Below are 70695 nucleotides of genomic sequence, written 5' to 3'. Positions count from 1 at the left end.
ACTCATCAGATGTTCTCACCTGTAGTGGCCCTTTTTGGTAAGCAGCTCCTTGAACTGGCCCAAAGTCACCACACGGCCTTTGACTGATGTTCGGTATGGGATCGGCTCTCCACAAAAGTAGTAAGCGACCGTCATGTTCTCACATACTTGGCGCTTACCGGACTTATGCCTTAAAAAAGAGAGAAAGATCCGTGTTAGACACTTGTCATCATATCAGCAAAAATGTGATTTCAGGCTATATAAATAAATCTAACTCGACACTCTACCTCTGCTTGGCCTGCTGTAGTGCGTTCCTCCTCCTCTCCTCCTCCAGCCTCCTCCTAGCCTCCTCCAGCTGGGTGAGGGGGTTTGGAGCCGGGTTGGGGGGCATGGCTGGGTCCTGGATGAAAGGGTGAGAGGGCTGGACCTGGGCGGACGATGAGCAGGGGATGGCGGGGGACACCGATGATGAGGGGTTGTTACGCAGCTGGGCGGACACCCAGGGGTGCACCGCCCCAGGTCGCTCCACTGAGGTTGGACGTGGTGACTCGCTGCTGGCTCCCGTCCTCCTGGAGCTGCTTGTGCTGCCGCTGGAGAAACAACAAAGAGGGAGACGGGAAGAACGTCAGGCGACTTGACAGAAATATCGAGAAGACTGATGCGATACTTATCTCCACAAACAGTTAAAGCAACTAGATATATTTCTTACGCAGCTAGATTCATATAAATCTACTTAATCCCATTTTATGAGGGAAAAATAACTGATAAAGTGGTGGACGCAGCACTGTGATAAGACAGTACAAAAATGTTTTTTGGCAGGAGTGGTGGGCCTTCTGAAAAATCTGAAATGATATATTTAATAAAAGAATTAAACTCTGAATATATCTAAAAGTATAACACATTAGAAATGTTTATATTCATCATGAGCGATACGAGTAATAGTGTAAGACTCACCCGTGTGAGCTCTTCCTCTGTCTGTCTCCTTCCATCATCCACTGCAGGATCTTCTGGTTTCTCTCCAGATCCTCCAGCGGTACCTGGGTCTCCATGCCACGCCCGCTCTCATCACCTTTGCCTGATGTCTCCGACGTCTTCTTGCAACCTCGCCGTGATAGCGTGCTTCCTTTACTGCTGCAGAATGAACAGGTGACACATACACAAACCAGTTTAGATCACCTGGATACAAGACGCTGTAGTCCTGGTGTGCACGTTTAGCACATTTACGACCGCATCGGCCTACCTGTAGCCCATCCCCTCGAGCGTGCTGGCTCCAGCCCCGTCGGCGTAGTTTCGACTTCTCCCTGCGTACTGGTTGGCTGGGTCTCCGTTCCAAAGGAAGTTGGCCTGAGACCTGGAGCCCGCCTCCTCCTGCCCTTCTCTTCCTCGGTGGTGATACAGTTGCTTGTGGTGATGCATACCTGAAGAGGACATCAGTAAGAGACTCATCAGTGACGTGCTCGCCTCTCTTCAATACATCCTACAGCAGCTTAACTGTACTTAACTGTCATGTCATTGAGAAACCTGGTTTTTGTGATCAGGGTGGGGGATTAGAGAGACCTGATTTCCACAGGTAGTTTTCTATGTAACGCGGTTACTGAAGTGCACGTTAACGCACTGATGGTCAACAAATCCCGTGAAAAGACAAAAAAAACAATCGATGGATCCTGCGTCCCTCAGGCCAGTCTGCTGAGGTACCATGACAACGTGCGTGAGAGAGCGCGAGCATAAAAACAAAACTTTATTTTCTCTGCATTTTTCTTGTGGTTACTCAATTGAAAACAAGATAAAGTTCATTAAAAAAAGTTGCTGATTAATGTTCTATCAACCGCCCTACATCACATTGTTTCCTCTCAGCCCGTTAGCAAATGTTACGAGGCCCTGGACATTTCTCTTTGTTTGATAAGTAAAGTTAGACTTTGCTGTCGGCTTCCTGATTTATTTTAAAAAAAGATAAGAGAAAACAGAGAGAAAGAGTGTGAGCGAGTGAGAACAAAGCCAGGAAATGAGAGAAATAAAACGTTATTTTCTGATCGTTTCATGGCGGTTACGTTCTAAAAGCACAAATAAAACAACCGTTAAACACTCAACAGATGATTTACTGTGGAAACAGACGCTCTTAGTTTCTGTTACATTTTCCTCCTCCTGCACTTCTCCTTTTTTATTCATTCATTACGGTTCAACTCCATGTCTGTAGTGGACAGGTGGTTCGCTGAAGCAGACAGAAGGAGCTTGGAATAAATACGTGCACACAAACAAATGCCATTATGTTCTTTCTCCCACTGTTCAATCTTAATGAGTACATTTCTGCAGTGAGAGATCTGCAGAAATGTATTATTGTCTCAGTTCATGACATAAGAGTTTATTATCAAGGTCATCCAAACTCACTGAAATGTTATTCTCATAAACTCTTTTCTCTTCTCCCCATGTACTCCAGACTCTCTGGCTGCTCTCTGGAGAATCCTACATTTATACAACATTCATTTACTCCGATCCAATACGCCTAACTTTATATTTTGCATATTTGCGTAATATATCAACAATACATATCCATAACTAAAGGAAACCAACCAACCGAATCTAAAGAGAAAAATGTTACTTTGGACACCGGAACCTCTGCACAAGAGCACCAAATGTGGATTAATCCACTGCTAAAAATAGTCCCCAACAAATGCACCATTTACTCCTGTCTGACTAATGTTTTAGGTAATGACTTAACCTTTTGAAAAACATGTTTGTGAATATTTACAGTACCTTTTGGACACATCTTCTCATTCTCTTGATTTGTGTCTTTTCAAGGGAATTAGTTAACAATAAACACAAATAATATAAATACCTTGTTCACTGCCACACAGCTACAATATCATAGACGATGTGCTATCATGTGACAGGAAAAGGAGTCACGGAACAATAGTCGGGGTGTGCCAATCATGAAACCTTAAAAAAGTGTTGATTTTCTGTGCTGAGAACAGCGATGCGTCCCCCTGGCACTGCCACGCGGTTAAGATGCACATCCTACTCTGCTGTCTCTCCCTCTCACTGCCCCTCCAGTTCCCCTTCGCAGCCTCTTACCTTTAACCCCGGCAGCAGGCAGACTGTGACCTCCCCCTCGGTGTGGGGGGTAGTGTGGCGGGCCGATCCCCCCGTCGGGCGAGCGTGACGATTTGGGAGGAGTGTGTCGACCCCCTCCTCCTCCTAAGGTGCTGTTGGTTGCCCCTGGCGACTGGCAGCCCGGCGTCTTCATCACGCGCTGTACATGCTCATCCAAAATAGATTCCGGGTCGTCGTCATGGGAATCCTCCATGGCAACCAGGCCGCCGTAAGTGGCGACTGTCGCCGAGTTAGCAGTGGTCTCTGAATAACGGGCGCCGTAGAGAGGTGGAAACGATGAGGGGAGGGGGAGTGGTATGCTATGAGAAGACATGGAGGTTGTCACGGAGATGTCAGCATCGTCCCCCTCTTCTTCCTGTTGTGAGGAAGGAAACAGACGTTTTATTGGTAAGTTGACACACACTTGTAAATGTAAAAAAATATGATTAATAAATATGAATCAGTCATAATCCGGCTCAGTACAAATCTTGTACACACGTGTATTAAATAGGATATTGTTTGATTGATTGTTACCGAGGTAAATGTGACAATTAATTAAAATTGATTTTAGGTGATATATCTGCTCGCCCTATAATTGGTGCACATACCCATGTTCCTCAATATATATATAATACATTTCTCATATCAACGTGAATTTTTGTATTGCGATCTCATTGCATCACGAGGAGGACACGTGCGGTCGTGAACTCACCAGTCGTACTCTCTTCAGCCTTTCTTCGAGTCTTTCCTGAGCCTCTCGCTCTCTGAGAACCGTCTCCAGCCTGCTGATCAGCTCTGCTGCAAACCTCTCAGGCTCTACGTGGATGTCCTTTGGCATGCGGTACGTGCGCTGCGTACAGACACGAGCACAAAAAATTACATGCAGTGGATTCCTATAGACAGCGGCGGCTAAAAATTCGGATGCCGAATTTGTTAATGTAAATTATCAGGTGGGAAATAAATGTTATAATGAGTCGAAAAGAGCAGCACGACCGTGAAGAGGAAGAGACACAAAAAAGAGACTAATTCCAACAAAGAAAAAGAATGAAAGCACATTATTGTATGTTTAACCCACTATATTAACATTAAAATTAGACAAAATACAAATTATACTTTTGTAAATTACATATTTCTATGAGACACATGCAGACAAATATGCTTACATCACAAGCTGCTCTACTTAAAAGGTGAATGTCATTAAATATTCCAGGAATATTGCATTAAATATTCTCATATTCCAGTTTAGGCAGCTAGTTGTTGGCTTTATTCGTATTTATACTTTCTATCAGCTCTTCCATGTTGTTTTATGTCATATTTGAATTTGTGCATACCATCCAAGATACTGGACTTGTGCAAGGTTAAGTTTAAAAATGATTTGATTAAAAGGTATTACGTAATTTGTTATAGAAACATTAACAGTATCATTGCTAAGTGACCTATTAATTATAACAATGTGGCGCCGTACTTTGCGAAACATTCTTGTGTCACAGGTTAATCCTCCCTCAGCTATCTGTTGTTATCTGTTACAGTAATAAAGCTGGGACAGCATGAAGACATTGTCATTAATATTTGATTAAGGTCATCAGGTTTTATGCTGCCTTTACTGCTGTGTGATTACAGCCGTCTGTGCTGACGTGAGGATAAAAGAGCGTCTGAGTGTCTGTATAACTCACAGGTATATGAGGTAGGGGCACACGTCCATTAGCTTTGGCACTTTCATGCATCTCTTTGCGATGCTGCTTCCGATATCTGTATGGAGGAATACCATCTCTGCAAACACAGACACACAATCAATCAAACATCTTAACAACTCGTTAATTAACACTTCAGGTGTAGCATTTAGTAACTGAATTAATAAAAGGAGAGATTTAAATGATGAAGTACGTCTGCGTTAACTTACACACTGCTGTCGGTCAGCGATAGTGTGTCTGCATCACTCGACATGCTCTGTTGCTCGCTGTCGTTGGCGCTGGTTGCTGGAGCGCGAGCGTAGCCCATGTTAGCGTAGTACGGGTTTACCGGCTCTCTCCAAGGTCTGAGGATGAGGAGAGACATCGTGGTTAATGTGCCCATATTAAAAACGTGGGGTTATGCTCTCACAGACGAGGCTCAACGTATAGATAGAGGAGTAATCTAGGAGTGTTCGCAGGGTTTTCCATGACAATGAAGGGAATTGCTACCACCAGGAGATGTCTCAGGAATTTTCAGTTGTTTTTAAGTTGATTCAAACTCAAACTCACATTCACACAATTTTTTAGCTTTTTAAAGAACATAGTAACAAGGAAAATTTTAATTTAATTCGGAAAACAAACATTTTTAAGTGTAACAAGTGAAACCATTGTTCAAGCTGAACAAGGGTTTAAGTAAAGAAACAGACTTTTCTCATCATGAAAAGAGTTTTGTTCTGTTTGACACAGTACATTAATAGGAAAAAAAACAAATTAAACTAAAAAGCAACGGATATTAGCAGATTTGGAAATGAAGCAGTGCTTTAAATACCGCTGCCTTTGCACCAAACATCATTATTACAGTTTATTGGGTAAACTCTCCTGGTGTACACTAGACATGATGGCATCAATATATATTTTTTTAACTGAGGGAAAAACACCCCTATTCTAGTGAGGTGCTGGCCTGCAGGCAACAACTATATATCAACTTATAAAGAAAGATTTCAAAGACAGAATTTCAGATGACAGCCTTCCTTCAGGATTAAAACGACAGGGAGGATATTAGTATCATTAGCAATATTGGCATGAATGACCATGGAAACGATTCATTACTGAATACTGGAAAATATTAATGCTTCTTAACAGAAAGTATTGTAAACTTTAAGACATCATTGTGTCTAGGGCCGCAACAAGCGATTGTTTTCATTATTAATTAATCTGTCAACTATTTTCTTGATTAATCGATTTGTCGTTTGGTCTATAAAATGTCAAATGACAACATTAAGCGTCTTGTTTTGTCTTAATCAAAAGTCCACAACCCAACAATATTCAGTTTACTATGTTAGAGGACTGAAGGAAACTAGAAAATTTTCACATTTAAGGAGCTGGAACCAGAGATTTTTTGTTTTTTCTTTTAAAAAACGATGAATCGATTATCAAAATAGTTGGTGATTCATTTTCTGATAATCACTGCAGCTCTAACTGTGTCCTTTATGAGAGCAACAACCACACACACACACACACACAAACACACACACCTGTACTCCCTGCTGTCCTGCCTCCTCCGGCTGGTTGTAGCTCTCTGCGGCGCCGTTTGCATCAGCAGGCTGTGAGTCAGCCGACCAGCTGGTGTGTCTCCACACTCCTCCTCATCTTTCTCTTCCTCCACTTCCCTCGGTCCTCCTCCACACCTAAGATCAGATATGAATTAGACGTGTTATTCAAACATCAGATAGACTCTCTTTCTGGTTTTTCACTTTGCGTTGCGAACTGACCAGTTGAGAAAGCTTACAGTTTAATCATTCTAGATGACTTTTACTCTCTTCATATATAAACATTTGTATAAATTCAGTACTGTAAGTTACAAGCCAGTAATTGATGTCATTGTTTTCAGCACAACACGGGCTATTTGAATGTTTCCTGCAGTGATATCACACGACATAATGAACAGTTATTAGATGAAGAAGTCAAAAGAAAAAGTAAAACTGAATTTGAATTTTTCAACATTTTATCCATTTCCTATAAAAACAAACTATGTGCAAATGATAACAATCTTCACATTTGTAGCCCAAGGCCTTAAGTAAAAAAACACAAGAAAAATTAAGTCTCACTTGCACAGAAAAAAGTACTATTAACATTTTTATCACAACTGTCTATATTTGTTTCTGGGTAATTTAACAAACAACTATGTGCGTGTGTGTGTCTTCACATTTGTAGACCAAGGCCTCAGATGAAAACCAAGCAGAACAAAATCAAGCAGGTAGCTCCTGGTCTGAAAAGTGAAACCATTGCGGAAGTTCCTTAAAACTGCATTCTTTCTAATGGCCATCAGGGGGCGACTCCACTGGTTGCAAAAAAAAAAAAAAAAAAGTCCAGTTGTTTGAAGTCCATGATAAAACGGCCTCCCTTCTAACTTGATTTATTACCTCAATAAACACTTTCCTAATGAGTTTATGGCCTCTATCAAGGCGGCATGAGGTTTAGTCTGTAAATTATGGCATGAAATAGATGATAAGGCAGAGTATAACCCCAGATTCATGGAGTGTAGGCATAGCTGCGGCTCTTTCATAGTGCGTTTTCAGTTCATGAAAGTTAACTGTAACATTTAGGTTGCCTAAAAAAGTCTTGTTCAGTGTTTGTTTGTGATAAAAGACCCTCTAAGAAGTCGGATGTTCAGTTTTTCCAGTAAGTATATTTTGTTTTAATGGTTTTAGGCATTTTTTTTTTTTTGCTAGCGAAAATTAGCATTTGCATTAGCATTATCACAGTTAACCATAGACTGTAAATGCACCGAGCTAACCAAGCTATCAGCTATGGCTAGCTCCACCCTTTCGTCCGAACACGGCCACTTCTGGATCCAAATATCAAAGATGGCCACGGCCAAATCCAAGATGGCGACAGTCAAATCACTAAACTCGAGGCTTCAAAACGGCAGTCCACAAACCAACGGGTGACGTCACGGTGACTACGTCCATTTTTTTTTTTTTTCAGTCTATGAGAAAAAGTGAACTATTTGCATTTTTAGCAAACTGTCAATATTTGTTTCTTGGTGTGTTTTTATGTTTTTTGCTTTTTTTTTTGGAAAATCGTCATTTTTGCCTGCCACACCACTTCCACCAAGTTGATCTTGCCGTTCCTCAATTTATATTAATTAATAAAACATTTGCAAACAGAATAAAACACCAAACATAATAAAAACACACATTTCACCATATGCGTAATTTGCGCATGCTCCAAGGGTCAAAGTGCATGCGGAGGTAGAAACATGTCTTTATGTAGCTCAGTACACTTCAGATAACTACTGAGACACATTATTCACTCTCTGAAGGTCGCTTCTGTGTTTCAGTAGATTTCTAAATGCTCAGGACAAAGCATAGACCTCTACAATCACATTTGTAAAATCGGTGATGCGCCATTTTGCAACAGTCACTGGTTCAGCTCACAGTTCACCACCCAATAACACAAATTGTGATTGGACAAGAAAGAGTCAACATGGCTGCCAGCGATCGCATTCTACAGTCAATATTAGATAAATAATTATTATAATTTTTCTAAAGTGTCTAAAAACAACAGTGTTTTCTTGATGGATTATAAGAACCAGTGACGGCTCATAACAGCTTTTTAAAGTAAGTATTATTATAGTATATATAGTATTATAGTACTTTTACGTCGTATATGTCTTTGTTGACCCCAGAGGGTTAACGGTTCGAATCAAAGTCTCAAGCTTATCTTACCTCCACTCCTCATCCTCAGCGAGCGTGGGTAAGTACCCCGGCACAGGCTTGGCTGGACCCGATGAAGGACTCTGATCACTGGGGTTAGGCTTCGGGCTCTCTCCTCCTGTCCGTGTGAACTCCAGGTACAGATCCGACTTGAGGAACAAAGGGTAGGTGTTCTCCTCCATCATGGCCTGGATCTCTGTCTGGGCCTGGAGCACACGAACACAGGGGTCACATACTGGGACTCAAGAGTCGCTACAATACTCAGTGATGCCTAAAAATGTTACCATCGTTTTAATTACTTTATAAAGCGCAACACGTCATACTTCCCTCTTGACTTAGGCTGAACACAATTTCAGTACTGCTTCGCTTTTTCACGCAATACCCGTTCCAGACCGACACAATGACACAGAATAAAATCTGCGTTTATGTAACAAACTACCCAGCTAATCTAATACTCCGTCAAGACTGACAGAGAGGTGTGTTGAGAGCAAGAATTTCATTAGGGATGGAAAAGCAAGAAAGCAAGAGAGGCCGTACGAGTGGAAGAGCGACGGAGAGAGAGAGTTGGAAAGGTTGGCTGCGAGAGAACAAAAACTTTTTCATCTGGTAATTATGTAATGTCATTGTGTGTCATTTTGTTGTTTAGCAGTGATCGAGTGTGGACTCGAGTCTCGGTGAACAACACATTAATCTGTGACGGCAGCCTCGTATGAATGTGATCTGAACACGCATTCAATAGACCCACATCATATCAAGAAAAGAGGAAAAAAAAAAAACGGAGATAAAAACAGTGGAAGAGATAACAGGAAAATGAGGGTTCAGGTGAAAAACCCAAGAAATCATTGAATCTGTGATTTAATCTGTGATGCGTGCTGCACCCTTTCTTTAGATATTATTTTAATTTTTCTACAGGCAAACAGTCTGCGTACACTTTTTTTTTTGCCTACGCAGCTGATAACATGCTGGGATGTGCGTACGCTATCCCGAGGCATTGACAACAGGCTAACAGACCTTTACAGCCACAGGAGCTTGAACTGATATCTTCTGAAGTACTATAACAGCATTTCAACCACAGGAAGCTACACACAGCTATAATTTATGTCCCCAAAACATCCCTTCTAAAGAGGTGGAACTTTCTATTAGAGCTGCAATGATTATTCAATGGAAAATTAATTGGCAGTTATTTTGATACTCGATCAATCGTTTCAGTTATTTTTCGAGCAAACACTCTTTGTTTCCAGCTTCTCAAATGTTACAATTTGCTGTTTCTCTTTGTCATATGTGGCAAACTATTTTATATCTTTGTCACAAAAAACCAAACTGAAGACATCATTGTGCGCTCTGAGAAATTGTGAACGCCATTGTTCACCATTTTTTAACATTTCATCAACTCGGCATAAAATAAAACAATCGTTAGTTGGAGCCTTACTTTCCATCCGGCCCAGAAACTATCAGGATGGAGTTTGCTGTGCTGAATATTGAAGACTGGTCTCACTCACACACACACACACACACATAAACCTCGAGACTGCAACAGCTGATGTGTAACATTAATGCTGACTGCAAATGCTCCATAGAAAACCATATAAAATGAATTCATATATCAGTAAACTCTCTATACTCCAAATCGAAACTGATTTGGCAAGTTCACAAACAGAAATACTCTCCACTACCACTCAAGACCTGCTTATCAAATGGCAGCCGCACCAGATATCGCCATTTATGATGGCGGCAGACATGGCTGTCTGGTTCTTCAAATCAGGAAGTAAACATTGACCTACAACACAACTATGAATGTGGGCCAATAACACTTCTGCAACTGATTAAATCATGACACCTTTGGAAGTTACAGATGACTAAGTTATCAGTGTCAGTCTGCCCACAGTGCTGCTATCCAACCCAAATATGGTGACTGTTGGGTTTCAAACACCCATCAATTCAGTTTCAGTTGCTGTATCTCGGCCAGTTTGCCCAGCGATTGATGTTCAGTTGGCTGATACTTTAAAAATGAGTAAACTGAAATGGACTAAATACAGTCAGTGAGAAACTTATTTGACTCTCTGCTAGCCTGAGCAGTTCATCATCCATCACTATTATTTGAACATTTACAAACATTAAATCAATGTTTTAATCACCTGTTCAAACATGGCGGGGTCCGGATGTGGCCTCCCCACGCAGTCTCGGATGAAGCTCTTGGTGGCTGGTTTGATCTGCCTGGAGACAATCCCGCTTCCGTCTACGATGTACTTCCTGTAGATGGCCTTGGCCAGTTTTCCTCTCTTCTCCTGGCTGGTCTTCCTAAACCCCGAGCAGGCAAACCAGAAATCGAGAAGGTCCGCACACCCTTCCTGGCACAGGAAATTTCGAAACAGCTGGATGCCGTCCTGGTCGTCTAGGAGAGAGTGAAGTGACTCAGCCCACTTCAGGTAAGGTGGAGTTGGCGAAGCCGAGCCCTCGGGTTCATACCCCAAGTCCAGGTCCGGGCGACGCGGAGTCGCAGACGACGAGGAGGGCGTGTAACTCGATGGATCTCCCATTTTAGAGGACGACGATGACAGGGGAAAGCCAAGGGTTTGGGAAAGGGTGTTTGGACGGGTGCTGGCTGACTGGACCGGGGGGTCCACATCAGATCCCTCCTCACCAGGAACTGGGGGTCGCGGAGCATCCTCTGTGAAGTGGGCAGGGCCGCTCAGAGAGGCCACAACCCCGCCGCCACCGCCACCCCTGTACCCAATCCCATGTAATTCTCTGACAACACTCATGTCTCTGATTGCTCAAGGCAGAGGTCAGACTTTCCCCTCTAGCAATGATTTTGCAGACAAACAATTCACCCTGTGATGGAAACAAGAAAAACAGTTAGAAGCAGCAATGGAAATAAACATTATTACTAAATGACAAACACTGCTGATTCATCTCCTGGCCCCTTTACTGTCAGACCATCACTACATAGCATTTTTAAGAAGCAGCATGAGATGATGAGCCGGATAGATACAAAGAAAAGAGAGCAGGAGATAAACAAGTGTGACTAATAATATCAGGAGATGAATGAGGTGAATCCTTCATAACGTTAAACACTAAAAACATTGCTAGCACGCTAACTTAACATGTTTAGTCAGATACTTGCTATTAGCAAGTTAAACTAGCGTCTACCTGAAAGCATTTTAAAACCGTGCACAAATATTTCAAAGCTTAAGTTCACCACTTGAGTTTTTGTCGTCAGTTTAACAGCTAGCTTTAAAGCTAGCGCTAACAGCTGTCAAAACAACGCTAAAACTTCGTGAGGCTGAACATCATTTCCCAAATAACCAACAAATGTTAACAAGCTAAGACAGCTAGCTAGCCTTGTAGCAATGCCACCACCAATGCCAGTGCTTTGAAGTGAGAATCTCATTCATCTTGGCCTGCAAAGACGGTGGGGGATGGGTACAGAAACAAACTCTACAACCACACAAGACGGGCCTGCGTGCAAAAAACACTTCAACACAGGCGCACTTTGTACATTTGTTTGTGCCCAGCTAACTCGGAACAGAGGAAATGCACATTTTCGTACTGATTAACTTTAACAAATCAGCCGATCTGAGATCAAACAAAACAAGAAAGCGAGGGCACGTTTTCCACTCTACTGGCTGCAGCGCCAGCTAGCCTAGCTAGTTTTGGTTAGCGTTAATGTCCCGTGTTTTCCACTAAAGTGTCTCTCCTACCGTCTCTGGAAGCCCGTTCCCCGTAATCCGCTGCATTGGGGATACTGGCGAGAACTGTGTGCTCCAAAACGCAGCATATGGATAGCTTTCTTGTATTAAATATTAACGAAAATAACCCGTCGTCTTGCCCTTAACTCCCCATGGTGGCTGGTTTCAGAGCAATAATACAGAGCGAGAGAATACGTGCGTGCACGCCGCCGCCGTGCGGTGCGTGGTGCGTTTATAGAACCGCAACGCATAGAAGAGACGAACATAAAGTGTCTTTAAAGGATAGGTTCACAGATTTTCGAGTCTTTTTTAAAACAACAGTCAGGTGCTCAAATAAACACTGAAACAAAGTTTTCTTGCTGTAATCATTCTTCTTAGATGATCCCTTCATAATGCACTTACAATGTTAGTGATGGGGGACAAAATCCACAAGCCTCCTTCTGTGCAAAAATGTATTTAAAAGTTTATCTAAAGTTAATAGGAAGCTTCAGTTGTCCGAATTAGTCATATCAAGTAGATATCTTTCAACGTTACAGTCTTTTTAGTGCCAGAGTTCCTCTTTTTGTTACTATACTTCCACCGCAGCTCAACAGGGAAACACAAAGAGGGAATTTGATGCTGAAAGACTGTAAATATGGCAGATATCCACTTGATATGACTATCTCAGACTGCTGAAGCCTCATATAAGCTTCAGATAAACTTTTTAAAAAAAACAAACAAAAAAAATTGTGTGGACACATCGTGGATTTTGCCCCCCATCACTTACATTGAAAGGTCTTTTAATAGCCAGTATGAACAGGAGGAATGATTACAGAGAGGAAAACCTCTATCACTGTTCATATGGACACCTGACTGTTTTAAACTTGAAAAACTGTGAACCTGTCCTATAAGATCTCAGTTTACCATTAAGTGGTAGAAGAAGTATTTTGATTATTTACTTACTTTACTTATTACAATATACAAATATTCCACTACAATAAAGAGTAACACATTCAACATTTTACTCAAGTATTATCAAATAATGTAAATATTACACTGTTGGATTATTATTACTGATGCATCAACATTTATACAGTATTTTAATTTTGCAGCCGGTTGCAGTGGAGCTAATTTTACCTATTGTATATACTGTTGGGTGGTTTAATTTACTGTATGACAATGCATCGTCCTTGTTTTCTGATTAAAGGTTTTAAAACATTTTTATATGCAAAGTAACTAGTAACTATAGCCGTAAAATTAATGTAGTCAAGTGAAAAGTAGTGGTGTAGACGTGTAGTTTAAAATTAAAATATTCAAGTGAGTTACGAGTACCCCAGAAAAGTACTTAAATGCAGTAGTTGTGTAAATGTACTTAGTTACTTTTCACCACTGAAACTAACTATAATAAAGTAAGAAATATCGACAGCATCGCTATTAAGGCAGTACTGGCGTGGGCTGTGATGCGTAAATATTAATTAAATAGTTGTAATACTCAGGAAATTATATCTAACACTGCTGGCCAACAGCAATTCTGTGAAGCCCACGCCTAAAACTGCTTACTTCCACTAGCATGAATCTTAGTTCCCATATTAGCTCTATGCAGTGCAGAGTAGTGGATGAAGTATTCAGATTATTTACTTAAATAAAAGTAGCAATACTGCAATGTAAAAATACTCAATTACAAGTAAAGTCCTGCATTAAAATTGTACTTAAGTAAAAGTACAGAAGTATGAGAAACAACATACACTTAAAGTATTTACAATAAAAGTACCCATTAGGCAAAATGGCACCTGTAAGCATTATATTATTATATAATTATAATATTGCATTATGATTACTGATGCATTAATGTGTAAGAAGTCTTTAAAGTTGTAGTTGTCAAGGTGGATATAATATTCACTATAACTAATTAATTAGATGATCAACAGAAAAATAAGTGGAAACTATTTTTTATTATCAATAAATTATAGAATAGCCAAATATTCCCCAGTTTCCAAATTATGAGGATTTGCTGCTTTTCTTTGTCTTATTTGATAGAAAATGGAGAGTTTTTAGATTTTGGAGGTTTAGTCGGACAAAAAAAGCAATACATTTGATATCATAAACTTGGGAAATAACAATAATTTTTAAAAAAAGTTATTAAATATAGCACTGTATAATCTGAAAGGTAACTTGTAGCTGTCAGATAAATGTAGTGGAGTAAAAAGTACCACATTTGCTTCTGAAATGAGTAGTGGAGCAGAAGTATAAAGTAGCATAAAAAAGTACCTTAGAATTGTACTTGAGTGCAGAACTTGAGTAAATGTACTTAGTTACTTTCCACCATTGCCAGGACATTAGATACAGTTACTATCAAATAGATTTCGCAGAGCATCCCGGTTCTATCTGTCGCGGTTCTATGTCGGTTTAGCGAAATTACGCCCAGCAGCGCCCCTACAGACACCAACACGTCACTACACAATGGTCATCATAAAATGAATTGCAGTGGGAGCGACATCCCTTTAGACTCTGATTAACAGTTATTACATGGTTTATGGCACGCTGTTAGTACAACACATTGTCATGAAAGTTGAGAAGCAGAATGTATTGAAATAATAATAATAAAAAAATACATATATAAAAAAAACAGCGAGACTCAGACAGATGATCAACACCACAGACAACCTGCTCAGGTCTGTTCACTTTGCTCCAGGCAATCAGCCGAGACAAATCTGAGGCAACCTACATGTTCTAGTGAGAAACACTGACAAAAAAAGAGAGAAAAAAGTCGACTCACCTCGGATTTCTCAACTCTGACCAGGTGTTCAGTTAACGGAGCTCATCTTCTCATCTGACAGAGTGACTGACCGGACACCGCCGCCGCCACCTGAGCATCCTGCGTGTCACCCGCCTCTGCCGGGCTGTCAGTCAGCCAGGAGCACCGAGCTTTCACCGGTTTGTGTGTGAGAGTGTGTGTAAGGGTGTGTGTGTGAGAGAGAGAGAGGGAGAGAGAGACGGACAGACAGAGAGAGAGAAGGAAGGAGAGAGCGAGAGATTAGACTATTGTTAACAGTCATTTATTTCCTGTCAATAATACCAATAGATTAAAAAGATCCCCTAAAAAACACACATGTGAAATACATATTTTCACATGTAAAACATACAGTTAAGTGTCTGAAAACCACGTAAATGTTTATTACATATGAAATCTACAAAAACACAGGTGCTTATGTGAACTCACCACATTTGAAATGCCCTTTTACAAATGTATAGCATGTGAAATTTTCACAGGTGATCTTACATTTCACATGTGCTTGTATGTGATTCACATGAAAGGGTGTTCAAGATGAGATAAATATGTGAAATGTGTCTTAAATGTGATAAATTCTCACACACTCTTTTTTTCTTTTTTGGTAAAATCTTTTGGTAGAAATAAAAATACTACTAAGAATTGAGGAAACAATCTCACTAAAATGGTCAATTCAATCGCTGTTTCTGTAGCTTTCAGTACTGTCATATGGTCTTCATTAGTACATAGGGTTGCCCAGCTGTTATGGAATTGCAGATGTTTAAATTTCCATTTTTTTGTGAGTATTTTAAGGATTCTTTGTCCATGTTGGCATAAAAAAAAATCTCTGGAGCTCAGAACTGTTTGGTGCTCCTAAATTGACCTTGTGGTGAAATTAGTTTCAATGTTTTCAATTTGCTGTTTACAAGAATGAACTTAGAACCTCAAATGACATATTGAAAGAAATTCATATGGCTCTTTAATGTAATAAAAAACAAATTTTTTATGTACATAATATAATAAAAACGCAGGCAACACTCTCAAGAAGCTGGAAATTAGAGCAACAGACTTGAATTGACGACATCACCAGGAAACACACTGAGGAATTTGTGCATTGACAGTTAAATTGTGAGTTTGTTTACTTGTTTGGATGTTGCATCCAAATTGTTTTGAGTTATGAAGCGTGAAAATATTCTAGTAGAATCAACATGGGATTCAGGATCTGTCTCAAGATGACAAAGTCACTACGGTCAGTCTCTGCTGTTCAGTTTATTATTATAGAAATAAGCAATGACAGTAATGATTTAAGGATGAACTAATAAAATTTGGATGAAAAGACCTGCATACCAAACTGGCAACACACCTAGAATGAAGAGTGGTTTCACATAGCTGTTTACCATGCCTCCTGTCAGTCGGACTAGCTGTCCCACGTGGAGGTAGCAGGGTCTGGTGGCTCAGGTGAGGTCCAGACACCTGTCCTTGTCTTTGTCCACTCCTGGACAGACTGCTGCTCCATGACAACGTGAACCTGGGCTACAGAAAAAAAGAAAAAACAGCATTAAGAAACAGTCATATTTGACATCTTATCAGTGTCACATATGTGCTGTAGCTCTCATATGTATGACTCAGATTCTTTCTTTTTAATAATTGATTAAAAACCTGCCTCAAAGAAGTAATTATATACAATTAGAGCAGAACCATTCAAGTATAATACTGATATTATGATATTTAAAGATATATTATCTGGTATTTTAGTCTTTATAATATCATAATATAGCTTGAGTTAGTGCTCTGCAGGTCTCAAAGGCTTCTTTAGGCTCAAGGGATATTTCTGGAGAAACTTGACTGTTCAACATGACCTAAAGGCACAATAAATGCCGCTAATTGTTTGATAATTTCCCCATCTCTGTCAGAATTTACCTCTGTGTTCATATATTTTGAAAGCACCAATAATAATCTCCAAATATCATCTTATATTGATGTTTGTTTTTAGAGATATTGAGGATTGCGGTTTATTGCCCACGTTTATGTATACAATATGACCTCAAAAAATCTATTTAGCCTCATTATAATCTAGATCTTTAAAATAATTTAGATGTCTTTAAACAGATAATCAGTGTGAAATCATTCAATAGGAGATCTAGAGAAGTTTTTCGGAGGGCAGTAATGAAGACAGGCAAGACTGTTTGAGAACATGATGATGACATGTTTGACAGTGTGTATGATTGGCAGACTTTACAGCTTCGTTATGGAAATGTATTCACATCACTTTGGTATACACACACACACACACACACACACACACACACACACACACACACACACACACACATACATATTGCACATGTTCCTGCTGCAACAGGCTGGTGTTGTTATTGTTGCTGCATTGCCCCCAGAGACAATGAGGAGAGAGGAGAGGGAGACAAAGACAGAATACTGAGGAAGATGAACTTGACCTTTATGATGTCTTGGTGAGGAGGGGTTGGGGGCATGTTGGTACTTATGAATCTATAATGAACCTTGACTATGTGTGTGTGTGTGTGTGTGTGTGTGTGTGTGTGTGTGTGTGTGTGTGTGTTGTAGAGGTCTGAGCTCTTAGCTGAAGAAAGGTCATCACACAGGGGGGCACTAATACACCTGGTCCTCGTGCTCCCTCTCTCTTTCTCCCTCTATCTATCTATCTATCTATCTATCTATCTATCTATCTATAATATATAAAACCTATAATGAGAAAAAAGGACAATGCATCAGTCATACTGTAAATTAAACCACCCAACAGTATATACAATAGGTAAAATTAGCTCCATTGCAACCGGCTGCAAAATTAAAATGCTGTTTAAATGTTGATGCATCAGTAATAATAATCCAACAGTGTAATATATACATCTTTTGATAATACTTGAGTAAAATGTTGAATGCATTACTCTTTATTGTAATGGAATATTTGTACATTGTAATAAGTAAAGTAAGTAAATAATCAAAATACTTCTACTACCAATTACTGGTAAACTGAGATCTTAAACAATGGGTTCACAGTTTTTCAAGACTCTCTTAAAACAGTCAGATGTCCATATGGACACTGAACAATGTTTTCCTCACTGTAATCATTCCTCCAGTTCATACTGGCTATTAAAAGATCCCCTTCAAATGTGTTTTCAATGTAAGTGATGGGGGCCAAAATCCACAGTGTGTCCACACAGTCATTTAGTGCAAAAATGTATTTTAAAGTTGATGTGAAGTTTATATGAGGCTTCAGCAGTCTGAGTCAGTCACATCAAGTGGATATCTGACACATTTACAATATTTTTAGCATCAAATTCCCTCTTTGTTTCCTCAGACAATGTTTCCCTGTTGAGCTGCGGTGGAAGTATAGAAACAAAAAGAGGGACTTTGGCTCTAAAAATACTGTAACATTGAAAGATATCTACTTGATTTTACTAGTTTGGACGACTGCAGCTTCATATTTGCCTCAGATAAACTTTTAAATAAATTTTTGCACAGAAGGAGGACTGTGGACTTTGGCCTCCATCACTTACATTGTAAGTGCATTATGAAGTGGTCAGTATGAACAGGATGAATGATTCAAGCAAGAAAAACCTGTTTCAATGTTTATTTGGGCACCTGACTGTTGTTTTAAGACAGACTTGGAAAACTGAGAACCCTTCCTTTAATTCCACCTAAGTCATCTTGTACATGTGCTTCCTTTGACAATGACTCATTTCTAGATAAGAAGAAAAGCATCATGTAAGACTTCTGAATTCCCAGATTTATTTTACAAGTGAATACACAAGGTGTAATTTCCTTCCTTTTGATTTAAACCAGAGGTTTAAAAACGTAGGCGAGCAGCAGACACATTTAAACAAGTGAGGCTAAAGGCACCTCGATGCTTTGAGCTAAATGCTAGCATCAGCATGCTAACATTTGGCGCTAGATGAAGAGTTAAGAGATCACCAAAGTTGTTACAATTTATCCCAAGGGAAACATGGTGGTCAGCACCAAATTTTATGGCAGTCCACTCAATAGTTGTCAAGACATTTCACTCTGAACCAAAAATGTCAACCTGCTGGTGGCGCTACAGGAAAGGTCAGAGGATCACTAAAGTCATTATGATTCATCCTCTGGACACGAATATCATGAATATGAACATGAATATCTGTACCCAATTTAATTTGTTGAGATATTTCAGTCAGTCACCCACAGACAGACTGACCTTGCATTACTACAGGAATGACTAAAAATCATATTCAGTATGCGTTAAATTAGATTGTTCCTGTATGCAGCATTACTTCACATTTAACAGCTTGTGATCATGTTTGTTTTAGGGTTGTTCAGCATATGACCAAATGAGACAACATGAATGTGTCAGCCATCAGATTATCCTTAAATTTGCCACACCGTTTACACCAAAGTGTCTGTCCCTTTAATAATTCTGGTTGTTTTAGGCTGTAGGCCTTTTTCACAGCACACATTTTGACTTGTCATGGCAGCAAAAGCACACGTGTTACTAATCACATTAACGATGCCTCAGTTCTATTCAAGTGTCCCAGTAAGCCATGACAGTGTGACAGTGAGCCAGAATACACAACACCTGGACCCTGAAACTGGAGCAGCTAAATGGGATTCAGCCATAATTAAATTTATTATTTACACCTGTGCTTTTCCTACTGTGACATATCAAATTGTCGTCTGTGAAAAAACCTTATTGTGGGCAACGTTGCAAGTCAATGAACAGGATTGTTTTGTGGCAGTATTAGATTTAAAAATATGATGAAATATCTTTATTATTCAAGTATTTTAATCACTTAATTAACCAAAACATACATCCTGTCTGCTAATTTTACCCATAAACAGTTTCTTAATTTAATTTCTTAATTAACTATGATAACTATGATTATATTTAATATTTGGCATTTCATGTGTCACATTTAGGAGACTGCGGAGTTTGTGTAGCACTAAGTACAATGCAACTGGGACTGATTAATTACAATGTCAGTGATAAATGAGCAGTCTATGAGACAGCTTCCCGGATCAACTGATGACTCTTGCAAGTTAGTTTGAACTGTTTGTACAGTCTCAGTAAAAGGACAAAGAGCTCCATGAATTACTCTTTGACCACTGTCAAGTATGTGATAAAAACAACCATTTCCAGTTAAGATAAAAGTGGATTATTAATTCTTAAATTGAGCCAGCCCCCTTAGACTACAGAGATGGGGCTTTTTGTCAGTGTGCTGGTCCAGCTCAGGGGTCCCTTTGTTCCAGCTGCCACAGCAGATTTAGGCGTCTGTACGGAGGCCTGTCAGAAACAGGCTTATCTCTTGGGGGCCTCCCAGCACAAAGACCCATTTAGATGCTCACAGAGAGTGAAATCTTCATTATATACCCCTTGAAAGAGAAACAGACCTCTGCTCTTTAAGAAAATTAATTGGAGACAAGTATTTTGTTTGCTTGCACTAAAAGCTCCCAAACAAAGGATAAGGAGGATCATGTACAGTGGACACTTTTATTACGTTCAACATCATGTATAGTGAGTAGGGTGATATCAACGTTTTAGGTTGGTTTGCGCTCCTGTTTTCTATAAATTGTGAGATAAACATTGACAAAGATCTATGAGGAACCCTAAAAGTAGAAGCATATGTCTCTATTTTAGTCTTAATCATACAATTTCCTCAGTTTTTTTCTTTTTCTTAAAATACTCTAAGTTACACAAGAGAACTAGACAATATGTGAAATAAAGCATCAATATCAAGGCCATGCCATTATACATCCATCTATCTGTCTATGATCCATCCATCCATCCATCCACCTATCCATCCATCTGCTGGCCTTTCCCAGCCATGCCTGTAGTACGAGTGTCAGTATATCTGCCATGGCGTCCTGCTGATGTGTATTGTGATGGGGTTGAATACTCCAGCTACCAATATGGCCTGCACCAATACTGGATTAGCCACAGTGGATTAGCTGGCTGCCCTCCTGCTGCTTATTCAAATATTGTTTCACGTATTGTCATCATTGGGGCAGAGCTGTGGCCCAGTAGCCTGCAAGCTACAGAAAATTCTCAAAGAAAACCAGAAAAAAATGTCTTTGCATCCATTTCCCCACAAAAGACGCCTGATTTCATTTTTCAGCGAATGTGGATTTTGGACCACTGAGGGTCGGGAGAAAACATCGATGGGTTCAGAGAGCGCCTGCATCCCTGGTGCAGGGAGAAAAAGGAGGATGGAAAGATGATGGAAAGCAAAACCCAACCAAGGCCAAAATCAGACATGAAAGCGTGCCTTGATCTTTGATACATGGTGTTCTTCTTTTTTTCTCCTCTCTCCCTTTCTCTCTTTCACCCTCACACATACACTTGGGAGTCAAGGCAATTGATGTGCTGCCTTTGATGGCAAAGAGAGGCCTATATTAACAGCCAAAAGACCATGATGAAAGGGCTGAAAAAAGAAAGAAAATGGGTAGAAAATGTGTTATTAGAAAGAATGGCAACTCATGTTAAATCCTTGGGATGGAGTGATGGTAACCAGACATCGGGGCGTTGAGGGTTTGATGGTTTAACGGCAGCGGAGGAAAGGCTAAGGTAGACGGAGAGCTTACCGTGCTAGCCCGGCGGTAGTGGTGGCTGAGGTTGGCTTGGTGGTTCCAGTATGTCATGCTGGTGGTCATCTTATTAGAATGAGGGGAATGAATGCACTTGCTGCACAGCCAGGGTTCCTCCTGGTGATTCGGAGGTCTGGACGCCAGTGGACGTCCCATAGCAGAAGCAGTCGCCATCTTTGTCCCGTTGTTGTCTTGGATATCCTCTCCAGCGTCTTCATCCCTCCCTCTCTCCTTTGATCAGGCCTCCCTCCCTTGCTCTCTGCCGTATGACATCATCACGCAGCGGTATCGACAAGCATCAAAGAACCTCTGGGCAAGACTGAGTATCTGTCGGTCTGTGCATTTGAAAGGGGTGTAAATATGGAGCATAAAGAGTGCTGTAACCCCCCCCCCCCAAGCTCCCCGCATCCACTGTTCTCCTCTCCCTGCAGATGGATGGTTTATTAGGCCAATACAAAACTATACACACACAAGCACACACCCACACCACCCATCTCTCAGACGGGTGTATCCCGAGGCCCCCTGCTGTGCCTGCAGCGTTTGATGATGTGTTCAACAGCTTCATTCATCCCAAAGCTTGGTCCTTTTCGCCACCATTTTTTTCATCCTTCTTATCCATCTCTCCAAGCTGTTTCAGCAAACACAAATGTGTCCTTAGTCAACTTTGTGGCTAAATGACAGTTAATTCCTTCTCAAACTGATCTGGTAACACTCCTCCTTGGCGATCGCCACCCCTCCTTCCTCCCACTTTGACTCTCATCCCCTGCTCTTTCTCTCTTACCTCTTACAGCTGGTCAGTACCATTCCCAATCCTGTTAGAGTTGTATGTCCTCTTAAGGAGCCCTTCTGTCTGTCTGTCATCTGGCTGAAAATCACATATACATGTTTCACTGTCACACTCTCAATCCTCTGCGGCAGCTGTTATCCAATCCAATGAGATCTTCTCCTAAAACACACACACAGTTAACAACAGAATTAGTTTAATTTGACCAACATGTACCAGCAAATGTAATAAAGACAATGAACTCTTTGCTACTATCCACATATCTTTGACTTACATTTGATTTGCATTTAACAAACAGTATACCTATATTGAACAGTATATTGACCTACAAAGGCAAATAGAAGTAACTACAGAAACAAGGAAAATGGTTTAAAATTTTCAGGCCAGCTGAAAAACTGTGTACAAGATATAAAAGGCTGTAATGCCTTCATTTGATGTGTTTTAAGACTTACTTTACCTCACCAAATCACATCAATCTCACAAGAGATAAAAGCTGAGATGTTAGTTACTGCTCTTATTAGATTAGCTAGTTATCTTTTAGCCAAACTAGTTGAGTAGTTTTGTCCTTCATCATGACTTGATAGCTAAAGCAAGTCATGATGAAAAAACTGCCTCATTTAACTATGTGAGATAACAAAATAAATTACCAAGATGTCAGTTTATAAAACGTGATGTTTTTAATATTACAAAGAGAACTTGGAAACAAATTTCACTAAGGCTAGCAGTATCTATCTCCCAAGCTAGCTTTCATTTGATATAACGTTAGCTCTTTTGTTTTGCTGTTTAGTCTCTTTGTGTAGTTTGGTTTTTAGCTTATAGTTACATGCTGTTTATACATAAATTATAATTTTTTATGGCATTATCATTTTTTTATATGGTAAAACAAAAGTCAGATTCTGGTCTTAACATTAACTCAAAAGTTATATAACTAAGCTAGTTATTGGGTTTTTGCTTTGTAGGGCAGCTTACTTCAAATTTACTTCAAACTAATTTAGGTATAGACAGGGGTTTGGAAAAATGTTGCCTTTAGATATGTGATTTTTATAACAATTATATTGATTCCAATTACGTGTTAGGAGTATTGATGCCATTTTATTACAAATATCTTTATGTCTTCATACATCTATGGTAGTATGGTAGGTTAGCAGCAGTCTCACTGGTGAAATTGGGCTTGGTTCTAGTTCTTCTTATCTCTTCAGACATATTAACACATAAAAATACTCTGCTTGGTACAATATTGTGTGTCTAATTTGTTTTTTTTCCACAAAAAGAGTATAATTACCATGTTAAAATCTTACTCTTTCTCCCTCATTAAAAATTCCAGAGTCTATGAATATGCAAATATATTTCAAAAGTTTAACTACTTCAGAGGATGTCTCCTACTTCATTGAAAAGTCCATTCTCAGTGTATGTGCACTGAAGGCTTCAAGTTTCCACATCACACTTGCGTAAGGGGAATATTGGACCAGGATTGGCCGACCCCTTAAAATTGGATTTTCAATGAGCAAAGAGAAACTTTCTGCTTTTGGCAGATGAATGTGAAAACAGCTTTCAAATATCAAACTCTACACATGACTTTAACCACTTAACATCATTGGAAGGAAAAAAGAAAGAGAAGTTATCAAACACAGCTGATATCCCAGTTTTGTCTCCCCTCCTTAGTCTCTTGTTCCTCTATTTCTCTCCAGGTTTCTATTCACATCTTTACTCTGCACGCTGCCCTCCTGCCTCTCTGCCCCCAAGTCCCCTCTCCTGTCTACCTAATTGTCAAGGTTATTGTTAACATTATGCTAAAATGTGTCTCTCTGCAGCCAAAGCCACCCAGTGATATGGAAAGCACCCTCACCAAGGATTATACCACTGATGAGAATGAGTGAATAAATGTGATTCTGTGTGGAAGAGAATAACTGTTCCTGAATTTGTTGTTCACTCCTGTTTTCTCCTCTTTCCATCCCGCGATTCCTACAAAAACCAAGACCTCCCTTCTGCTTGTTTCTCTTCCTCTCCTGTCAAATTACATAAACAGTCATTTACATTCAAACAGCAACTTCATCCCAGGTATTAAGAAAACTAATTTCACAACATTAATAGCCCCCACTTAAAAATGCCCACTTATTTCCTCCACAAATTACTTCCCATAATCCTAATCAACTAAATCCGTCTGCTGATTGCCCCCTTTCTGCGGGGACAAATAGGAATGTTTGGGATCAATATGAGCACTCTTGGCCTACCTGTAGGATTGTTGGGGTAACGGCTAATAGCAACGAGCTGACAGGCTGTAGAGGGTTGATAAGCATTTCTCATTATTGAATCCCATTCACATAGCCAGCTTCCACACACACACACACACACAAACACACACACACACACACACACACACACACACACACACACACACACACACACACGCACAGAATTTCTCATAGAAATAGATGTTCTCCAAAACATATTCCCATCATTGTAACAATGGATAAAAATAAATAAATAAACGAACTACTGGTGTGTGCATCTATTGACTAGGCATGTGTGTGACAAAAGAAACAGCATCTGGAAAGCTACAAACTGACACCTGCCTGGAGGGGACGGACAAAATAACAGAAAAGCCTTATTACACAACAGCTCTGCAAGCACAGTAAATACCCGTTTGGCAAAGCTCATAATCGCTTTTTGTTGCAGTTGTCAGACGTGTGGGGGCAACGCAATGGTCATTCTTGAGGCCATAATTTGTTGTCAAGCAAATAGTTTGTCAATGTTTATGTACTTGAAATCTTGGCTTTCCCTAATGCAGCTGTATTGTGTGGTTGGTCTTCTAGTAGTGGAAAAAGTACTCAGATCCTTTTCTCAAGTAAAACTGTATTTGTTAGTGTTTTCTATATTCGGTTGTGTTTGCTATATTTGGTTGTGTTTGCTATATTTGGTTGTGTTTGCTATATTTGGTTGTGTTTTCTATATTTGGCTGTGTTTTCTGTATTTGGTTGTGTTTTCTATATTTGGCTGTGTTTTCTGTATTTGGTTGTGTTTGCTATATTTGGTTGTGTTTCCTGTATTTGGTTGTGTTTTTTATATTTGGTTGTGTTTGCTATTTTTGGTTGTGTTTTCTGTTCTTGGTTGTGTTATCTGTTCTTGGTTGTGTTTTCTGTTCTTGGTTGTGTTTTCTGTTCTTGGTTGTGTTATCTGTATTTGGTTGTGTTTTCTGTTCTTTGTTGTGTTATCTGTATTTGGTTGTGTTTTCTGTTCTTGGTTGTGTTTTCTGTTCTTGGTTGTGTTTTCTGTTCTTGGTTGTGTTTTCTGTATTTGGTTGTGTTATCTGTATTTGGTTGTGTTTTATATATTTGGTTGTGTTTCCTGTATTTGGTTGTGTTTTTTATATTTGGTTGTGTTTGCTATTTTTGGTTGTGTTTTCTGTTCTTGGTTGTGTTATCTGTTCTTGGTTGTGTTTTCTGTTCTTGGTTGTGTTTTCTGTTCTTGGTTGTGTTATCTGTATTTGGTTGTGTTTTCTGTTCTTTGTTGTGTTATCTGTATTTGGTTGTGTTTTCTGTTCTTGGTTGTGTTTTCTGTTCTTGGTTGTGTTTTCTGTTCTTGGTTGTGTTTTCTGTATTTGGTTGTGTTATCTGTATTTGGTTGTGTTTTATATATTCGGTTGTGTTTACTATATTTGGTTGTGTTTTCTGTATTTGGTTGTGTTTTCTGTTCTTGGTTGTGTTATCTGTATTTGGTTGTGTTTTCTATATTTGGTGTATTATCTGTACTTGGTTGTGTTTTCTGTATTCTGTTGTGTTTCCTGTAATTGCAATACTCTTCTGTATTTGGTTGTGTTTTTGTATTTGGTTGTGTTTTCTGTATTTGGTGTAGTATCTGTATTTGGTTGTGTTTTTGTATTTGGTGTATTATCTATATTTGGTTGTGCTTTCTGTATTTGGTTGTGTTTTCTGTACTTGGTTGTGTTTTCTGTATTTGTGTTTTCTGTATTTACAGTACTTTTCTGTACTTGTTTGTGTTTTCTGTATTTGCAATGCTCTTCTGTACTTGGTTGTTTTCCCTCTTTGCAGAGCATGTGTTGTCAAATTTGTGAAGACGTTTTCTTCATTTGCTTGTGCTTTGTCTATTTGAATTTGTTTTTTGAACTTGCAGTGTGTTGACCTCTCAGGGCCACCGCACTTATTGTTTTTTCTATCATTTTATTGAAGTGGGTTGGGTAAGGTAAGCGTGAAGGATGTAGATGTAGTCATGCAGGATTATGGATAGAGCACCCTCATGCTTTCGTCTCCATATCCCACACGTACATTTTTCTAGGCGACTACTGCATATCCTGTTAACTCCCACACTAGTATTCAAACATGCACCGTCTTACCCATTTTCCTCTGCATCCTGTCTTGTTTTGATATAGCTTAGTGTTGGCTTATTTAGTATTTGTCATGTAATAATGAAATGCATCATTTTATTCTGCATTCCCTGTGTCCATCTGTTCTCTCTGTAATTTTAGTTGTCTGCAGGAGTGTCAAGTAGTAACAAAAACAGCACACATTGTTTTTAAGGACAGCATGAAGAGAGAACAGATGGACACAGGGGATGCAGAATAAAATGATGCATTTCATTATGACATGACAAATACTAAATAAGCACTATTTGTTACCTGTCTTGTTTTGATAAAGTTTAGTGTTGGCTTATTTAGTATTCCTCATGTTATAATGAAATGCATCATTTTATTCTGCATTCCCTGTGTCCATCTGTTCTCTCTTCATGATGTCCTTAAAAACAATGTGTGCCAGTTTTCATTACTACTTGACACTTCTGCAGACAACTAAAATTACAAGCTTTATAAGTGTGATTTTAAGACAAGGTAAGGAAACATATTGGGATGCAAAGAGACAAGCTGCCTAGCTAATAAGCAATTAAAGGCCCTGAAAACAGATCAATGAGCACAATCAGCTCCTTACTTAGAGAGACTGGATCCTTCAATACACAAGAATTTCCACCAAAGATGGAACAGTTTTGGTTATTTAATATATCAGATTCCTCTATTTTTTGTGCTCTTCTCACTGGTTTGCAGTGGGCAGGCCTCTGTTGGACATATACCTTTATGCACCAATCATAATTAAGCAACATTTGAAGCTAAATGTGATGACAGTTGTGGGGTTGTGTGCTTCAGATTTCGGCAAACCACACCCACACAGTCCTGATGAAACAGATTAACAGAATTGTTGGGTAAAAACTCTTAATTTCTGATTAATAAATAATAACTAAGGATGTTTTTTTTTCAAACTTTAGCTTTCATTGTTGCTTATTTAGTCATGAAAGTGTGGTGTTATAAAGCATTTTCAGGGGTTTTTGATGGTAATTTTAACTACATACATGTAAGCGAAAGTAGACCTGGAGTCCTTGAAAAGCTCCGAAGCTCAACAATTCAAACCTCGCCATGTACATTCTGCACCGAGAGAGCAGGCTACAGTTGTGAGGGGGTTGAGGCCATTGTTCGGGTAAAGTGAGACAAATGAGACCCTGGAGAGCACTACTTAGCCACTCATAAAGGTCAGATATGGAGCCACACCAATGGATGCTAATCCTGACCCCGGGGACTGTGTGCACATGCGCCTGTGGATGCAATTGTTTCACAGGCCTGTGACATTTAAACCTGAATAAGCGTACAATCCTGTGTTGCAGAACAGTGTGTACGTGCTCGTATGCCTATTTGGCTGGAAAGCAGCGAGCTTTAGAGCCCACAGAGTTTTAATTAGAAATGGCCTTGGGGGTAATTAAAACATCAGAAGCATTTTTTAAAATTTAGACAACACCAAATGGTTGCTACTGTAAATATTCTCTTCATTTGTATTATGATGTTCCTGGATACATGTTTAAAGCTTCCCAAAAATGCTTTTTATAAAAATGAATAGCAAATTTCAGTAACCTTCCTGTGCAGTAAATTATTTTAAAAAAAACAGTCATCTTAAAAATTTCCTATGTAACAGTAGGAAATTATGTTTTGATTACATCGACTGTTTAAATGTAAGAATCTCACCTGACAGCAGAGACATCATTAAGATGCTGCCACTGTGTGATATCATTATGAGGCATCACTTTACATTAGCCATTATGTAGGCTAGTCACAGTCTAATTGGCATTGTTGGCATTGTACTAATAACACACTGGCATGCTGAAAACATTCAATCCTTCCCCCTTGTGTCGGAGCTATAAGCTTGTCAGCGGGTCACACTGATTGGGGCACCTGAGAGCCGGTGGCGACGCAATTTGTGAGTTTTAGCTGAATATGGTGGAGATAACGACTGGCGGGTCACAGCAACAGTTCAGCCCACGTGTAATGAGCAGAGAGGAATTCACAATTCAGTTAATGTGTATGTGTGTGTTGTGTGTATACGTGACAGAGAGATAAAGAACTGTATAGATTCTGTTTTGTAGTGCTTACACAGTATGCCGTCACTGTGTCTGAGACTCTGGTTATACTTTACCGATTTTACTTTAGAGAAAACAGATTTTCCTTCATTTAAACATTCAGTTTTGATGTGTCTACCCCAAAATCTATAAAGGCATGTTCTCCTGGTAATCTCCTCAATAGAAACCCATCAAACTCCAGACACATTTGGATAAAACGCACAGTGGATTCACAGGAAACACACAATAATTCTACAGAAATATGACCACATACTCTGGTTTAAACCTGTAAACTGAACTGATATAAATCTCATGCAAGATGTGCATATACTTAATAAACAAAAAATGCATCTCTCATATTTGGTCATTTCTACTTCACATTGTTTTGTTTTTTTAATTTCTGTCTAAGAAGGAAACTGTCCAGTTATGTTCTCGAGTTCACAAAAATTTGATTAACAATGTAAGTTTACACAACATGAAACATTGAGAGATTACAACTATAAAATAAAAATAAACTAAATGAAGACCAATAGAGCTTTTTTCTGTTATGCTAAGAAATACATTAAAAATCACTACATGATATTATATTGTTGTAGGATACATCATGTATGAAATTATAAAGGTGTGTAATCTGTAAATATTGCTAATGATATGAAATCTTACTGTTTTTTTAATCACAAACATCTTTAAAACATTTATAAAATAAATGGTAATTTTTAACTAAGACAATGGATATTACTTTTATCAAAGATTCAGTGATAAATTAACAATTAGTGAACAAAAAACTCATACATGCCTCTACAAAATGAGGGATAAACCCCATCTTGTGGCGAAGAAAAGAACTGCCAGTTCATGTACGGTGGTGGGAGGTAAAAACACTGTCAAACAAGACATTTCACTGCATGATGTGAAACACAGAACATGTAAAAAGACATGATATGTGCTTATTTTACTACATTAATGTAGTTTTGACTCTTCTCCTCTTATATTTGCCTCCCATTGTTCCCATCACTGAAGCATAATGTGCCATGAAACGAGTGAAGGATATGTAGCAAAAATAGTCAAACACACAGGTATCTTTAATTCAGGGACTGCTTTAAGAAATAACAATTACAAAAACAGACAGTTACTAAATGTGGCGTACCACTAAACCTGAACAAAACTTTGATTTAACATGTCCAAAAAAAAAAAAAAAAATGACACTGAATTTAAAAATTTAATTTTGCATTTTAAAAAACTGTTGGCAAAGTTATGATGAGGAATGGTGACATGTACAGTTCATTCAAAAATCACTGCTATTTGAAATGGACACCTCTGTGAAGATGGTACCAATGTATCAGATTTCTTTATGAATATAAAAAAATACATTAAATTATATTAGATTCTTGTCTGACTCTTACCAACTTCATTATTTTGCCAAGTTGTGAAAAAAAAATCAACTTATCTTTGTTTTGAACCTTCTGTTTAAAACAAAAGCACAACAATATAAAGCAACTTAAGATCATGTCTTAAAAATGTTTTAATCTAAGTCCAACTGACGATGTGTTTTTTCTAAATGTGACCTCCTATTCCCCCTCACCTTCGCCCTTATCAACCTCCTTGTTGTCCTGCGGCGCATTTTTGTCCTTCTCTTCTTCTGCTGTCTTCTCTTCTTCTGCTGTCTTCTCTTCTTGGTTTGCCTCCGCTGCATCAGTTTTCTCTTTCTGCTCAGCTGTGGTCACACTGGTTTTTGGTGTGGTCACATCAGGCTTGGGAATGTCCTCTTTCACCACTTCCTGAACATTGTACTTTCTATACAGTGTATAGTCTTTTACCACACTGATGCAACACACAGCCTTGATGACCTCCACAATGATGGTGAGTTCTGGGTTGGTCAAATCCACTTTGTTTTTAGGGTTCAGCTTCCCGACGAGACCTGCAAAAAGACAAAGACGAAAAGGAAAAGTCAGTTCTCCTTCTGTAGCATTTCAATCAACCGTGAAAGACCTAAATATAAACTGGGTCCGAGACTACCTGCGATAGATTTGATGATTTCGTCTCTCTTGTTGTGGCTGCTGTTTCGGGCCTTGAAAGCAATCTGGTAGGTGCCACAGTTTGGTGTTTTGAACCAAGGCTCCAGGAATGTGGTCAGGTACTTCACCATGTCCTCCTGGAAGGCCTTGCATGTTCCAGTCACCTGAATGAGAAAAAAATATTGATTATTTTAGTTCTTATACTTTTAATATTTATTTAAATTGTAGTGAAACAGATCAGAAGACATCTGCTTCTAAATGAAGTAAAACTGTTCTGAGAACAACCTCGTTAACACAATGATGTGGTGCTAAAAGTTTGTTTAACAGTTATGATTTGGATATGTTCACCACATGTCCAACACATTTATAAATGTCTAATAATGAGTTCATTTTAAAACAACTCTTAATTTGTAACATGCATACAAGCTTATTAAGGTTCATCCATGAAAGCTATTCTGCTCCAATGTCCCTCGACGTCTTGTGTCAGATTCTTTCTACACTGCATCTGTCAAATCACTTCTACCAGATTAAACACAGTAAGGATTTCAGTTTCTCACCGGCAGCATCCGAAGGATCACTCGGGACTTCTTCTTCTTGGTGGTGTGGAGATCGGACAGGATGTGATGAACCAGCTTGTCAGATTCTAAGAGAAGGAAAAAAAACCCCCCAAATTTTAGCCACAATAATAACAAAAAAAGCAAAAAGTAAATCTCACTGAGTATTCTTAGAGTAAAATGCATACCCAGATTTTGAGTTTTGATGAAGATGACATTGTTTGCCCCGCTGTCCAGAGCCTGGAAGCGTCGCTCTTGTTTAACTCCTGACGCTTGCAGCTGCGCCACTTCCTTCTTCAGTGCTACATCAACATCTTCTTCGTCAGCCTCCTCTTCGTCACTACTGCTCCCGTCATTGTCTTGCAACTGTGAACATAAGAATGACACTTTGTAAAGACAAAACTAGGTCTTTAATTAATGTGGATTTTTAAATTAATCATTAAGTCCATGAAGTGCCAGAAAATACAGAAAAAAGCCCCAAACAGTTTTTCAGAATCTGAGGTGACACATCAACAATCGACAGTCCAAAACTCAAACTGAATCAATTCACAAATGTCTTAAATGTAGTTTTATTTCATCTTTATTTAACCGATGATATAAAACAGAAAGAATAAGGAAATATGGACATTTAACGTCCTTGCTTCATACTTGGCAAATTATGAATTAGAGCTACATCTAACGATTATCTTCATTATCAATTAATCTGTCTGTTATTTTCTCAATTAATGTATTAGCTGTTTGGTCTATAAAACTCTAGAAAATAGTAAAAAAAATTGTTGATCACTGTTTCTCAAAGCTTGAGGTGCAACCTAAAACATGGTGACCAAACTTTACAACTCAAAGATATTCAGTTTGCTGTTATGGAAGACTAAAGAAACTAGAAAATATTCACATTTAAGAAGCTGGAATCAGAGAATTTCATCATTTTTTTCTTGAACAACTACTCAAACCGACCAATTGATAATGAAAATAGTTGCTGATTAATTTTCTGTCAATCAACTACTCCATTAATCGAGTAGTTGTTGCAGCTCTCTTGTGAACCAACTAACTGGCTACTCAACTGTTTGTTTCAGCACTGTCTCAGACTTTCACGTTTTTCAGTTAATTCATAATTCCTGGCTCAAGACTATCAGAAAGGTAGCAGCTATTGAGAAAGAAAGCTGCTTTAAGTTTACTTTACACTACAGTATAAAGTTTGTAGTGTAAAGTCATGTCCATTCAACACCGTGCAATAAAACTGTGGCTGCCTCCACTCAATGCACAAAACAAATGTGCAATTAAAAACATAAACTGTGGCAAAATAAGAATAACTAACTCAGGTTTCACTTTCTGCTGCAGTCACAAGGTGCAGTTCACTTGTTCAACCTGCACAGAAACTTGGAAACTAGAGCAACATAATCAAGGCCTAGTCTGCGGTTTGCGAACCTATTTGCAGATCTCATATGACCTCTGATCCTAAAATGTTTAAAGTACTCACCTTCTCGGGCCCATAGAGCTTGTCTGCGTATTCATTGAGCAGATTGAAGGCCTCCGCGGTGCATTTCCTCTCGTTCATGTTGCATGTGATGAGGATCCCCTGCATTCCCACCTCCAGCTCCCGGGAGCCCTTCCACCGCTTGTTGTGGTGGCCGGCATACCGCTTCTTGTTCCGTTTCCTCGAATCGTTTTGCACGGCTGACATATTATCAAATATGTTTCTAAAGACAATTATACAACCTAAAAACTCGTATTTGAGCTCACTAGCAGCAGGCTACCGTCTTGTTTTGGTTCCTCCCCCTCGGCGTTATTAGCCGTTAGCTCAACAGTTTGGGGCAAACAGAAGCTTTCCGACACTTTAAAGCTACAGCGACTGCAGTATAAAACGTCTGAGGAGTTCACAAAAACATACAACCTGTCCGTCGAAACATGCGTTCAACTTCAGACTGTATCTGTAGAATGAAACGACACCTCATTCAGTCACAACCAGTCAAGGTAGCACGTTTTTTGGTTGTCCTGTACGGCGTGTGAGGAGGGACAAAACAGTGATAGTGTCGCGAAACACAACTATTGACCAGTGTTTTGACCAAGTCTTATTATTTAATGATTTTATTGAATGGATTATCATTTATTGTTATTGTTATTATTATTATTATTATTATTATTATTATTATTATTATTATTATTATTATTATAGGCTCTCAATATATAAATGATTTATGGTACAATGGGTATGTATGGAAGCCGAGAAAGGTCATGCTTGCAATTATTTTTTTAATGCTGTTATCTCGAGATCACAAGTTAACTTATCTTGTTATCTCGAAAAAACAAAAGGCCGATTTCTTGAGATAACAAGATAATTTATCACAAGATTTATCACGGGTGGAGCTCATTCTCATTTGTTGATTCCTGTCTTCTCCTCTCGACCTCTCCCGCACATGGATAGCTCAAATATTCAGATCAAGCACAAGAAGCCTTTAGGGGGCTCTTAAGGACATGGGTTCAAATCTGTCACATGTTGGGTTCTTATTCTCTCTCTCTCTCATTTTCATGAGAAAAAGAAATAATTAACTCATAATCTCGAGATAATGGCATTAAAAAAAATAAAATAATTGCAAGCATGGCTGTTTTCGACTTCCGTAGCTATGTATTGAAATCTAATTGAAATTCAATATATTGACTCCTGGAGTGTAAAGATATTTAGTATATGGTTTTTAAATATTTATATACACGTATGTACTTATTTTTAAAAATCTTTTGTATAGTTACTGTAGATTTGCTGTTATTTCTTGAGGAATGAATAATCAATGTTCCTACTAGAAATTGTACCATAAGGTCTAAATATATGTATTTTTAAAAACAACAAATATTACTGACATAGATAACTGACTGTTTATGTCGTAAGCTTTAAATGGAGTCAATGCTCAAACCAAGAACAAAATGAAAACATTGAAAACACAAAGTAAATTATGAGTAAAAATCTGTCTATTTATAAAGATCCACTCACATGTCACATGACTCAACGTTTTCAGACATATAAAAATATTCTGCTTCAAATATGTCTCATATTCGTTTTCCTCCAAAAAGTTTAATTAGGTAGTTAAAAATTCCTAAAATTACATCTTCTTCCCCATAACTCAGTATCTCTGAATATACAAATATTCATAGATTTCAAACGTTTAAGTCCTACGTCACTGAACTGGACTGGCTTCCAAACTAGTTGTGATGTCACAAAATCACACTTGTATGTAAACTCATATTTAAGGTGAGTAGAGAGAAACTTTTCTCCTTCAGCAGATGAAGGTGAAAACAGCCTTTAATTGTCAAACTCTGCACAGTGAAACTCATCCACATTAAGTAAAAATAACCAAAACACATTTGTGAGAGGAGGGGGACTTTAAACATTTTATTTGCTCTCCAAATCTCATTTCCAAAATAGTATATTTACTGTACAGCACACAGCTCATTTTTGCATAATTATTAGTATTCATTCTTGATGAATATATTGGCCATTTTTTTCAAAAATTAAATAATTAATGACAAATGACAACCATTATTATTACTGAATTCATTATCAAGTATTTCATTTGAAATAAATAAAAGCAAACAATTGGCTTTATGACATTTTAACTTGAAAACTCAACATTCATTTTTCAAAATAAAATCAATTAATTAGGAATTTACGTGTCAAAAGAAAAACAGGCAAACAGTAGCAGCAGAGAAAAAAACCTATCCTCATCTCCAATAAAATCTGTTCAGAGTTTTTTCTTTTTTCCTGCATAAAATACATTAATGCAGGAACGTCTTTGTGAGAACTGACCACAGTTTGCATTTAAGGTGTCTAAAAGTTTATGTGACTGAGGTAGAACGGAGCAGATACAGCTTACAGCTCTTAATAGCTCTTTCTTAACGATGACCCCTGAGGTGGACGGCAGCTGAGAGTTGAGTTGATGTGACACAGTGAGACAGAAGACCTGACAGCAGGAGAAGCCACTGAACTGCTCTTCATCAGTGCAGACTCCCACTTAAAGAACTCGCATCCCTTCTGGATCCTGCCGCTGCCCGACCGGCGGACCGCACAGCAATAAAACCCTCTGCCCTGGTTCGGACCACCGTTGGACACAACCTGCCGCTTTGCACGGCGGCCACACGCGCACAGCGGGGAGGTGATCTTCCCTCCTCCTCCTCCTCCTCTCACTGTCACAGGAATGGAGGATCGATTGGTAGATGAGGAGAGCGTGTTGGTTGACAAAGAGGAGAGAACATTCTTGGAGAAATTAAGAGAACCACGTGAGGAGGGAGCCTGTTTTGCTGAGTCAGTGTAGATGCTGAAGGACGACTTTGGAGTCTTTGTGTGTTGTGTGATGGTTGCTCTGGGTCTGACAAATGAGGTATTAGGGGTGGAAGTTTTCTCTGGGGCAAAGGGCTTCAGCCTGAACATAGAGGGTGTGTTTATTTTAGAGTTTTCATGTGACACATGTGGCTTCTCTTGGCGCAGCAGAGGGGTTTTCACTCTTGATTTTTGCTGATTGGATTTGGAGCTCCAAGTAACAGTTTTAGGCACAGCAAAGTAAACTTCCGGCTCTGAGATCCTTGAATGAGTCATCTTATTAAACTGACCAGAGACGTTAATGTGGGATCTTACCCTCTTTGTAGTGTCAGACGTTGTGGATGACTCACTGGTCTCCATCCTTTGAGTTTTAGTTTCGCTTAATGTGACCTGACCCGCTGGTGAATATGAATTATCAGGCTCTTCCGACACATAACACCTGCCGTCAACATCTGATACGTACTCTAATTCTCTATCCGTTTCGATTCTGGCATCGTCACCCTCCAACACCACATCGTCATATGAACCACACCTGTCCTCGGTTTCCACTATAAGTTCTGCGCCTTCCTCGTCCTTCACAAGCCCCGCTGTTCTTGAGGTCTGGTTTTGCAGAGGTAGGTGGGAGAGGCCGCCAATGGTAGTAGAACACATAAGAAGCCTGTTGTTGTTGTTGTTGTTGTTGTTGTTGTTGTTGTTGTTGTGTGGTGAAGGACAGATGCTCATAACTGAAGAGGAAATATTAGTGACAACCTCTGCTGTAACTGACCTCCTACTGATGCTGCTGCTGCGTCCCCATAGTGGTGTCGTCGTACCATTCAGCAGCGTCTTTGGTGAGACCAGGCTTTGAACAGATTCTTGAACTGACCTTGAGTTCTCCTCTGTGTTTAAAACTCTAGTATTGTTCTTTGTACATAATTTTATCTGACCGGCTTTGACAGGAATCTTGGATGATGAGGGTTTATTTGTGGTACTCGTATTTTCCTCTTTATCCATGTTGGGGTTTTCTGTCTTGTGAGCGGGACAGGTCGAGTTTCCAAACATGGGTTTGACCGTTGATGGGGTCTATGAGAAGAAGACAACATGAGGGATATAATCAGTAACGCACAAAATATCAACTGTAGCTGCTTTTCCTTGAAACTGTATTGTCAAATTAAGTCTCAAGAAAGATTTATTTCACATTTTACGCTGCATCAAGTACAAAAGTCTAAAAACTGGAGCAGATAAAAGGCAGGAAGATAAACAACCCAGTTATATATTTGTTTATTTATATAAGAAAACTTTACAGCACATTTAAAAATTCGACATCTTGAGTCTTTCTGAATCACATAAGCTTCATCCATCATCAGTCATCATCCATAACAGGTTTTGCTTGGGGAGGCTGAAGGGGAACCGGGGATTTAGGGGTCGGGATGCATCGTTGGACGGCCACTCACCCTGTCCAGGCTCCTCGTGATCTTCATCACACACCCGTCCCTCATCATCCGTGCTGCCAGCTGAGCTGTATTTCTGGCATCATCCACACCTGAGGAAAGATGGACAACAAGAAACACATGAAAAAAGAAAAAAGGGAATTAAGTTGTGGGTATTTTATATGTAGAATTATCAGGAACAAAGCAAAACTTGAGCTTTTTTGTACCAGAATGTTCTCTCCCAGAAAACTGTATCCCAAGATCTTGTAGTGCCCCATTCAGGCCTTTTGGTTTTCTGTTGTAAAAAAGCTGTAGAGAAAAAAAAAAGGTTTTATCACAACATGAGAAATCCTGAGAACTCAAAATAATGTGAACAAGGACAGAAAATGTAATCAGTGGCTAGTGGTCAGAAAAAATAAGAAATCTGAGTGCATGACTTTTGGCTGTGGTAACGAAAGATAAGTATCTACTATGTTTGACAGTGGAACAGGAACCGCCTAGTGGGCAGCTTTTGGTTAGCAGAACTGGTGCTGCAGGAAGAACTGATGAACAAACTAAACTATTAATACTAGTAAGTAATTGATAAATTAATCAGTTACAAAATGAACTGTTAGAAACAGCCATAAAAATAAGAGGGGAAGCATTAAAGAGAGCAGAGGTTGAAAGACAAAATGACTGAGCATCCACTTACCCTGTATGTGCTCCTCAGATCTATCCAGCTGTTGAGAACATCAGGTTTATGGATCTGCTTACGTTTACACTCGTACTGCAAACAAACTCCAAGATCCCAGTCTGATACGCAACGTAGATGGAGGCACATTAAACTTAACAATGTGTTTCAACTTAATTTGTCCATTTAATATCTCAAAATTGTAAAAACTCAAACATGTTGTTGATGTTGCCCTGCCATTACACATTTGTATCTACAGATCCAAAATTTATTCAGTGTTTTTGTACAAAATTTGTAATGTTTGGAGATAAAAGTGTATTTTTTTATTGATTTTAAGTGTCATCTTGCCTCCAACACAGAAATTAACCTCCTTAATTGAGGCAGTGATTGATTGCGATGAGGCTTACTGGGGTTTATCACCAACAATATATGCTAACTCTGACCTTGGAGAGTCGTAAACACATACAAATGACTTTTACCTGACCATGTGAGGAAGGTACATAGTTTTTGAGAGGGTGAAGGTGCAGAACATCTCTGTTGTCTGTTGGGGAAGACCACACCCATCTGAAGCTGCAGGTTTTGCAGCCAGCGGCTGAAGCGAGAAAGACAGATCTGGAGGGGGATCCCTGCCTCAACTTGCATCTGTAAGACAGGGAAATAAAGCTGTCAGATGTATTTTAAAACAATCAACAGTAAAAAGCACCAGGAGGTACATTGGTATCTTTGTAATTGTGTGTTTATTCCTTTGTACAGACACCTGCGTAATCCCTGTCAGCTCAGTGCAGAACTCGGACAGAACGGGGCGCTCTTGAGGTTGAACATATGTGTGAAACTCAGACTCGACCTCCCCTGTGGACGTGTTCAACAGAACAGCAGGAAACTCAACTGCACAAGAGGAGGAAAGGAGAGAAGGACAGGTGTAAGGTTTGGTGAGGAGGAGTGGTCCTCAAATTAAATTAGGGCTGTAACTAACCATTATTTTCATCATCGATTAAATTGTTGATTATTTAATTTTTTTTTTTTTTTTTTAAATTGGTTGTTTGGTCCATTAAATGTCAGAAATGATGAAAAATGCTGATCACTGTTTCCCAAAGTCCAAGATGACGTCCTCAAATGTCTTGTTTTGTTCACAGTTAGAATCAGAATCAGGTTTATTGCCAAGTAGTTTTACACATAATAGCTTTGGTGTCAGTCCACAACAGTTCACAACCCAAAGATAGTTTACTGTCATAGAAGACTAAATAAATCAGAAATGATTCACATTTTAGAAGCTAGAATTAGAGAATTTGGACATTTTTTTTCTTAAAAAAATGACTCAAAATAATTAATCAATTATCAAAATAGTTGGCGATTAATTTTATAGTTGGCAACTAATCGATAGATCAGCTAATCGTTGCAGCTCTAAATTAAATATCACATTTTTAAAAAAAAATGGTGTCTTGAGTTATATAGTTTCAAAGTCATTCCTCAGAAACTTACTAATTTCTTGGCCGTAGTTGTTTTTCTCTCTCCAGCAAGTGGACTCAAAATCAATCACAATCAGGTAGGAAAATATTTGATCTGAAAAACAAACAAACAAACAGTATTATATAATGTCACAAATAATCCAATGTAAGATGTAATGCCAGTGGGATCTAGTGTAGGCCTAAACATGCTCTTTCTGTAGACACATTATCAAATTAAATCAATCAATTTCAAACTTACTTGACACCACTGGTTTCTTTAGTCCTGTGGAGGACTGACTGCGCTGCCTCAACAGTCCGAGCTCTCTGTGCAGAGAGAGATTGAAGAGTCTTTATCATGTACAGTAAATCTAAAACCAACTAAATTCGTGATGTTTTTCAAGAGTTTAGTTGTAAGTTAGTAAAATACAGCACTACTACTTCTTCCTGAATAAAATGCTTAGGAGAACAAGCATTGTTGGCCAATTTAAACACAAATAGCTCAAGTTTTAAAACGATATTCAAACGCTGAACCTAATACAAATGTTTAAACTAGTTAATTAAATATCCAAGGCTAACCAAAACGTTTCTTCGTCTTTCCAGTTTATTTGTGTTAGCTGTTCAGCCAACAGGCTAGTAACGGATAGTTTATGTTACTTACTTGGCCAGTTTTTTTGTAGCCATAAGTGTTCCTTAAATTCAGAGCACCGAGGATTTTTGTTGCAATCTTTACAGAAAAAAAGTGAAACTATTAGCGGGTCCTGCTTGTATATTGATTTAAAAACGCAGTAATAATCGCGCTGCTTTTTTAAAATGCGCATCCATTATTCTAGTCTCGATTGGTTATGACTGCAAGTCAGCGAAATCAACTGCAGAAAGTTAGTCGATCGTGTAAAGCGTACGAAGTTTATCGAAAAAGAACGAACTGCTTTTCCGGTTTTGCCGTGCGATATCAAAATAAAACCATGAAGTTCTGGTCTTAACGCCGCGTATGACAAAATAAGGCTACATACCGACATGGAGTCAGTTTGATCTGGATAATGTGATTTTTTTTCAGACGAAATACCGTCGAATATCGCAATTTTAACTGCACAGCATGAACCGACTGAAAGACCTGACAATTATTTTAAAGGTACGAAACCGGAAGCAGCGCCAGTACTTTTTAGTCGCCTTATTTTTTCCACACCCGCATTCTGCGAAGACCCGCCCTACTCTGCCTCTGATTGGCTAGTACTCGTTGCCTTCGTTGGTTAGATTGGTTTGGTTTAAGCAAGAAGGTAATAATATCAGAGCCTCAGCCAATCAGAAGAAGAGTAGGGCGGGTCTTCGCAGAATGCGGGTGGAAAGAAAAAAAACGTCGTTTAGTTGCAGTTGTAACGTGTAGCAGCGGCTGTGTTTTGGCCATGTGTTTTTAGTCTGGTGGTGGAAAGACATGAATTTGGAAGTCCCTGGACCAACAGCTTTTGGTATATATATTTTTTATTATTCGCTTATGTCCTCATATATATAATAAACGCATAAATACTTGTAAATTATATGTATAAAGTCTAAAGAGTTGTAGCTACATCGATGCTGTAGTGTCTTCTGTGTATCTTATTAATGACACACGCAGAAACCCCTCAGATAAAAGGCTACAGGTAAAGCCTAAAGCTTTCTTCTGTTGCTTGACACCTGCAGCATAAATCAACCAAGCTTATCATGAAACAGTCACTATATATGCTTCTAACAGTCACATGTCCCATATTAGGATACAGTACAAGACAAGATCATGTCAACTTGCTTCTTATACCCATAATAGCTATGTGTTAAAGTGTTAAATCAAATCACCAGGATGTTATTCTAAAATCCTTTTGGGTTTACAATAGGTCTGCAACTAATGATCAAATTGTCTGAAAAGAGTGAAAAAATGTCCATCACAAGTTACTTATAGCTGAAGGTGATGTCATTAAATTGCTTGTTTTGTCCACTAACTCTTCAGAATTCAAAGAAATTCAATTTACTATCACATAAGAGAAAGAAAAGCAGTAAATCTTCACAAATGACAGCTGTACGTGTGGTAAAGTTTGGCATTTTTGCTTGAAAAATACTCCAGCAATTATCAGAGTAGTTGCCAATCATTTTTAAGGTTTTTTTTTACTAATCTTGCAGCTTTAGCTTCCAACATCTTGTATAGTCGCCTAGTACTTCCTCTGTTCTAGTGTTCAGAATATGAATCAGTCAAAAGTTGCCTGTATGTCTGGATATGATCAATCAATAGTGCCAATATAACATCTGAGTTTTGGTACCAATACCAGAACAATACTTACAATACTTGACATTGAGGAATATGTTTATCTACAGAAGCCTTTCTCTCTTTTCTGACTCAGATGTCTATGATGTAGGCTAGTTAGTTACAGAAATATTTAAACTGTGAATAAAGGTTTTAAGATATTTCCTGCAATAGAGATGCATCAGGTTTATGGGAGAAATGTATATTGAAAATACCCACCAACAAAACTGATTTTCTAGCATATTCTCTGTTTATTTTGTCTTAGCACAAAGTTACCACAGTTTAAAATACAGTAAAAAAAGAAGATCATTTTAACAGTCAAAGTATAATTAAACAACACAACACAATGAAAATAGTTGGCAATTAAGTTTCTGTCATTGACTAATCAAGTAATTGATTGCAGTTCTAATTGATACCCAGCCCAAGTTACCTAAACACATTTACATTCATAAGCGCTTAAAACAACGTCAATATAAAGAGGAGCGTGTATAACTCTAGATGTGTTCAAATGATACAGCTCACATTTGACAGCTGCCAGGACACAACACCATCTCAAATATCTTTTTATATCTCCCAGTAGAAACATCTGCTTGAACATGGAGTCTTCATCATCAACATCGTGCAGCAGAAAGAAAAGAAAGAACATCTCCCCCACGGCACATGAGACGGCCAAGAGATTAAAAAGTGGGCAGGAGGATGATGAAGCAGTGGAGTGTGGACGTACCTCCTGCTCACCGAGGATCTCTGTGCTGCCTGAAAGCCTCCAGCAAGCAATTACACTGAATGAGCTGACAGAGCTGCTGCATTATGCCGCTCTGGGGAAAACAGGTGGCATCAAACAGCCCAGGTAATGACTGTAATTATCTGTAATGTACTAATACTGTGTCCCTGCACTCAAACATGTGTCTAAAATATCTAATGTAAGTATTTTGCCTTGTAGTTGGTGTCGTCTTCACCACCAGAGGAAGGTCAAAGGTGTGAATGTTGTGCTGGTGGAAGGTCTCACCCAGAGTCACTTCTACAAACACTACCTCAGCCTGCAACACCTCAGGACCAACTACACCACTGTAAGTAACCAGAGGGGATGTAAACATAGTAATAGATTATTTATTGGGACAAGTTCTACTCAAACTGTCAGTGTTTTGGTTTAATACTTGTCCTTGTTTTTTATCTGACTGTATTAGAGGGTCACCTTCACTCCATCATCTAACAACCTTGCGTCTGGAATCTTCGGGAGTGAACTTCCTAAATTTGACTGGTCATCTGTTTCCCAAACAGACAAGGAAAAGAGCGCCTTGCATAAAGGTGAGAATCGTGTATGTGCATATGTGGAATGTGCTGGAAAATACAGTAAATGCCTACATTTTCAGTATAACATGAGACCAGGACTTGTCGTGATGTAGCCCAGAGTCTGAACTCACAGATATGCTGCACATATTTTTAGATTCAATGTTACTTACACTCTCCGAGTAAATCATGATCTCTGATGTGCATCGCTGATAAACATCTATAAAGCCGCTTAGAAATGATAGAAAAAAGACACTTGCTATAACTTAAGTACTTGTCTGAGAATTATCACGTTTTGTTTTTAAATTTTCTTTAGTATCAAAGTCATCCAGTGGTAGTTGTCTGTACATTTATGGTACATTGCAAACAGGAACTTATAATACCTAATTCAGCATACTTTTAATGGTGCCAAAATGTAGTAATTATAATAATTTTATTTGCATAGCACTTTTAAATATTATACTACTTGACAAGGCAAAAGAACACTGAAAGATTATAATAAATCAAACATAGGATAAAATATTAAAAACACTAATACATAGGGGGAAAAAAATAAAACAAACAAATGTAAACAAATATAGGCTCAAGTTGTAGCCCATAGTGTCCACAACTCACTGAATCCATGGCAACGTTATACTTCCTGTTCACATGTTCCCTGTTTACACTCCCCAAAGCATTATATGGGGCAACACTGTGGCGACTGTGGCTCAGAGGCAGAGCAGGTTGTCCACTAATCGGAAGATCGGCAATTCCCTGGCTCTGTGTGTCGAAGTGTCTTCGGGCAAGATACCGAACCCCAAATTTGGGGTTTGAGTGTTCGGAAGACTAGAAAGGTGCTGTATCAATGCATCCATTTACCGTTGTACATGATTATGACTGACACCCAATACAGCTAAGACACAGATCATGAAGATCCATTCCAAATCCAGCAACCCCATCCTCATGAACAACAATAGCCTGGAAGAGGTGGAGGCGTTCACATTCTTGGGCGGTGTTGTGGACATCACCGGAGGGACAGAGGCTGATATAAAAAGCCGGATTAACAAGGCAAGGATGGTGTTTAACATGCTCAGAAAGATCTGGAGCTCAAAAAACATCTCAACAAACACCAAACTGAGAATCTTTAACACCAACGTCAAGCAGGTGTTGCCGTATGGATCGGAAACATGGAGGACAACCAAACAAACAACAAACAGACTACAGACATTCATTAACACCTGCCTAAGAAGTATATTCAAAATCTGGTGGAGAGACAAAGTAAGAAATGTGGATCTGTGGAGGAGAGCAGGCCAGGATCCCATTACCTTACAAATTCTGGGGAGAAAGCGGAGTCGGATTGGGCATACCCTCAGAGAACCTGCCACAAACATCACCCGACAAGCCTTGACATGGAACCCACAGGGAACAAGAAACAGAGGTCGACCCAGGAATAGCTGGAGGAGAGATGCCCAGGCGGAAATAACTAGAAGTGGGCTCAACTGGGGAGATCTAGAGGGAATCGCTAGTAATTGAGTGAAATGGAGGTCGTTTGTCAATGGCCTGTGCTCCTTGGAGGAGCAAATGGCCCTAAGCGAATGATTATCCTCCGAATCAAAGTGAGACAAGGAACAAAGAATAATAAAAAGAGGGACAAAATCTGTTAATATGAGCTATCTATCAGTATTTTTATGACATTACTAATGGTCAGAGTTATATTATATTCGCCGTTTGAAAACCAGTGAAGGATTATCACCAGTTATTACCACAGTGTCAGACTTTGAAAACCCTCGATGTAGTCTAAATGACTTTTCTTCTTCCAGATTTTTAAAAGCGGTGTTACAATTAAGTGTTCAAATTTTCTGTATGCATGAAACTGTTGCAGATGGTAGAAATGAACAATTAATGCTTCTCTCTGCTTATTGGGTCAAAATAATCTTCTCTAATATTCACTCACTCACATATTGAGGCATTTTTGTCAATAATATTGTGCGTCTCTCTCTCGTTGTTCACTGTGTGTGTTATTGTGCTCTGCTGCAGGACTGAAGAATCACCCTGTAATCATCAAGTTTGGGACAGAGAGGAGAGGACTGACAGCGTATGTTTTCACCCAGGAGGAGATGATCAAGAAGCACTACCCTGTTAAAGGTGAGTCTCTCTCTCTCTCTTTCTCTCTTTCTTTCTTCCTCTGTCTTGCTGCCTCTCTCCGTCGTCCCCTCCTCACCTCCTCCTTCTTTTGTTTCCTTTGACTCAGGAATGCCGGGCTTTGAGGAATTTATTTGCACAGATAGTGATGATTTTGTCACTGACAGCAGCCCTTTGTACGGACTCGACTGTGAAATGGTGAGATGCGTTTCATCCTTTTGTCATGTTTGACATTTACACTCTGTGCACTTTACTTGATATATTGTAGATACATGTCATTGACCCTTTAGTGTTGTGTTCCCAGTGTCTAACAGAAAAGGGATATGAGCTGGCCCGGGTTTCTCTGGTGGACAGCGACGGCAAATGTGTGCTGGACGATCTGGTGAAACCTGAGAACAAAATCCTCAACTACCTCACCAAGTACACACACACACACACACTCATACACACATGCTTTCATATTATTGATAAACAGCATCACTGTGTTAAAATGCTACAACGCATTTCTGTCGCCTATGTCATCGGCTGCCTCCTGATAGGTTCTCTGGTATCACTGCAGCGATGTTGCGGCCAATCACGACCACCCTCCGGGACGTTCAGGCGAAGCTCAGGATGCTGTTGCCGCGGGACGCAGTCCTGGTGGGCCACTCCATCAACAACGACCTCATGGCTCTGAAAGTGAGTGACTACTGACATTTTGGTTTCAGCTCGTAACAGCTACGAAATGATCAGGTGAAGCTTGTTTAGTAGAAAGTGAAGTTTGTTTAGTAAGCACAAGTCTTTCCATTTCTCTCTTTGTCTCTCTGATTTGTCTTCTAGTTTTACATTTTCTAAATATGCTGCTTTTCTAAAATACTGAGGTGTACTAAACCAAGTTATTTTTACTCTAGAGGGACATCAAGCACAGATGCATGTTTTTTTTTCATTAAAAACACATTTTGACCTGTACTGTGTGTCGTCTTCCCTGCAGCTGATCCACCAGCATGTAATTGACACTTCGCTGCTGTACAGGAGAGAGTTTGGACAGAGGTTTAAGCTCAAGGTCCTGGCTGAGACAGTGCTGAAGTAAATTCTCCCTTTCTCTTAAGCTCTCTCTCTCTCTCTCTCTCTCTCTCTCTATTTCTACCTCTCTGTGTCTCTCGCCCACCGTGGCTAACAATTTAATTTTCCGCTCATCTCCCAGGAGGCAAATACAAACTGAAGAGAAGAAGGGTCACAATCCTATTGAGGATGCTCTGGCAGCCCTGGAGCTGGCTCAGTACTTTATTAAAACAGGACCTCTTCAGGTAACACATTACGAACACACACACACACACACACACACACACACACACACACACACACACACACGGTTGATATAACATTTTCATGTGTATGCTCGCTGTCAGGTTGTAGAGCTTCATCTGGAGGAGCTGTGGGGATACACAATAGTAGAGGAGTCCGCTGACTGTACACCTGCTGCACCCACACCAAGTAACAGGTACCAGGTAACATATTACATACTGTTTAGACTTATCTGTATTGTTTACATCTTACTACAGACACAGGAAACTTTTTGGAAACAACCTGAAAACACTGTGGACACACATTGTTTTCTTTTTGTAAACAGCATTTTCAGATCTAACTGACTCAGAGTGGACGTAGTGAGTCAGTCTACAGGTTTTTATAACTCAGTCTGTTTCTTTTATTCCTAGTTTGATGTGATTTAGTTGTCAACTAGAACCCTTGTGAAGTAGCTATGCGATAGATTTAGGGGAAAACATATACTCCACTTGTTGTCTTCTTCATAAAACCTCATCAAATAATAAAAATGATCTTTCTTGTGCAGGTTTGCTGACATATTGCAGACACTTGGCAGGTCAGTGGCCTTTTTAGGAAAACGTTCTGACGTCGCCCTGCCTCTGTCCAATCAGCAGTGGCACAATTCTGACAAAGAGGTGAGACTTTCAGATCGTGTCTAAGGTGGTTTTGATTCCAGTGCAACTGATGTGATGGGACAGTCTTGCTTGAAACCCAAAATTAGCTTGTTTTTCTTTTACTTCTTGTGTGCATTAGTCTCAAATCGTTTTTACTATTTACATTTGTTCTGTCTCATTATTGGCTTGTCAGTCATCTGTAAAGCACTTTCGATTGCATTAACCTGTACGAAAGGTGCTATACAAATAAAGTTTGATTGATTGACTGGTTTCCTACACAAAGTAGTATTGATCTATTTTCATTTCTGGTGCACATACAGCAGGTGCTCATAAAGGTTTGGCAGTTTACCTGTTTGTTAGGTATTAAGACCTTTGTCTCCAAGTACTTGGTTTTGATGGAAAATCTTTAAAGCAACAAAGCAAAGACAGATTAATTAAGTTGCTACTTATTGATAATATTTTTGACGGGGACCAATGATTGTTTTCATTATTGATTAATCTGCCGATTATTCAGTCATTTAGTCAATGGACGCCAAAAAATAAGGAAGAAATGGCATTCATAATTTCTCAAAGCCCACAGTGATGCTTGTTTTGCCAGATTTATTTGTCCAAAACCTTAAGATATTAATGTTAAATATATTTTTTTGTCAAATATGAAGAAAAATTACAAAAACATTTGAGAGGCTGAAACCAAAGAACATTCAGCATTTCTGCTTGAAAGACGACTTAAATGATGGATCAATTATCAAAATAGTTGCAGATTAATTTTTTGCAGATTAGTTGCAGATTAATTCATTTTTTGGTCAATTAATCGGTTAATTGTTCCAGCTAATCATATTATAGGTGACTGTATTATGTGCCAGCAGCAAATCAGAAGTGACAGGCTGCACCTTTCTGCATATTTGCTCTGTTGTGGCTTGTGTCTTGTTCCTCTCTTCTTTTCCATCAACATTCTGTGCGAAACTCTTCTTCTTCTCTACTTATTCATACTTCATCATCTTTCCTTCAGGTAGTGGCTGCTTTCAGGAGACAAACCAAGTGTCCGTTCTTCTCTGTGCTCCAGTTCTCTTCTTTTTCAAAACAACTTCAGAGTTTCTTCCCTCATCAGGAGCAGCAGTACCAGAGGGTGAGGCATTCATTCAGATCATGTATCATTTTTCAGCGTCTGAGTGACATTTTTACAAACTATTTACCGTGTTTGTTAATCCTGCAGGTGCGCGCAAACCTTCGAGATATGTGTGTAGTGTTTGCGGGGCCGCTCCCCGCTGGTTTCTCTGAGAGAGATGTGAGGCGGCTGTTTCGTTGCTGTGGATCGGTTCAGAAAATCAAAATGCTGAACACAGCTGTCAGGGTACGTCTCACCTGCAGTGCAGTCCTCCATTTTACATTCAATAAACTGCTATTTGGTGATAATTACTGCTTCTGTTCATTTATATAAAAGGAAAGGTGATGAAATGTTTAATCTGATCTGTAAATTATCCTAATTCTCTTTTTCTATTGTGGTAGAAAATATTGTTACTGTTATCTGTTTATATAAATATAATTGTGTCCTCTGCTCCGGTTCCTGTTAAACTGTTTGTTCTCCTTCCTCTGTATGTGCTTTATTAATCTCATCTGTCCTTTCTGACAACGTTTGTTGTCCAGGTCCATGCAGAAGTCGAGTTCGAGCAGCTGGAAGGAGCTCTGCTGGCTTTAAAAACTTTGAATGGACTTAACGTGCAGGGACAGTCCATCAAGGTAACTCTCTTCCCTTTTTCTTTCTGTTTCTTCCCTTTTACATTACAGTTAAACATTTGGAGACTTCTGTACCTCCAGTATACTGTATTTGATTGCATGTGTGCATTTTCTAGGTGCAGAGGCCTGTATATGAGTCGACGCTGGACCTGGATCTGACTCTTGATGCTTTGAGGGGTGACGCTCTCAACACCAGTCACCTCTATGCTGTTAAATTAAACCCCAGTATGGCTGAGAACATGCACATTTCTGCAAAAGTTAACGGGCACACTAAATGTTCAGGTGTCACTCATGTTCAAACAGCGAACAAGACGCCTTCTGCTAAAGTAAACGGTCACTATTCTGAGACTGAGTCAACTGCAGCAAAGCAGTTTCCTACCACAAAGTCTAAACTGTCTGAGGAGAAACTCAGAGAAACATTTGGCCAGTTTAGTAAAGTGGAGAGAATCTTCCTGCCTGCCAAACCTGGAAAACACGCAAGACATGCACGCATCAGTGAGTAAACAGCTACAATATTGATTATCTCTTGTTGTATGTGTTCATTTCTGACCTGAGTGTGTGTGGTTGACAGAGTTTGATAGTTCAGAGGGGAAACACGCGGCTCTCAGCTCCTCTGAGGACCTTTGGAAGGAGCACTACCTCATCTGTCCATCCCTGACTCCACCTCACTTGCCTTCATGGGTTGCCATGACAACTCCTGTGACTTCAGTGGGAGCTAATGGGGTCGCAGCAGAAGACGAGGAGAGGACCCACATGCACACCAGCTCTCAGGTAAGCAAACTACGATAATTATTAGTTATTATTAAACTATTATTTTCTTTTTTGTAAGTGCTTTAAAAGTTGTGTGTGAAAACCACAAGATGGCAGCAGAAGATCCTTGGAACATCATAGTCCCATTGTTCTGGCTTTCAGCTGTCAATTCTCAGATTTTTTCTTCTCACAGGGGAAACGGAGCTTTTGAAATGTAGGCTCGCTTTATTTGTCATGACTTGCTTTCATGATGAAAACTAAGCGATTACAAGCAATGTAATAATGCTTTGTGTAGACTTTGACATTTCTCTGTCCTTGGAGAAGTGTTGGACTCATAATTATTGTGATTTTTGTCAAAGTTGGTGTATGTTAGAGTACAAGTACATTGCCAAAACTATTGTAATAAAGTACATATGAGGCAGTGATTTAGTACTTCTGTGATTAGATTTTTCTGAGGTGTACAGTTTATGATATATAGCACATATGTGATGACAGCTTGTTTTACGTGTAGGACCAGGAAATGGAGCTTATGATGAAGAAGTTGGACCGGCGCCTGGGGAAGCTCTTCAGATCTCTCCCAGAATGCACCTTGTCTGTGGTTGTGCTGCTCGGACGTACCAGGTGAGGTGTCTTGACTCTTATTATTATTATTTTTATCATCATTATCTCTCATTATTCAGATTTGTTTTTATTTTATTTTTGCATTTGTCTTTATTTATACAATAATTAATTGATTACAAAAAAAATATTTGAAAATATTTTTTCTTCCATCTCCTCTTCCTCAGTGCTCATGGACACCTTCCTGGTTTGTGTCTTATGGAGGTCAAGCAGGAATCTTGAGGAGTGTAAATCTACGCTGACAGTCAACTGATGCCTGATCCTGTGTGCCACCTGGACCAAGTGAAAGCAATAAAGATCAAATAAATATAAATGAGGATACAAATAAAACAATTAAGATATAAAATCCATCAATGAAGTATAAAATAAACACCTCAGACTTCTGTTTTCACTGAAACACAATCCGTCTGATATACGCAAGTTCAAGTCAAATGCTGTTAAAAATAATTTGTTGTTGCCTGGAAACAATCAGAGCTGCAGTAAAAACTAACATTTGCCTTTGGTACAATATTTTCTTTTTCTCTGAACTACAAACCCCCCGCATGTGTGATTATTATCGGACAAAATCATGAAAAGTGCAATCATGGAAGCACAAAACTCAGCACGTACTGAAATATAGTTTGTAAGTATTTCCAGTTTGTTTGTTTTAGTGGAAGAAAATCAGACAGCAGTTTCATGAAGTCACAATGAACCCAAAACAGACAGGATAATACATCATGTTAACTGATTGTATAATAATATTAATGTAATTAAGTGAAATGTCACTTTAAACTTGAGCTGAAGAGTTTTAACTATGAGCAGGATTTACAAACCTGATCTATGCATTTTGATACTGAAACATTAAATTGTTTTAATGTCTTGACTGTTGTCTTTTCATTATTAACTGTCAGTTCCACAGTCCAGCTCCTCATCATCATGGTTTTAAATTTGAAATTTAGAAGCCAAAGCCGGAAACTGAAGTGAATAGTAGCCTTTGATTTTTCTTTATGACCTTTCAAACTCTTGACATTGATAAGAATATGTGACGCTTAAGGATCAATGAAAAGTGCTTTACAGAGCAACTTTGTTGTTCTGTGGTAGTAACAGTGTTCCCTAATTTTAGCAATATTTCACTTGAATATAAGTAGTTAATTACATTTTACTTCAAGTATAGTTACTCATTAAAAAAACAATACTTAAGTCAAAAGTAGTTCCCAGAGCTCAATTTGTTTTACACAACAAGGGAAATCAAATGTTTTATGATCAACGTCATCTTGTGTCTTTACCAGAACCTTATGAGGAACTGTAAGTTAGGCCATATAACAAAGCAAGTGTATTTTAAATATTTCAGTCTGTATATGAAAGCTCACAATTTTTCACTTCAGTCTTAAAATAATGGTTAGGCACCCGAATTAACACTGGCACGTTTTTCTTACTGTAATCATTCCTCCTGTTCATACTGACCATTAGAAGATCCCTTCATAATGCACTTACAATGTAAGTGATGTGGGGCCAAAATCCACAGTCCTCCTTTGGTGCAAAAATGTATTTAAACATTTATTTGAAGATAATGAGGCTTCAGTTGTCCAAATTACTGAAATCAAGTCAATATCTTTCAATGTCACCGTCTTTTTTAGTGCCAAAGTCTCTCATTTGGTTACAATCCTTCCATTGCAGCTGAGCAGGACTAAAATGATATTCACTGTGGATTTTGTCAACCATTACTTATATTGTAAGAATGTTTGGAGATGATCTTCTACTGGTCAGTTTGAACAGGAGGAATGATTACAGCAAGTAAAACCTGTCTTTATGCTCATACGGGCACCCTACTATAAAAATTGTGAAACTGTCCTTTAATCGTGACTGGTTAAAGCCTAATTACTAACTTGTGAAGACATTTTCACTTCAACTGTGGTCAGTTTGAAAACAAAAAGAGTCAGACACAAAGATACTAAGAAACTTTCTTTAATTAATTCCCTTTCCAAGGAAATATTTAAGGATTTTTAAACTTTATCTTATACAAAAATGTATACGTTTTCTTGCGTTTACACATTTTGCATTGGAACATACTTCAACATCGTTGCAGGTTGACACAGTTACAAAACATTAAACATCAAAAAAAAAAAAAAAAGGTAAAGAAAAACAATTATGTACAAAAAAACAAGCACCTCTCATGAAGGGTCAAAATGCCACCAATAATAAATATCACATTATCATTGATCAGCTTATGTTTTGATAAAACTGGAGAAGTTGACATAAATTACTTGTTTTCTTTAAAAATGGAGAAAAAAATATATTTGACCGCCTTTAAATCCTAAATAACCCTGACCGTGTAAACTACAGGACCTGTTAAGTGGTATTTTATGAAATATTTATGAAAATGATTCACAGGGATACAAAGACAAGAGAAAATGTAACTCTCCCTCCCATGCACAAACTCGCATACAACTCACACTCATAAAATATAAGACTGATTAGAGGAGACAACGTCATTAAAATTGATGAATAATTCCAAACTGACAGCATGGCTGTGGTGGCAGATTCCAGTCTGAACACGTCAGAAAATAAATGAAAATTTCCGAAGTTTTTAAACTTCAAGATTCTAGTTGTGTGTATGTATGTGTGTGTGTGCGCATGTGTGTGTGTGTGTTAACGCAGAAAAGTTGCCTGCTCCTCTGGTTTAAGATCAAAATATGGCAGCTGTCGTTATGGCTTGTGTTCTCTCTTTCAATAGTCCAGTCAACTTGCTCTGTTGGTTGCTTTGGACACGGTATCCACAGCTGTTGAGTGAACGGATGAATTTAGGGCACGCACCACTCCCAGTAATGTATGCCCTTGAAGGAGAGAGTGCCCCAAGTGCTTAGGAAGAGACTGAGCAGAAGCCCAGTATGAGATAGCGGCCTCTCCGCTCCTCACCTCTCGCTACCAAACCTCTGGAACCTCAAACAGCGATGTTGTAGATTCAGCCTCTGTAGAAAGAGAGAGAGACACATGCAGGGATAAGAACAAGAACTACAACACAGTCTTGGGAGAGTAAACTAAATTAAATAAATTACATTTCCCTGTAACGTTAGAGTTGCGTAGGCGTTTTTAAAATCTTGCAACATTTCCAGTAGTGAGCCATGTTTGTGCTTTAAAGTAGCGGGCCAGCACAATTAAAACACTATATCTGTGTAATTGTATATTCTCCTCCTCAGAAATTATTGCCCTGCATCCTGCAGTCACGCAGTTGGCAGGTTTGACGGTACAGAGCAGATGGAGACAGTGGGAGCTGGTCTGATGCCAGTCTCATGTACTTCCTGCTTCATTCTGTCGATGTCCTACTGTAGGGCTCAGTCATTTGATGTAAACGTGAGAGAAGAATCGATAGCAGCCGTACTGGTGTCGCCATTTCAGTGACTTATATCCAAAAAGTTCCAGTTTGTACAACACAAAGCAGAACTTGTAACCATGTTATATCTAGGCTCATTTTCAGGATTAGTTCATCTATTAAAAGATCCCCTCCAGACATGTTTTACTTTGAATAATAAAAATTTGTGTCCAATATGGTTTTTCCACAAAAAAAGTTAAATTATCTTGTTAAAATCTTTAATGACATCATCTCCTTCTCCTCCATTAAAAAGCCCAGAATATATAAATATGCAAATATATTTCATCTCAAAAGTTTAACTGCTGGACACAAGATGTCTCCTGATGAAACGTCCGTTCTCAGTGTTTGTGCACCGCAGGCTTCACGTTTCCACATAAAACGAAGTGCAAACTAAAAAAGTGTTCAAAACACCCAAAACACTTATATAGTTTCTATATGGGACAAACAGTTTAAGTGGTTTAAGCCCTGCTGATTTTAAGCTACCTTTTACATTTTGTGCATCTACACCATTTAAAGTCACGCTGCATTTGCTACGTGCCGTTCCTCTTTGGCCTGTAACCACTGATATACAGACGTCACTCACTGGATTATTTCTGATACTGAGAACAAGGTTTAAACATAATGATTATGAGGAAAGTACTAAAGTTATGAGGAGTGTCTTCATTATAATTTCTAAATGGATTCATGGACATAATCAGTCATTCAAAAGGATTAATAAACAAACAAACGCACCTTCGGACTTCTTTTTCTTGTTCTTTTGACCTTTCCTCCCGTGGACTGTCGGGGCTTGTTGCCAGGTGACCGTCCCCTCAGCGTTATTGGCTGGATCGGTGCCCTCAGGACTTTCGTCCTCATCAGGGACTGGACTTAACCCCGCTGAATCTGACGAATCTCTGCAAGGCACAGAAACCATTAAAGAGGCTCAAATCACAGCAAAGAGGATAACAGTGACTGCAGAAAGGATCCATCCACTTTACTCACGTTGTCTTTAGCCATCCTTCTGAGGTCTTGCTCTCGACAACATCTGCATTTGTCAAAGGAAACACGATAAACCGTGAATGAGAGTCTAGCTCAGACTTCCTCATACTGCTCACAGAAATATGCTCTACGTTTCAGGAGGAGGCTGCCATCATTATTAAAACATAAAATTTGATGTTAAATTACTCAGCCATGTCTAACTTAATCTCTTTGTTTGTGGTGATGATTCATGAAGCCACCTGCTCTCTCTCTCCCTCAGGGCACACTCCATCTCTGCTAAGTCATTTCTTTGGGGAAACCCTGCGTGTTACCACCCAGCAGCTAGAAGTTATATATACACACACACACACACCATCAGTTTTCATCTTCTTGCTGCCTGTGCTATCCATGTATGAGTAGTTATTCCAACCGTCTGCAACCAGAGCATCTCCGGACCCCGGGTCTGCCTGAACGGGGCTGATGCTGCGTTTCCTCAAACCCCTGGAACAAAAAAAAACAGGCCATACATCTTGTGTATCAATGTAAATAGAAACTGTCGATTCCTGCAGAAGCTTCTAGACGAGAAGTGAATACACATCATGTGGTGTAGGAGCGCAGGTGTACCTGGGATAACCGAAACCGGAGGCAGTAGAGGAGGTGTAGTGAGGTTTCACCCAGCCGTCCTCTCCCCAGCTTTTGGCTGTCTGGCTGAGCTTCTCCTTCTCCTGCTGCTTACCCTGGATGTACTCTGCATATGTCTGGATCCTGTAGCTCTCTGCATAGCGGCTGGTGTTCATAGCTGTGCAAGAGAGAGGAAGATGTTAATAGATTGCCCCAACATTTATTTGTGCAGGTGACCGAATCCAGTTAGGTGTGTGTCAGGTTGTCAGACTCACCTATTTGCACCTGGTCTGTTTGACTGAGGGACACAAAGGCTGATGTGTCGTCCATCCATGAAACCTGGATGTTCCCTGAGTGATGATTGGAGAACAGAGTGTGAGTGGAGAACAACGGGGGTCATACTTGTTTGCAAGCAGATTTATCATCAGGCAAAAATCATGACTTACCAAAGGCACTAAAGAGCTGGTAGAGGTCACTGGTCTTCCACTCTTTTGGGAAGGTGACATACAGGACATGGTCTCTTTTAGGTTGCACTGTAAGAACAGAAGAGATTAGCAGGAAAATAAAAACAGAAAAGGTGGCAACAGTTTTAAAAGGATAGGTCCACAATTTTTCCACGTCTGTACTTAAACGATAAATGCCCAGATGATCATTGACACGTAATAATTCCTCAAATCAAGTACATTTCTTTCAGAGTTACTGTCTTTTTAGTACCAAATCACCTCTTTTTGATACGATCCTTCACAGCAGCTGAACAGGAAAACACAAAAAAGACTAACTGTGGAAGATATCCACTTTATTTGATTAACTCCGACTGCCGAAGCCTCATATACACTTCAAATAAACTTTTAAGTACATTTTTGCTCAAAACGAGGACTGTGGATTTTGTCCATCACTTACATTGTAAGTGCATTATGAAAGGATCTTCTAATGATCAGAAGGAACAGGAGGATTGTTCATATGAGCCACTTGACTGTTGTTTTAAGACAGACTTGAAAAATTGTTAACCTGCCCTTTAATTTATTTCATTTTAAAGCTCCATTATGTGATATTCTGATATCAACACAAAATAAAAAGCTGATGTTAACAAGTGTCTGGTGAAGAAATCCAAGCACCTTGCAGACCCAGATACAAAGCTAAACTGATATTATATCAGGCTTGTGTTACTTTGACTTTATTTTGGCGTTTCCCTGCCCCCTAGTGGTGAGAAATCCCTTAAAGCAGCTTCAGAGTGCCCTGTGGAGCTTTCTTGTAAAAAAACAAAAACAAAACAAAAAAAAAAAGTAATGTTTACATTCACCGTTTCTCTCCGAAACACATTGTGAGCATCCTTGAGGCCTGAGAAATGTGTTGAATGCATTTCCTTCCTCATGAAACATTTGCAAAGGCAATTTTTAAAGTATTTTTTTTTTTTTTTAAATCATGCATTGTTTACATCCATGCTTGCTAGCTCGCAGTCTTCTTCCCTGCTTTTCTTGATACATTGCTGCATTTCATTGAGCATCACTGCCACAAACTATCATTCAGTGGAATAGCCTGAATCTGGCAGCAGGAATGTGTATTGTTCATGAGACAAACAAAACACTAGACACAACCCACTCATGAAAACAACTGCTCCATGGTGCTACTAGTAGACAAAAACTCCACAGAGTATCTTTACACTGCCTGGATATTTTGCCAAATTGAAAACAACCATGCTCTATACTATTTTACTCACAATCTGGTCCTGTGATGTTGAGGTAGGGAATATCTATTATTCTCATCAGGAAAAGCCTTGAGAACAGAGAAGAGAAGCATTATAAGCATTTATTTCAGACTTTTAGCTGTTGATGGAAGAGAGCAGCAAATACAGTGAAGTAAGTGTGTCTCTTACTTGTTGAAGAAAGGCTCAATAAGTTTGGAGCGAGCTGAGATGTAGGCTTTGGGTGGAGTCAAGAAAGAGCCTGAAAAAAAGCGTTGAGCAGACCGAGTTAGACTCCCATCTATTAAAGTAATTTCTTCTTTTGGAAACAGGAACAGTTGATTGTGTGTGTGTGTTACCCAGGTAGTTGGCCATGGAGATGAAGCAGAGGCCTGTGATGTAAGCGTCATACCCCGCCTCGTGGAGCTGTTCCTGGGCTGTGTTGTAACTGGGGAAACCCTCTGCCGCTTCTGACAGGAACAAGACAGAGAAAAAGGAGGTTAGTAGGATTTTGTAGAGTGAGAGAGTGTTTCAGGCAAATCTAAGTGTATTTACTCACCAACTCGTGGTGACTTGAAGGGAGTCTCTTTCAGCTGTTTCTCCAACTCTGCCAGAGAGGTGTTCGTGATCAGCTCCTGGAGTGTAAAAATGTAAATACAACTTTTCAAAAATCACCAATTTGTTCACTGATTTATATATTTAGAATCTTGCGGGTGATAGAAGAGCTCCAGAGAATTACTATACGCTGCAGTTTTAAGAGTTTTTTGGAGCTACTTGTTTGCACCAGTGTAGCTCGAGCACCCAGCAAAGATTCCACTGTAAATCATCATTTTCCCAAAATATGAAGTGCTTTTTTAGGGTTATTTGGTAAAAATAAAAGACCAAACCCTGTGAGGTTGAAACTCAAAAATAAAAAAACTAAAACACAGCCATACACAGTCAAATAAATCATTTAAATATGCTCCACTTAAACAAAGAGCCTGAATGTTTTTCTCTCCATTTTTAAAATATCTAAAACTTGTGCTAATCTACAGCAGTGACGAAGATCATCTACCTTAAATGGCTGAGTGGAAGCCATCAACTTTGTATCCAGAAGTCTGCAAGTTAACACAGAACAAAATACATTGAATGTCAAAAAGCTAAAAGACAGCATCAAAAAAAGCATCTGCTGTAAAGAGAGGAAACTGATTTACCTTGGGAAGACGCACATTGTGACCTCTTTAAAGTCTTGAAGATCCTAGAGAGAAGAGCATTGGTTTAAATAATGCATAAATTACATTACTTAGCTTTAAGCTAAGCCAGAAAAGGCTCCATATTTAAAATCTCCATGTAAGTGTGTACCTCTGGCAGTGGGCAGTAGAACTGGTGGATGGTGTGCATCACATCTAACAGCATGTTGTGGCCAACCACAAGTTTACCCTGTGTGTCAGATGAAATGGGTTAGTCCACACACTAAGTCCGATAGCAAGATATTCAGTTTAGTATCATAAGAGGACTAAAGAAACCAGAAAATATTCACATTAAATTGTTGTATTTTTATATCAAAATGATTCAAAACTGATTAATTTTCTGTTAATCAACTAATCTATGAATTGACTCATCGTTGCAGCTCTACAAGAAAGAGGCAAAACTATAAATGTTTGACTATGAAAGCCAATTCCTGATTCATGATGGCCGTTATTTTGGAGCGTCACTGTTAACTGATTTGTGTAATTCTAGACAGAGTTACTTGAACTGAAAAAAAGTGGAGGTTGACTCACAGATTTGGAAATGGCGTGGATGACCCTGGAGAAGCCTACTGCATCATTTAGCTCCTCCTGTTGGGGGGAAGAGAAAATATTAAAAACAAAAAACCGTCTCTCACACCGTCAGCGCTCATTGAGAATTTATCAAATAGCAACGTTTTGGTTAAGCGACCTTGAGGCATTTCACGAGGTAGAGAAAATACTATGAGCAGTGCATTCTGAAGCTCCTTAACAAAAGCGCTCTAATTTAAAATCAACACACACTCGTAATGAACGGAGCACGAATGTGCGATGTGGCTGCAACATGTTAACAACTCACCTGCTCTCTCTCCAGTTTCTGCTGTTCCCTCCTCTTCCTCTCCTCATCATCCACTTTACTGACCTGGATGTATCGCTCCTTCTGCACACATACAGAACTTACATCAATATTTCACAAACACAAAATAACTTTTTTTTAAATTTATTTATTAAAAAAAGGGTCAAGATTGGTTGAAATTAAACATGATCTCACCTTTTCTGTTTCCATGGTTTCCACATGAAGCCCCTTGGGAAACCTGAGAAAGAAAATAAAGTGTTAATGTATGAAGCAACACAACAACAACAACAACAACAACAACAACAAAAGCCAGGTTTTACACTCACTTCCAGTTCAGTGTCTGGTATATCAGCTTCCTCTGAAACCTGGTAGGGAAATATGAATATTAGTGTAAATAAAAAACAGATATTGATACTATAAATATGGCTTTTTGAGAGAAGGGCTAGATTACCCAGTGCATGGCTCCAAGTCCAAAGTCTTCTCTGCGTTAGTGAAGAGGGCCTCAACCTTCTCTCTGTAGGGAAAATAGAGCCAAAAAGATGAAAACGTAAAAAAGGGGCAGACACAAACATAACTGTGAAAGAATTGTCTTCTGGAAAAATTCAGTTATTCTACGGCCAAGTGAGAGATATGGTCCCTCCCATGTGACTTCCAGCTTCCAGTAGACCAGAGAAATGTCTCCATCCAGCTGGCCATGTCTAATATACCCCCAAGAGAAGATGACCAAGGGGGCAAGCAACCTCAACTGTTTCCAATTAGCCTGAATGCACACTATGTCACTTCCAACAGCTCTTTTTAACCACCATGGTCTCAAACAAGAGCCTGGTCTTTGTTTGACTCCGCATTATTTGGAATTTGTTGAAAAGATAAGAATTAAAAACTCCACTTACACCACTCTGTTGATGAAGTCTTTATGTTCCTCGGGTACGTGTGCAGGACCTTTGGAGGATGGGGAGATGTAGGATGGTGTCCCAACACCGTTAGCATGTTGATTCCTCCTCTCCTCTGTCTGCTCCCTCAGCTGGGCTTCCTCCTCTTGATTCAGGTATGGGATTCCTAAAAAACATACACACACACACACACACACAAAAAAAAAAAAAAAAAAGTCAGTTTGAATTTTACTTCTGGTGGCTCTGCAATTCTCTGTCCTATAACAACTGTAAAAACATGCATTGCCTTTAGGCGATGTTCTGTATCCATTCTATAAACAATGAGCTAGTTGTGTGCACATCCCATCCTACATTCAGGCCCAGAGCAGGATAAAAGATTCAATGAAAAACAAAGCACACTGGATTTTAGCTTCCATAAAAATGCATTTGAATGAGAAAAGCGAGATTTTTGCCTGATGAGGACCCAGTAGGGTTGAAATGTTGCCTTTTTCAGTTTAATGGGGGTTTTTTTGGGAACTAAATTCTAGCGTGCAAACACTTTTTGTTCATTTATTGTATCCATACACCTCCAGTAATCTTGTTTATATTCCATCACATCAACTTTGTGATAGAGTGGTCACAGTGGATGCAAAAATATGGCATGAACTAGAAAGAAAATGGCAAGATTCAACCCAACAAATCTGTCTGTCATTGGTGTAAGGACAACTTTTATTGTGTTTTTCCCAACTTGCTGAAATTGTCAAAAGGGAAATATGAGGTGAACCAGAACAAGCACACACAAGTGACAGCAGAATCTGTACAGCTATGCAGATGTCGCTGGCATATTAACGCAGTACTGTGAATTAAAGTGTCCGGTACATGTGAGAACAAATCTTTGAGACGGAACAAAATGACTCAAATCAGCAAAATGATTCGTAACTTACATCTCTACCGTGAATTAAAGACTTAACTCCAGACTGTAAAAAAAAAGGCTGCATTTCTACAAAGACCGGCCTAGTAATTGGACTGAACAGCAAAAAAAGAGCAGCTGCTCCAGTGTGACAGGTGATGACAGCTCTCCTCCTGCTCGTAACACCGAGGCTGGTTAATGTTTAATAATTGGCACTGAAACCAGTGTCTACAAACACTGTTCAAGACCTTCACCTGGATAAACTGTTATATACGATTAAATATTCTGATTTAAATCTGGAAATAACTAAAACAATGAAAAGAAAATGACCAAGAATTCACTACCATTTCCATATTTGACAGTTTGATATGTGACAAAAGGCCATTACACATGTGACATGTTCACTGCCATTGTGTTGTGTACTCACCGTGACAGAACACCTTGTTGAAGTCAAATCCCTGACTGGCCAGGAAGTCGATACTGGAACTCTAGAAATGACAAATTCATTTTCATTTTCACAAGTTTCTCATAAAACAACGACGTTGCGATAATCTTTTAACACCTGGCCAACCATTTCAGGAACAATCATTTTATTAAATCATTGTCATTACTAAAAAGTCAGTTATCTCAGTTCACACAGAAGCATTTTAATGCGCCTCGAGAGGCCGCACTGACTTACTTGACAGATGAACTTTATGTCGGGGGACGTCCTGCTGAATGGTTTTGGGAATATATAAAAATTAAAAGTCTTCGTGATGTACCTGCAGATAAAGATAACAGGAACGGATTAGTGAAATCATTCAGGTCGGCTGGGGATTTATTACAACAACCTGCGTGCTGGTCAAAATGCTGCTCATGCATACAAAAGCTGGATCACTTCCATATATATATTATATACAGTGTTTCCCATACATTGATTTATTTGTGGCAGCTCACCACAGAATCAACATCGACCACCACATATTGATTTTCTTTTGTTTTTGTTTTTTTACTATTTAAAATAGGTAAAATTTTATTTCATTGTAGAGCATTGATTCTCTCAGGCCCTGCTCGCCCTGCTCTCTCACACACAAACACATTGACAACGGACCCGCTGCTTCCGACCCCGAGTCAGCTACCACCGCAAACAGGATCTGATTCTGTGGGAAACTGATATTGATATTTTTTTGCTAAATGCGTCTGCATAAACCTTGAAAATGGCATTGGTGGACATTATCCAAAACTCTGCTTGTTTGGACTGATAGCAGACTCACTCATGACCTTTATTCTGGTTCATTTTAAATTAGAAATAGATTATAAAATGTGTTTATCATCAGGACAAGTCTGCAGCTGGATTAACCTGCTAGGGGGCCCCTTACTGACCTCCATTCCATTTTTGCCACATGTAATATTTTGATTACACACTAATTTAGAGATATGCATCCTATGTAGAAAACTGAATGAATGAAGGCTTGAAAGCTAGATTTTGACACAGCGAGCATCCTCAAGACAGGGTTTTAAGATCTGGTAATAACAGCTTAAAGGCCTCATCATGTCAGCTGACATTGTGCTTTAGTGCTGCATATTCCCGAAGAAATGTTCAATCGAATTAATTAACAGACAGTACGCCTAGAGCTTTTGAGGCCCCAGTGCATTATTATTACTTGTTGCTCTTATGTCAGCAGATGGTATATAGTGTGCTCCTTATTTGTCAGTGTGAAAACACATATTTTTCTTGTCCAGGTGCTGATTCCAAGAACTAGCCATCTCCCAAAAGGACTCACAAGAAACTATCTGTATCTGAGGAAATTGAGCTCAAAACATTTTCTTAATATAATAAAGGAGAAATTTAACAGTAGCAGACGCTGTTGCAAATCCTTTGTGTGTTTCTCCTGAATATCAATAAGTGAAAACTTAAATTTCTATGCTAGTTAAGTAGATATCACTCACTTTGACTCTGTCTGGTCGTACTTGAATGTACATAATCCAAACTGGAACAGCAGGAAGTCCATGGAATGCTTGAGGACAGGAAAGAAACAGATTAAATGAGATGAACATTAAAAAAAAAAGGACAGATTGACAGTTTTTCCCGTCTGTCTTAAAAAAACAGTCAGGTACCCGTATAAACAGCGAAAGAGGTTTTCCTTGCTGTAATCATTCCTCACGTTCATACTGGCTGTTAAAAAGATCCCCTTCAAATGCGCTTTCAATATAAGTGATCTACAGTGTGTCCACAGTCATTTTGTGCAGAAATGCATTTAAAAGTTTATCTGAAGCTTATATGAGGCTTCAGCAGTCTGAGTTAGTCATATCAAGTGGATATCTGCCACATTTACAGTTTTTTTAGCTTAAAATTCCCTCTTTGTGTGCAAGTGTAGTATCAAAAAAGAGGAACTTTGGCACTAAAAATACTGTAACTCTGAAAGATATCTACTGGATTTGACACTAAGGTCCCTAAATTGTAACCACACGTTATTTGTAAGAAGAATCTTAAATATTTTAATGAACAGGGATTTTATCATGACTTGTCTCACTTTAATTGGAGTAGAACAGAGCTGATCCCTGATGTGGAGACAGCATGGGCATTTTTTAATGAGGGTTTTACGCAAATCATAAATACACGTCCCGTTCAGGAGATAGGGAGTAAAGAGGTGTGATAACCCCTGGTTTTTCCTCTGAGCTAGCAGATACTATTCATGAGCATAACTTGGCTTGGGCTAAGTCAAGGACAACAGGTTCTACCACTGATTGGCTTATTTTTAGATAACTAAGAAACAAATGATCCTCTTTGATCAAGAAAGCTAAATCAGAATATTATATGTCTGTTGCCACTGAGAATCTAAAACGACCTTAGGAGGTTTTGGAAAACCATAAAATCCCTTTCTGTGAGCAATCACTCTCAAGCCCTTTGTTATGAAGGATTCTGATACTGTTCATGACATTGAATTGTTTTAATGAGCACTTTATATCTTCTGGCTCTCTGTTTGACTCTGCTTGTTCTGCGTCTGTATACTGGTCAGTCTTTTAATTTCACACCTTTCTCTGTGCAGAAAGTTCACAAAGCCCTAAAAGCTTTAGATCCTAGACACCCCTCAGGGCCTGATTTTACTGATCCTTACCTTTTAAATTTGGCATCTGATTTTGTAGCACAGTCTCTTGCATATCTTTTTTACCTTACACTGCAAAATAAGGAAAATCCAAGGATATAGAAATCTGCTTCTGTCCTCCCTTGGCGACCCAACTATTTTAAATAACTATAGGCAAATATCTAAATTATCAGTACTACAGGTAAAATTCTTGAATCTCTTGTGAGTGATCAAATTAAGGAGTTTTTATACAGCAGTGATATTTTATCAACATATTTATCAGGCTTTAGATAAAAACGTAGCACCATCACATCTGCACTGATGGTAGTAAACAATTTTCTGTTGCACTTGACAAGAAGCAACATTGTGCGTGTTCAAAGCTTTCAACACAGTCGACCATGATGTTTTAAAACTTAGACTTTTTAAACTCAGGACTCTCAGAGCAAGCAGTCGCTTGGTTCTCAAACTACCTTAGTAATAGGTCTCAGTGCATTAGATACGATGGTCTATGTTCTGATATTAGTATATCCGTCAACAAAGGTGTACCACAGGGTTTTGTATTAGGTCCACTTTTATTCACCATTTATATAAATAATCTGGGTCAAAACATGTCAGATGCTAATTTTCATTTTTATGCTGATGACACTGTTAAATGCAATGTTAAATTGCAAAATACCTTCATTGTTGTCAAAATACCCTACTTCAGCTGAAACTCATTCTTACTACAGATAAGACCAAACTTATATTGTTTATCAACTCTAGGAATAGGCCATAAAACATCCCTTCAGTGGTCACTCTTGAGGGAAGTGAAATAGAGGTTGTTAACTCTTATAAATATCTGGATATTTCGGTTGATGACTCTCACTTTTAAGCCACATGTGCAGTACCTGGTGAAAAAGTTGGAGCTAAAACCAAGTTTTTATTTTCAAAATAAGTTGTGTTTTTCTTTTTAGGTAAAAGAAGGACTTGTTGCTGCGACTTTTTCTTACCTGTGTTGGACTATGGGGATCTTTTATATAAGCATACCTCTGCTCAGTGTCTTCATATGGTTGAAACAGCTTACCATGATTCCTTTTAAGTTCATTACCAAGCGTAAAGCTCTGACTCACCATTGTGAGTTACACTCTTAGGTAGGATGGCCTGCTCTGGCCACCTGAAGGCTTTTACATTGGTCTGCTCCCATACTACCTATGTGCTTTTATCAAGCCGAAAAGTGTCAGACAGTACTCTTTGTGTTCTCAGGACTTCTTTATGCTTTCTGTCCCAAATGCCCATACGAAAATTGGAAAATGGGCATTTATGTATTCTGCACCCTCAGCATGGAATATGTTGCAGAATGACTCAATGAATTAATCTGGCCTAATTTAAATCCAAAATGAAAGAATTAGAGGCAGATTCCCTAGAATGTAAATGTTTTCAATTTACCTGGTGACAACTGATTCCCATAAAATTTCTCTTTTGTAATGTGAGTTTCCTTATACTTGTTTTATTTTTATTTTTTTATTAAGATTTGTCCCCTTTTTTGTTTTCTGTCTGTAACTATTTTTTTTATTTGTGCTGCTGCCTGTCTTGGCCAGGTCTCCCTTGAAAAAGAGATTCTTAATCTTACTGGGACTCTCCTGGTTCAATAAAAAAATAATAATAATAATAATTTTAAAAATGGAAGGCTGAAGCTTCATATTAGCTTGAGATAAACTTGTAAATAAATTTTGGCACAGAAGGAGGCTTGTGGATTTTGCCCTCTATCACTTACATTGTAAGCTCATCATGAAGGGATCTTCTTATGGCCAGTATGAACAGGATGAATGATTACAGCAAGAAAAACCTTTTCAATGTTCATTTCGGCACTGGACTGTTGTTTAAAGGCAGACTTGAACCTATGCATTGAAACTGTTGCCAACTAATGAAACTCTGCCAACCTTTTTCAACTTGGTGTATCGCTCCTCCGGCGTGTCCAGTCCGTTGGTGAGTGCACTGACATTAGGGCCGTCGCTTATCCCTAAAAACACAACACCCGTCACTATTTTACACACACACACAACGCTGGCTTTTCAAACATCAAATTCTTTCAAAAAAACTCTTGATACGTTACCTGAAAATTCTCCATCGATTGCAAGGAAGTCCGCATCTTCTATGGCGGCGTACACAGAGTTTAAGCAGTCTTTAAAATCTGCAGAAATGAAAGTGCATTAGTGTCAGGATGTAAGAGGAACACTCGCTGACCTGCAGAGCAGCACACAAACCCGCAGCCGTGCAGCTAACTGTTATATTACCTAGCTCGCAGGCTAGCAGCACAAACCTTGAGGAATGGAGGAGTTTTGACCATTTTAAAAACATATCCTGCCACTGTTCTGTTGTACAATTTCATGACGAATATAGCAAACTAAAAATCCAGCGTGCAATTGTTTGGCAGCGCCTCGCTACTCACTTTTGCGTGTCACCTCCATCCTCGCACAATGACTGAACCCGGCTGTCAGCTATCGCTAGCTAGCCTACGTCAACGGGCTTTTAACAGTTTTACAAACACTTCCGGGGCCGCTCGCTAAAGGTAAATGCTAGGTTTGTTGGAGCAGGCGGAGGGACGAACTCTCGCGAGTGCGGTTAATGTGATTGATCTTAATCTCGCGAGAGTTTCTCAAATCCCCCAGGCTGATCCATGGACGTATTAGAGCTCTAATTCATCCATGAGCTGATCAAATCCAGCTTCCTACAAATTTACAAGCCAAACTATCGCCTCAGTGCCTTTATATACAGTATATATTTGGTATTGCCACTGAAAGAGATTACATTTACTGATTAAAATGGCACCCCTTATTGTAAATATAGCCTAACATCTTTTCTTATTAAAGTACGTGTTCACTGCGAATTTAGAGGAATGTGACATATTACACTAATTTTAGAGGTCTGTTTTACTGACTATTTAGCTCCAATTTTATGTCACTTTCTTCATTTTCTTGACATCTTGCTTTTCTTTTAACATATTTAAAATTTATATAAGCCCCAACACTTCTTAAAACAAGCTCACAGTGGGGAAAAAGCACTGTTAATAACATGAAAACATAACTGCAATGACCGTCATATTTCAGGACTGATTTGTGCCAATTAAGATAAGATAAGATAAGATAAGATAAGATATACTTTATAGGCCTATCAGGGACACGTCCAGGGCATCCCCAGCAAAGAGGGGAATAATTTATTTTCACTATAATTCCACCCATAATTAACACAATGACAGAATGTATGACTATTTTGGTCATGGGTTTCATATACTTTCTGTAATAAAACATATAAAGTAAAAGTCTTATCAGAAGGGGGTCTGTGGTCTTATCTGTGTCATTTTAGGGGTCCTTGCTGTGAAAAAGTTTGAGAACCATTGCCTTACACCACTCATAGAAAACAACAACAAAAAACTAAACCAATGCTATTGATAAAATCACTACAGCTTATAAAACCAGGAAAATAATATTGCACCAGTATTGCACACTGTAGCAGGATATTGCACATTCAACATATGACCAATAACTGAAGTATTGCATAAGCTAGTGTACACTATCTGTAAATTGCTCTGTGACTATGACCATTTAATTGCTGCTGTTTAAAATCATATTGGATGATGGGGAAAATGAGATGGTCAAAAAGGCCACAAAAGTTATGAAAAATTGTAGTGGTGTCAGTTTACCAGGAAATGTTTCTGAGCAATCCTTCCTCTCCACTTCTCCCATTTTCACAGTTTATTATTTATGAGGTTTTATTTTATTTCTCACCTGCATATTTTTTTATGACTTACGTTACTTAGCTGTTGCAACACTGTAACCCGTTGGGATTAATTAAGTGTGTAACTCTTGTCCTCACTGTTTCTCACAATAAAGTTGTTATTTAGTATGTATTATTCAAGTGTTGCTGGAGTTTGGACCTCTTTTTGTCTCCTTTTCCATGCACCTTGGAAGTTAGTGAAGTTGTGCCAGAAATCTCTACTCCGACAGGAGGCTGGAGACAGCAAATACGAATACTGGGGCGAGGAACCACTGGACAAAATCCATCTCATAGCTGGTGTCTCACTGGCACTGATGCAGCTGCCACTGAGTTTCTGAGAGACAAAACAGTTCCTGCAGTTATTATCTACGGTTTATCTTGTAAGATAAATATTTTTCAAAAGCTTTTTAGGGTAAAATATTCACAATGAAAGCTGGAGTGAGGTATTGCTTTCATTTAAATGCAAAGATGACATTTCAAAAAGTGGAGACAGGGTGATTTTTCTTTTCTTTAATGAAAGGAACCAAGGAAAGGCTTCACCTTTTAACTGTAATGTTTTTTCTCCTGGAGTGAAAAACTGTAGGATTGTACGTTTTGACAGAATTGTGCAAATATGAAATACAAATGATTTTCTAGCCTTCAGATTTAAGGCTTGTAAACACATGACAGAAATGTATATTCAATTCAATTCAATTCAGTAAGCTTTATTAGCATGAATGTCAGATGTACAATGTTGCCAATTGATTAAATAAAATAAAATCAATGCATAAATAAAAAGAGCAAGAAAATCTTACTTATCTTACTGTGTGTCAAATATAGACATAACATAGACATACAGTTTGATTTGATTTACATGTTTTGCACACATATACAACAACATAAAATCCAAGTAATAGAAATAAAAGTGATATGACAGAAGAGGTTAAGAAGCCGTACAACAGACCTCCCCTCAACTTAAGAAAACAAACACAAAAAAGGAGATGCATAATGTGAAAACTTGCCTACTCAAAGGAAGGTTTTTCACATCTATGAAACAGTTAAATTCATATTAAGTGCCTTAGTTTGTAGATCTGTCTCACCTATTGGACATGGATGCAGACCGGCTACTCTCATTGTGCTGCTTTTTTAAGATGACTACAAGCAGAGGAGAAAATAACATAAAAATCGGTTACTGTACTGGGATTAAAATCAGCTTATAAAAACATCTGACTTTGGAACAAACAAAAGGAAGGAAGGAAGGAAGGAGGAGGAACAAACAAAGCACAAGATACAGTATGAGTCAAGCAAAACTAAGTGGCATGGAAAAAATGAATTACAGCAGAGCACACCATGGTGACAAATGCTCACATAAGTAATAAATGACATGGCAAATTAGACAGATTTAATTAAACGTGGTTGATGAGTGGAAGTGAGAGAGTGGGAGGGAGCATGTGTGTGTTGAACTTCAGCAGAGGGCACTTCAATCACAATTGGTTTATGGGAAGCCTTTATTTTTAAATGACCTTTAAGGTGTCATTTCAGATTTACTGCTGTTATGGTGCCCCCCCACCACCACACACACACACACACACACACACACACACACTCACACTGCATACGCTGTTTACGCTGTATGAGAGCAAACCGTCAACTTTCTGTAGCTTGCAAAAACATATTAGTCATAATATTAGTCATAAATATTAGTCAAGGTCGGTCACACATGTGAGCAGAAAGGTCACCTCTAACAGCTGAGCCGAACCTGAATCTATTTCTGCATTTCTGTGAAAAAATATCCTCAAAGAGGCTTTAAGTTTTTCAACAGCCATCAATCATCAGTCACCATCAATCTCAATCTATATATTATAGAAAATGATTTATGTGTATATTAGCAGTAAAATCTGTATCATTAGAAAACTTTGAAACTTCAGAAAACCCTAATTTATGATGCAAAGTCACCCAGCAGCATCCAAACCTTGATGTACTCTGACATTTCAGTGTTATAAAGCCATAAATTCATTGCATGTTTGTATATTATGTGAGGTAATATGACAGCTAAGGAAAAGGCCAAATAATTGATGGTTACACATTCTTAAATGTGAGAATTTGCTGCTTTTCTTGGTTTTACATAACAGCAAATTTAATATTTTTTTTTGTTTTTGGACTGAATATCAGACAAAACCAGATGTCACCTTGTGCTTTAGGATACCGTGAAGGACATTTTTTCACAGTTTTCTTATGTTTTTTAGACCCAGCAGATCAGTTATTAGAGAAAAATAATCTGCAGAATAATTGAAACTGGTGGCTCCAGCTCCTCTCCCACAGGAGAGTACAGAGGGCTCCGTAATAAAATATTAAACACAGACTATAAACTTGTATACAACAAAACATTCCCGACAATGACAGATAATAAAGCAGAACCTCGATGTAATTAAAACTGTCCCCTCCACCTCCACACCAATGAAATAAATAAAAAGTAGAAAGGGAGGGTAAGCATAGTTTAATCTAACTTTAAAGATCCCCTCCAGACATGTTTTTAAGACATATAAAATACTGCTTTGAATAATAATTTGCATCTTATATTTTTTCCACCAAAAAGTTCAAGTACCTTGCAATTTTTAAAGTTCCATCCCCTCCCTCTCCCTCATTGTAAAAATCAAATGCCAATATATTTCTCTCCAGACATTTAACTGCTGGACACAATATGTTTCCTACTTCACTGTAAAGTCCATTATCAATGTTTGTGCACTGGAGGCTTCAAGTTTCAACATCACACTTGGTGTAAGTTGAATTCTGGGTCTCCAAACTAGTTGTGATGTCACAAATCATGCTCGTAGGAACACAACTTAAACTCAGATTTGAGGTGAATGCAGAAAAACTTTCCTCCTTTCAGCAGATGAATGTGAAAAGAGACTTCTAGTGTCAAAGTCTGCTCATTAATTATTCTGCACAGTGAAGCTCAAACATTCAACTGAAGGAACAAGAAGAAAAACATATTTTTGAGCGGAGGGGAACTTACAGTCAGCGGTGTTTAGCTGTCAAAAACAACTCTAAGCGCCAGTGAAATACTGTATATATATAGGTGAAAAGGTGAAAGCAGAAAAACTTTACAATGGGGACTAACTTCAACCTTACATATACACATCTTACACATACTAACGTTGGAGGTCTTTGCAGTCATGTAGAAACTATACTTTTGGGAGTTTTTGTGAAATTACATTAACAACAGGCTACTATACAGACGCCCCAGTTGCAGCTGTCATCCATCATGTTCAGTGCACACAACAGACTACACACCTGCTTCACTATATTTTACCTGGACCAACCAGTGTTCTCATGTTGTGATGTTTCATGACAACAAAGCACAAATATATATTTAAGAATATGTAACATGCAAGCGCAATATTAGAGCTTCAACTAATGATTATTTTTATTATCAATTAATCTGCTGTTTCTTTTCTTGATTAATCAACTAATTGTTTAAAACATCTGAAAACAGTGAAAAATGTCCGTCATAGTTTCCTTTAAGTCCAAGGTGACCAACCAACACTCCAAAATCCAAATATATTCACTTTACTATCACATAAGACATAAGAAAACCAGCAAATCATCACAAATGACAAGCTGGAACTGGGGAATGTTTGACATTTTTTGCTTTACTGAAATGATTAAATAATTATCAAAATAGTTGCCAATTATTTATTTGTCAG

The 70695-nt window shown here is 38.8% G+C and overlaps 5 protein-coding genes across 8 annotated transcripts in view; 1 reads left to right on the top strand and 4 right to left on the bottom strand.

Annotated features, from left to right (window-relative positions):
* Window positions 1–15085, bottom strand: part of LOC137180062 (axin-1-like) — an 18769-nt gene extending 3684 nt beyond the window's left edge. Inside the window, exons 1-12 of one of the 3 annotated variants that reach the window (XM_067585248.1) lie at window positions 14900–15085; window positions 10591–11287; window positions 8468–8661; window positions 6272–6424; window positions 4967–5101; window positions 4740–4836; window positions 3779–3916; window positions 3049–3442; window positions 1220–1397; window positions 934–1110; window positions 267–569; window positions 20–169 (exon numbers count right to left, since the gene is read on the bottom strand). In XM_067585248.1, the coding sequence (XP_067441349.1) occupies window positions 20–169; window positions 267–569; window positions 934–1110; window positions 1220–1397; window positions 3049–3442; window positions 3779–3916; window positions 4740–4836; window positions 4967–5101; window positions 6272–6424; window positions 8468–8661; window positions 10591–11217 (2546 nt within the window). In that variant the 5' untranslated portion in view covers window positions 11218–11287; window positions 14900–15085. Of the gene's footprint in view, window positions 1–19; window positions 170–266; window positions 570–933; window positions 1111–1219; window positions 1398–3048; window positions 3443–3778; window positions 3917–4739; window positions 4837–4966; window positions 5102–6271; window positions 6425–8467; window positions 8662–10590; window positions 11288–12156; window positions 12340–14899 lie in introns of those variants that run through there. The other 2 variants (XM_067585247.1, XM_067585249.1) reach the window with 2 other exon arrangements.
* Window positions 15086–29713: 14628 nt separating this feature from the next.
* On the bottom strand, window positions 29714–33232 carry thumpd1 (THUMP domain containing 1). The gene is made up of 5 exons (XM_067585246.1): window positions 32699–33232; window positions 31410–31587; window positions 31225–31310; window positions 30669–30831; window positions 29714–30570 (listed from the first exon to the last, which is right to left on the bottom strand). Exons 1-5 carry the CDS (start codon window positions 32900–32902, stop codon window positions 30221–30223), a joined length of 981 nt encoding a protein of 326 aa, XP_067441347.1. The 5' UTR covers window positions 32903–33232; the 3' UTR covers window positions 29714–30220.
* Window positions 33233–35002: 1770 nt separating this feature from the next.
* On the bottom strand, window positions 35003–39935 carry eri2 (ERI1 exoribonuclease family member 2). The gene is made up of 9 exons (XM_067585251.1): window positions 39710–39935; window positions 39311–39375; window positions 39086–39166; window positions 38364–38491; window positions 38086–38248; window positions 37628–37728; window positions 37164–37245; window positions 36961–37049; window positions 35003–36589 (listed from the first exon to the last, which is right to left on the bottom strand). Exons 1-9 carry the CDS (start codon window positions 39730–39732, stop codon window positions 35090–35092), a joined length of 2232 nt encoding a protein of 743 aa, XP_067441352.1. The 5' UTR covers window positions 39733–39935; the 3' UTR covers window positions 35003–35089.
* A 461-nt stretch (window positions 39936–40396) lies between these two features.
* Window positions 40397–50605, top strand: LOC137180059 (RNA exonuclease 5-like). Of its 2 annotated transcripts, none has more exons than XM_067585244.1 (19): window positions 40397–40514; window positions 41895–42164; window positions 42258–42384; window positions 42502–42622; window positions 44621–44728; window positions 44835–44923; window positions 45030–45145; window positions 45265–45403; window positions 45696–45790; window positions 45909–46011; window positions 46114–46205; window positions 46554–46662; window positions 47651–47767; window positions 47855–47992; window positions 48286–48378; window positions 48492–48870; window positions 48947–49146; window positions 49637–49746; window positions 49911–50605. In XM_067585244.1, the coding sequence occupies exons 2-19, from the start codon at window positions 41914–41916 to the stop codon at window positions 49963–49965; spliced, it is 2442 nt and encodes an 813-aa protein (XP_067441345.1). In that variant the 5' UTR covers window positions 40397–40514; window positions 41895–41913; the 3' UTR covers window positions 49966–50605. The 2 variants fall into 2 exon arrangements, with proteins under 2 accessions (XP_067441345.1, XP_067441346.1); XM_067585245.1 differs by having other exon boundaries at window positions 40410–40514; window positions 41898–42164.
* A 1066-nt stretch (window positions 50606–51671) lies between these two features.
* On the bottom strand, window positions 51672–65823 carry parn (poly(A)-specific ribonuclease (deadenylation nuclease)). The gene is made up of 26 exons (XM_067585243.1): window positions 65685–65823; window positions 65349–65426; window positions 65176–65255; window positions 62121–62188; window positions 60871–60952; window positions 60619–60679; window positions 59303–59468; window positions 58864–58926; window positions 58739–58777; window positions 58608–58650; window positions 58416–58496; window positions 58112–58168; window positions 57693–57770; window positions 57545–57588; window positions 57406–57448; window positions 56911–56986; window positions 56711–56821; window positions 56544–56613; window positions 56388–56443; window positions 55117–55203; window positions 54946–55020; window positions 54674–54848; window positions 54423–54550; window positions 54074–54116; window positions 53825–53985; window positions 51672–52691 (listed from the first exon to the last, which is right to left on the bottom strand). The coding sequence occupies exons 1-26, from the start codon at window positions 65701–65703 to the stop codon at window positions 52645–52647; spliced, it is 2031 nt and encodes a 676-aa protein (XP_067441344.1). The 5' UTR covers window positions 65704–65823; the 3' UTR covers window positions 51672–52644.
* Between the last annotated feature and the right edge of the window lie 4872 nt (window positions 65824–70695).

Source organism: Thunnus thynnus, chromosome 3 (assembly GCF_963924715.1).
Source record: "Thunnus thynnus chromosome 3, fThuThy2.1, whole genome shotgun sequence".
Classification (NCBI taxonomy): domain Eukaryota; kingdom Metazoa; phylum Chordata; class Actinopteri; order Scombriformes; family Scombridae; genus Thunnus; species Thunnus thynnus.
The sequence above is the reverse complement of the archived record's forward strand: the minus strand, read 5'-3'. Positions and strand labels throughout refer to the sequence as shown.

What these genes read in the sequence shown, in the direction of transcription:
- thumpd1 (XM_067585246.1), bottom strand. Translation starts at nt 32,902, where the DNA reads ATGTCAGCCGTGCAAAACGATTCGAGGAAACGGAACAAGAAGCGGTAT. An exon ending in CATCAAAACTCAAAATCTGG is followed by an intron (nt 31,311 to 31,409) that starts GTATGCATTTTA and finishes TCCTTCTCTTAG; the next exon opens with AATCTGACAAGCTGGTTCAT. An exon ending in AATCATCAAATCTATCGCAG is followed by an intron (nt 30,571 to 30,668) that starts GTAGTCTCGGAC and finishes GTCTTTTTGCAG; the next exon opens with GTCTCGTCGGGAAGCTGAAC.
- eri2 (XM_067585251.1), bottom strand. Translation starts at nt 39,732, where the DNA reads ATGGCTACAAAAAAACTGGCCAA. An exon ending in TTCTGGGAGAGAACATTCTG is followed by an intron (nt 37,050 to 37,163) that starts GTACAAAAAAGC and finishes ATCTTTCCTCAG; the next exon opens with GTGTGGATGATGCCAGAAAT. An exon ending in TCACGAGGAGCCTGGACAGG is followed by an intron (nt 36,590 to 36,960) that starts GTGAGTGGCCGT and finishes TTCTTCTCATAG; the next exon opens with ACCCCATCAACGGTCAAACC.
- LOC137180059 (XM_067585244.1), top strand. Translation starts at nt 41,914, where the DNA reads ATGGAGTCTTCATCATCAACATCGTGCAGCAGAAAGAAAAGAAAGAAC. An exon ending in ACATGCACACCAGCTCTCAG is followed by an intron (nt 49,147 to 49,636) that starts GTAAGCAAACTA and finishes TTTTACGTGTAG; the next exon opens with GACCAGGAAATGGAGCTTAT. An exon ending in GTGCTGCTCGGACGTACCAG is followed by an intron (nt 49,747 to 49,910) that starts GTGAGGTGTCTT and finishes CCTCTTCCTCAG; the next exon opens with TGCTCATGGACACCTTCCTG.
- parn (XM_067585243.1), bottom strand. An exon ending in TCCACGCCATTTCCAAATCT is followed by an intron (nt 57,771 to 58,111) that starts GTGAGTCAACCT and finishes TCTGACACACAG; the next exon opens with GGTAAACTTGTGGTTGGCCA. An exon ending in AACAGACCAGGTGCAAATAG is followed by an intron (nt 54,849 to 54,945) that starts GTGAGTCTGACA and finishes TCTCTTGCACAG; the next exon opens with CTATGAACACCAGCCGCTAT.